This window comes from Lygodium microphyllum, chromosome 9, assembly GCF_053477565.2.
Source record: "Lygodium microphyllum isolate KBCC chromosome 9, Lygodium_microphyllum_v1.1.10, whole genome shotgun sequence".
Lineage (NCBI taxonomy): Eukaryota > Viridiplantae > Streptophyta > Polypodiopsida > Schizaeales > Lygodiaceae > Lygodium > Lygodium microphyllum.
Window position 1 is genome coordinate 104,876,697 of NC_141143.1, and position 72,089 is coordinate 104,948,785.

At 42.2% G+C, this 72,089-nt stretch overlaps 1 protein-coding gene across 1 annotated transcript; it reads left to right on the forward strand.

The window, feature by feature from the left end:
• Positions 1–658: 658 nt before the first annotated feature.
• LOC148031380 (SNARE associated Golgi protein family) lies at positions 659–17,126 on the forward strand. The gene is made up of 4 exons (XM_087684905.1): positions 659–1,164; positions 7,848–8,118; positions 16,046–16,216; positions 16,465–17,126. The coding sequence occupies exons 1-4, from the start codon at positions 875–877 to the stop codon at positions 16,597–16,599; spliced, it is 867 nt and encodes a 288-aa protein (XP_087541031.1). The 5' UTR covers positions 659–874; the 3' UTR covers positions 16,600–17,126.
• The last annotated feature ends 54,963 nt before the right edge of the window (positions 17,127–72,089 follow it).

Below are 72,089 nucleotides of genomic sequence, written 5' to 3' on the forward strand. Positions count from 1 at the left end.
GTTCATCTTTATATTTTCTTTATTTTTCCTCTTATCAAATTCTCATAGCTAGAGACTTGGTGTATTCTCGACCGCGTTCACAAATTTTCTCGATAATGTATACATGTATGTACCTATGTATGTATAATAATCAAAAGCGAGGGAGAGAGGGGTATGAAGCATGTAAGGCATGAGCAAATAAATTAGGAGCAAACAAGCACAGACCATCTTTGTATTTAGAGTTCATGCCACATTCGGGACTTTAGTGAGGTGAGAGATTTTGTCTCAAAAGGCATCTCCCCAAGTGGATGTATGTGTGCACTATCAGATGAAGTAAAATATAATGGTGTACAGAGGGCGCCATCTATATCTAATGTTTTAACATAATTGTGCATGAGTGTGACTTCATGTTGAGAGAAGGAACCCCTTCTCTTGGCTCATTAAAAGAGTGCAAAGTGAGCGAGGCAAAGCCTTGCGAGGATTGTGACTATGCCAAAACCACCTGGCCTGGCTGGCAAAGAAGACTAGCTTGTTGTAAGAAAATATAACAAAACCACATGGCTTGGCTGGCAAAGGAGACTAGCTTTTTGCAATTAAATATAACAAAAAAACTGAAAAACGTTTTACCGGAAGTCTCGTTGCTTGGGTCCTTAAGACTAGACAAAGTCAATAGAAAGGGAGATGTGTAGTGGTCGAAGAAATAAAAGGCATTAAGGCCTTCACGCGGCCTTCAAAGTCGAGCGTCTCTCCTGTCGAACGCTTTCCCTCCATTGAAAACCCCGCAGATCGCTCAATCCACCGAAGATTCAGCAGAAAGTTTCCGCCTCAGTTCAAGCCTTCCATCGCAGCAAGCCATCAGTGCTTCTGAATCTGTGACGTCTCTGAGAGGACAGCCATGAAATGGAGGCCCTCTGCCCCTCGTACCATCCTGTCCCTGATCGCCATGCCCGCGGCCCGCGTGTCTCCTATCGAACTTAGGGATGAAGAAATCGGGCCGCTGGCCTCGCCTCGGGGGAAATCCAAGCCTGAAAACAGGTTTCCTCTCTCCCATTGGGAGCTGGCAGTTCTTCTCGCTATCTTTACTGTATTCTCCCTGGCATTATTGATAATCTACTGGACGATGCCTGAGTTGGATACCGATGTGCTGCGAGTGCCACAGAGTCTGACCGAGCTAAGAAAGCTCAAGTAAGTGTGTTGATTTGACGTGATTTCTGTTTACCTGGTAGCCATTGGAGACATGCTGAAAAAGAATGTCCTATGTATGCGTTAATAGTCACAAATTCGTACTGTTAACGTAAGAGTAATTGCATGGACTTGGCCACAAATAAACCCACTGAAAGTTGTCTCAACATTCTCAAAAAGCTCTGGAGCTCACCAAATGAAGCCATCCTTTGAAGTAATCCTTTGTTTCTTTGTTGGATTTAAAAATAGGAACAAGCTCTACCAGAAAAGAGACCTTCTATCTAGCTATGGCGTTTTGAGGAAAAAGCTTTGAAGCTATCCTGGTCAAATTCTGGTCTCCTTTTTTTTTTTTGGTGGTGGTTTTTTTTAGCTTCAGAATTCGTACATCCCATTCTGTTGGATGCCTTTCAGCACAGCCAGATGGTTTATAAATCTTAAAATAAATAAGGATGAAAAAAGGTGCCTTTGAACACAGCCACATGGTTTATAAAAGCACCTTCCCTAAATGCATATGAAAAAAGGAAGTTTGAAACCTTTTCCCTCTTCCAGTCTAGGATTCAGCAGCAAGGCAATGCACATGGTAAATATTGGGAACATCACTTTTCATTGGCTGGTTATTAGCTCATTAGCAGCAATTGATTAACAGGTGTATTTGGAGTTCCTTGGGTCGTATTCCTGTGTAGTGTCCCTTTTTGCACATTGGATTAGTTTTGCTAGTGCTGGTTTGGCTGGTGGTGACCTAAAGTTGGAACAAGATTTGGCAAAACTAATCTTAGATAGTCCATGACAGCTAGAAGAAGAAAGTTGCAGTTGGGAAATCTTGTTGTCACATGCTATTGGTCATTACAAAGTCCCTAGTTTCTATCTCATCTGCTAGATTATTGGAAATTCATCATGGAAGAAGCCTCATGGTGCAACAGCACTATTTCTTACCCCACTTCAAAACTATTCGTTACTTGAACAGCATGGTGAGAGAGCTTATCCCCTTGTTAGGGTGTGGGAGTTATGATGCATGATCTTGCCAAGCCCCTAAGATGCTCTTCAAGGTCTATGCAGCTCTTTATCCCAATGCTTGTCTTCCGCTATTTGAAACACATTTGACTGACAAGCCTTCTTCGACCTAGGTAGCTTGAGTGGCCGAGCTTGTTGGTTCAGCTGGTGGTGGTGCAAAATTGCAATAGGCTTTGGCAAAGCTAATCTTAGATAGTCCATGACGGCTAGAAGAAGAAAGTTGTGGTTGGGAAACTGTGTTGTCACATGCTATGAGGCCAAGATCATCAACCTTGCTATGTGCACCTGCCCTGCTGCAAAATGCAGCCCTTGTTGCTGCTATTGAGGCCAAGGTAGCTGTGGTTTGATGTCCAAGAGACCACATTGCTGCTGTCACCGTCAAATGTAGCTGCCACATCGTCATTCCAGCAAATTTTTGTGTTTTGCTGCTGTGCTGTTGCAAAGCTGATTGCTTTCAAACACAGATTTTCATCTAATTTGAGATTGAGTGTTGGCTGGCTTCTCTATTCATGATTTGCTCGAGTATGGCACACACATCTTACTGATTCATGGTATCATTGACAACTCCTCCAGCTCCCCAAAGCCTTGGCTAATTAGTCTTGTAGGCTAGTGTGAGCCTCTCACTTAGGACATACCTAGGGAGTCTTGGCTCAGCTTGGTTAGACCTATCTCTCGAGTTACTTGCACTTTTTCCCTTTCCACTTCATTCATCTCAATGCCAACAAATCAACTTTGAAGTAAGTTGGAGAAGCTACTCCACACTACAAGGTATCGATTACATTAACTACCACATGTGCTTGATCTAATCGAGATCCAAAATGCTTCATTAACAGCCCCAGAAAGACTTGATTTGTATTTATTGGCTCTTATTTCACATGGTAGGACAAATGCACCAAAATCTCCAACAAATAGGGTATCTTATGGCATTCATGTCTCCTCTCTCATTCCTCTTTATGTCAGATTGCCCACTTTATCTTCTTCAATTGCCCACAAGTCTACCTCACATTGGTGACCAATCACTCTCTTGGCTACCAATCCAGCACCTTAGTGACATCTTTGCCATTGTGTGCAACTTGATTACTACTCTTTAGCCTTGCATTTCACTTGTTATGCTGGCTTCCCAGCATCCATGATCATCTTGTAACAATTATCTCCATCACCAAAATTGTGTTTTGCTGTTTGGAGGTGTAAACTTGCTGCTGTATGGCTTTGCCAACACTGCTTGAGCCTAGGGTTGCCATCTATGCCTGCGTTTTTGTTATTAACAAGCCTTCTAGTAGTAGTTGCCGAGTCTCTAGCCATTGCTTGGAGTGCTAATGTCATCTTTGCCATTGCTAGATCTATGTTTTATGTTGCTGAACATCCTTATACTACTTCCTTCTTCATTTGGAGCGGCTCTCAGTGTCTTCATCGACTTCTTTGCTCAAAGGGTTGTGTTTTGCTTTTGTCATATTGCAGTTCCCTTCACGACTGTTGTTGCTTGGTTAGTCAAGAAAGCATAATCATCTCCAAGCTTTGATTAGCATCATTGACTTGACACTCTTGATTGATGCTAAGAAGAGGAAAGACTTTAAAAAGCAAGATGGGAGGTTTTTCTTTATAGTTTATCAACAGTAGAAGAAGAGACACCCTGGGACCAAGTTGAGAACTTGGAAAAGGGAGAATTAGAAGGGTGTGAATGTGAAGGGGGGAGGTCATTACCACTTTGTGGATTGTGTAAAAGACATGTGGAATCTTTGTAACATGTGGAAAAAGTTGGATTCTGTGGTAAAATTGACTACAAAGAGCCTCTTTTGGAGGCATTTTTGTCGGTCATCGTTCTATTGGTACCTTGCTAGTATTGTGTTGCACATCTCATGCTTCATATGATGTGATGATGCAATGATGCAAGAAGGAGAGTTGAGCATATATGAAAGCCTCGGGATGAGACATGAGACAATTGAAGAAACTCTAAATGAGCTGAAACCAGCCTTCCTTTCTAGAGAAGGGTGGTGGAACCTTGAATTTCACTGACTACAACAAGCAATTAATGCATGAATTAAATAACAACTTGAAAATTCAGCACTTTTCCACTTTGGGTCTCAAGCAAAGAGACAAGTCGACTCTGATCAACCCCAAAGACCTTGGAGCCTCTTGTGGTATCTCTTTTCACATTAATCCTAGAAAATGATCGTAGAAGTGAGAAGGGTTGAAACTTTGAGAGATTAGAGGACCAGGTTGAGAACTCAGAATCCAAGTTTCCCTCAACTAAGATTCCCCCAATTCCCAGCAAGTCAAGACACAATCTCAACCAATTTCGGAACAACTTGCTGTTCTCCACAACCAGCAACTCTAAAACTCAAGTTGTCCTTGATTGCACCTTTGGGGAACCCAATTTGAATCTTCTTTAGTTGCATGCAAATCAACCCTATTGTGGACCACCTGATCTCAACCAATCTACTGTCCACAAACTGAATTTACAACAATAACCTTCACAAAACATTGAAGCATGCATGCATACATCCCAATGCATCCATGTAAACCTAATCCTCGCTAGTTACAAACCTGAGATCAACAAAATCCCATCCACAACACCTCAGACTCAGAATTGAGGCTCGAACCATCAATTTGCTTCACTAAAATTGGGCATGCATTAGACATGGATGAGAGAAAAGCAGTAGGAGAGAAATTTCTGATTTTCCAGCCATACAACAATGATTGACATCAATTTCCAACGCAAGATGATGCCCAAAAACAGGTCACCTGGATTAATTGAGCTCTCAGCTGCTGTCGTGGGGTCCAAATGCTGTAAGCAGCCCTTGATTGGGCTCCATATGTTGTTAATCACTGCTGAGAATGCTCCCAATCAGGTCACTAATTAGGGTTTTCTTGCTCTTTTCTGCTCCAGATTGACCCCCAAACAAATCGCCCTGCTGCCACACTGGTTTAGCTACTGTGAATTGCCCCCAACCTGGCTTCTCCACCCTCAGGACCATCCTGAATGGCTCTTTCCAGCCTTGCATGGCTCTAAACATGGCTGCATGTGCCAAGCAGCAAATGTGCCCGTGCAAAATTCAGCCTCAGCCAAAAAGATTTCAATAATTGCAGCATACATGCCCCTGCCCAAACTTTGACGACTGCCTAGTCCCAATATTCCTAACCTCTTTGAACCTGAAAGTGTTCAAACTTTCTACAAACCTTGAGTCCAATATATTAATTGCCTAACCCCTATGACACTAGAAGTCATACAGAAGGGCATATGCAATGTCTTTGGCTAAGATCTGTCAGGCAGGGACCCACTGGCACCTGTCTAGAATGACTTTTGCTGATGTTCTCCATTGCCAAAGCTAGGGTTGTTTGTCATTGTGACTCGTGTTCGACTTAAATCTCATATGTACTACATGTGCACAACTTAATATGCAATGTCTTTGGCTAAGATCTGTCAGGTAGGGACCCACTGGCACCTATCTAGAATGACTTTTGCTGATGTTCTCCATTGCCAAAGCTAGGGTTGTTTGTCATTGTGACTCATGTTCGACTTAAATCTCATATGTACTACATGTGCACAACTTAATTGTTCCAAGAGAATTAGGTTAACAATTCACGATTGTGTGACATGGCCTGCCCAATTGCCTTTGTTAGGCACTTAAATGTAGTTTAAGTAATGTGCCTAAAGCCCAAATACGCATTGAACTAAGACCCTCTCTTGGATTATGGATGATTAGTACACAATGACTTTGGGATTACTCGTGCAATTGTGAAGGTCGGTCTTAGTCATTAGTATTTCTAGTTAGACCTCCTCTTGATACCAACATTATAACAAATCAATTAGCTCTTAAAGTTTGTGAAATAGAGGCAAGCTTGGAAAATTAAAATAGTGGGATCACTTTGGTAGTTGTTCTCGTTGCCTTGGCATGTCTAAAGACATATCCCATCTTTGTAGAACATGGTGATTCAGTGGTGGGATTAAAATCAAATGGATTTGACTCCTTGTTTAGTGACAAGCATTCACTCTACTATGTTAATCACTAGTTGACAATTGCTATCTTGTACTATTGTTATTGTGCAACCTTTCATAAAGAAAGATGAGAAGTGCAATTTTGGGATTGTATAGAAGACTAGATGAGTTAAGTCATTGCTATTTGGGAGCGAAATATGTTGTTGATTCATTTGATAGGTGGATCATGGGTTTCTTTGATCATTTAATTATGAAGGATTTGGCATTTGGATTCCCTTTCAACTATCAATGTAGGAGTCAATTGCAAAATTGTGTCTTGATCCCAAAGATATATTTATTGCCCAATTCATAAATGTCTTAGCTTAAAAAACTAGGATTCAGACATGCACCTTCCTTTTGCAATAAAAAAATGCAATTTTCATTTCAATTGTGAGACTTTCTCTTTCCATTCTCGAGTTAATAAACTTCTCCCACATGTTTTACTTATGTAGCCCTATAATTAACAAAAATATAAACAAGCTTTTACTCCAGACGTAAAAGTTGAGGAAGATAAGTGGATTGCTACAAGTTCTTGTAAAGGCTTTGTAACACTCTTTTAGGAATTTTTGAAAATGCAAAATGTAAGTAATATTGATATGTAAATATTTACATTACCTCTAAGCAAAAGGAGGTGAAAATGTGCCTAGACATATTCTTGTAAACTTTTTTAAGTACACCTCAGCTTTCTAAAGCTGTAAGACTTCCTTTCTAATAGCCCTCATAGTAATATGTATTATCAAGCTCCAAAGCTCAAGAGACCCCTCATCAAAGCCTAGATTTGTTACTGAACAGGACAATGCAAAGAGAAAACCTGTCATTAAAGCCACTTGCAGCCACCCACCACCAGTCCTGAACCTTTTTGTCTCGTTGCCTTGCCTTTGCCCTGAACCTTTTTGTTTCAAGGCTCTTAAAATCATCTCCCATCTTATTTGGAAAATTTTAAGATTTCAAAGATATTATTGAGTATCAATATTGGGTACTTCAGGCATTACCAATTAGTTTCTCAATCATAGATTCTAGTTGTAATGCATTACTCTCTATCTAGCTATGCACCGATGTCCTTATTGTCTTGCCCTTGCAAGGCCTTAGTGGTAAGTAGGGCTAAGTCATTTTCCTTTAGAATGCAAAATACGAATTTTAAAAACATGCAAATCTTTGGTTGCTTTACTTGCACTTCTTACATTCTGAAAGAGTGATGGAGGTAGGACCAATATTTCACATTCTCACATTTCTTACATTTTCAAAAAAGTGACTGGAGTAGGACCAATATTTCACTTTTCTGAAAACATTTGGTTTGCTTGCTTACACTTCTTACATTTCCTAATCAAGAAGTGTAAGTGGTAGGACCACCTCTCTTTGCAAGCTCCCTCATTAAACATGTCTCTCCCACATGATGCATCACTTTGTCTCTTTATATGTTTGTCTGTCTTTTTCCCCCCATCAAGGACTAAAATGGATTTGTTTACATATCTATGTCTAGGCATTGAGCCTCAAATGTTGCTTAGTTTTACCCTATATTTTAATACACTTTTGAAATGTATTATGCTTGCAAACAATAGCTTATTCTAGATGTTACAATTATGATCTTTTTTTGGGTGGATCCTTAAGATATTTGCTATTATATTCAATATGTTTTCTAGAGGAAGCAGGCATATCTCATCTTTATTCCATAACGCTCTCTTTTGGGATGTGCTTGCAGGGAACATGTTGCTGCTTATACGAAAGACTATACCTCTCAGGTTTTGTTAGGCTACATAGCAACATACATATTTATGCAGACATTCATGATCCCGGGAACAATTTTCTTTTCCCTGTTGGCAGGAGCTTTGTTTGGAGTATACAAGGGGCTTTGTTTGGTTGTTTTTTCAGCAACAGCTGGTGCCTCTTCCTGCTATTTTTTGTCCAAACTATTTGCCAGACCTTTAATATGCTGGCTTTGGCCAGAGAAGTTAAGATATTTTCGTGCAAAGGTATGCTAATGTACAACCATTTCTTTCTCTTAACTGAGATAGAAGACTTTGTTGCCACTTTGTCTTTTTGTGGCACCTGTTCTGCTCTTTTGCTCTAGATATGGTTTATGTGCCAAAGTTCCCCTTTGTAATCATCTTTCTAAGGGCACTTGTAGGCTGAAATTGGGAAATTTTTGTGCATAAAACCTCCTTTTCTCTTGTTGGCATTATGAGGGCACAATTAAGGTGAGGAGTGAAATTGTGGTGGTGGTTGAGACTTCATAGCTGAGAGAGAGAGAGAGAGAGAGAGAGAGAGAGAGAGGTAGGTATTAACATCTACTAAAGGCCAAATCGGCCTGTGAGACAAATCCTTGACCCAAGTATCATGTAAAAACTGAAAAGAAACTAAGTCTAGTTGAGTGCATCCTTGTTTAGTCCTATCTCATAGTAACATGGGATGATCGTTATGTAGCTTCTTGTCCCAGTCTCATCCTCATGTTAGAGCGCCCTCATGATAATAGCGGATGGCAATTCCTGTCCCTGCCCATGTTTCCATCTCGTCCTCAAAACTCAACCCATGTTATTGTGTCCTATCGAGTATACTATAAGTGCACAATCATCATGAGCGATGAGCCATCTATCACTAGCTCTATCCAATGGATATAGTGGGATGTAATATGAGAGAGAGAGAGAGAGAGAGAGAGAGAGAGAGAGAGGTATTAATGTCTACTAAAGGCCAAATCAGCTTGTGAGACAAATTGTCAACTCTAAGTATCACGTTAAAAGTGAAAAGAAACTAAGTCTAGTCAAGTGCATCCATATCTAGTCTTATCTCATACTAACATGAGACCATTTTCTAGCTTCTTGTCCCAATCCATCCCATCCTAGTCTTGTCCCCATATTAGAGCTCCTTGATGATGACATGGGATGGCAATTCTTGTCCCCACCCTTGTTTGAGAGGTGTATTGTACCCATAACGAAAAAAAAGGAGAGGTGTATTGAGGCTGAAAAGGGCACATGAAACAAAACCATGTACAATGGGTAGTAATCATTGGATATCAAGGTGTATTGCGTAAAGTGTGATATTGTTACATTGGAAAGTGATGTACAATACAATGCCAAATTGCCAATGGAGGGATGAAAGGGTTGGGTGGATGGAGCACTAAATGACTAGCTATATGATTGAGTGAGAGGCTCCTATATGTGTTAAGGATACAACCATACACCATATAGGGCGATCCTATCTAGCTCCATCTAGTTAGGATTGGTGGGTATAATATATAATACATCCTTGATGAGATGGTGTATGGATCGCATTTGGGCTGGTCTCTCAGCGCTACCATGTGTTGCTTGCTTTCACCAATGGATCTCCATAATCTCTCTTTGGTGCGATCTTTATATTTGATATCGCTATTGTTAGAGATGGGCATTCCCTGGACAGGCAGTTACATTTGTGAGGAGTTTTCTGCAGTTGCACGTGGCAGTTTGGCCGTATGGGTGATGCCAGTATAGGTGGCAGTCAGTGCAGGACACGTGGCAGTATGGCAGTACAGTTGGACAGTACCAGTGCAGCCGGACAGTACAGTCGGCTGCATTAAATGCAGCCGACAGCATATTTTCTCCATTTTTCTGCAGGCTATTTATTGCTTGTCTTGAGCACACACTTTCACAGTTTTTTTCTTAGGTTTCCAGATTGCTGATCGTGGAGACCTCCTTGGGGTTCACAGAGTGTGAGATCTATTATTGAGTGCACGAGGATCAAGACACGTGAGGCTGAGATATGCATGGTGAGAGAGGGAGTGAGTGCAGAGTGGAGAGTGAGAGCATGACTCAATGTGGGTACAATCACGAAGTGTACCACTTTAGGTTTTTTTGATAATATACATAAAGTATATGTGTAAGGGTTCATGCACACCCCAACCATTGTAAAAGGCACGGTGAGCCTTTATTCCCAAGAACCTCCCATCTAAAGGTAATGTGCTTGAAGGTAGAGGAAAGAATCAACTAAGTCTATGTATGTACAAAGCTGAAATACACATATACTATCCAACCCCCATCATCTGGCAGCAATGAGTAAACCACTTGGTTGGAAGATCCTTCGTGAGAAGGTTTGCAGGGTTATCATTGGTATGTATCTTGACAAGCTCAATGCTCTTGCTGTCAAGCACATCCTTGATAAAATGATAGTTCACTTGTATATGCATTGTCTTTGCATGAAAGAGAGAATTCTGTGATAGCATGATAGCACTCCAACTATCGGAGTGGAGGATAGGAATCTCTGTAATGCCAAGCTCTCTCTCCAGACATGAAAGTTATAAAACCTCTTTACATGCCTCAGTGGCAGCCACATACTTTGCCTCTGTAGTAGACAATGCAACACACTTTTGCAACTTGGATATCTAAGAGACTGGTCCCTTTGTGAACGCGAACACATATCTTGAAGTAGACTCCCATTGTCAGGATGACCAGCATAGTCTGCATTTGTGAAGCCAACAACAAATGACTTCTGCTTCCCAAAGCTGATACACAAGTACTTTGTGCCCTTAAGGTATCTCATGATACCCTTTATTGCTTCCCAATGCTTTTTGCCAGGATATGTCTTACATCTACTAACCAGTCCCATTGCAAATGCAATGTCAGGACGTGTAGCAACCATAGCATACACCAAGCTATCGAGAGCTGAAGCATAAGGAATCTTTGCCATCTCAGCCTTTTCATCATCAGATGTAGGGCTGTCATTTATACTAAGTTTCACATATGGAGGCAATAGTACACCGATGGCTTTTTCCCCCTTTATATTGAAATGTTACAAAACCTTAGTAATTTACTCGTCCTGTGACAGGTAGAGAAGGCCCTACGATTTGTTTCCAAGTATACACATGCCAAGAATATGATTGGCCTCATCAAGATCCTTCATATCAAAGCTATTGTGCAGGCTTTGTTTGAAGGAGTCCAAAGTACGAACATTCCTACCTACAATCAACATGTCATCCACATACAAAACCAAGAGAAGAAGGCTGCCGTTTGGTATCTTATGTGTATAAGCAGTGATCAATTTGAGATCTATGGAATCCTTGAGATTGCATACATGTATCAAATTTATGATACCATTCTTGTGGCGGTTGTTTCAACCCATATAAACTCTTGTTGAGCTTACATATCATGTGCGCTTTCCCTTTGCAACAAAACCCTTAGGTTGTTGCATATAGATCTCCTTATGCAGATCACCATGTAAGAAAGTTGTTTTTATATCCATTGTTCCATATCTTTGGATGCAACCAAGCCCAAAATGGTTCACAAAGTAGTCATTTTGACTAAAGGAGAAAAAATTTCATCAAAATTAATTCCATGTTTCTACTTGTACCCTTTAGCAACCAGTCGTGCTTTGTACCTTGGCAAAGAACCGGAAGTGACTTTCATTTTGTAAACCCATTTGTATGGTAGCACTTTATGCCCTTTAGGCAAATGCACCAAATTCCAAGTGCCATTTTTCATGAGAGATTCCATCTCTGACAACATGGCCTTATGCCATTTCTTGCTATCTTTTCTGTCCATTATTTCCTTGAAGCATGATGGCTCACCACAATTTGTCAACATGACGTAATCAGCCACATAATTGACACCAATAATAAACCTATCTGGTTGTCTTTGCATTTTGGTCGACCTATGGACCCAATGATCAAGATTTGCTGGTTGTTTAGCTTGCAAATCTGCATTAATAGCTTGTTGTTCTGCAGGTTCAGCATGCTGTATAGTTGGTTCTGGTTGGTCCAAAGGCATCTATTCTCACTGAAATTGTGGTATGTAATGGGCAATATCTTGTTGATCATTTTCAGCATTATTTCTTGAATTTTCAGGGCCATTTACAGCAAGTATTTGCTGTTGTCTAGTGGGCATTCTTTGCTGTCCTATCGATACATCTTCCCAGAATACAACCCTTCTGACTTCCTTAGTCTTTTTAGGTTGTTTGTGCATGCGATCTTTTGGGAAGATAACACCATTGCTGGGAACAATTTTTCTTATTTCGGGATCTCATAACCTATATCCTATGTTACACTAATTACCATATCCTAGGAAAATTCATTTATAGGTCTTTGGCTTAAGTTCATTGCGTTTTTTCTTGCGAATGTATACAAATGCCTCGTAGCTAAACACTCTCAAGCGAGCATACAAAGGTAGCTTGCTTGACCACGCTTCTTGAGGGACTCCATTTTAGAGCTAGATAGTTGGTCATTCTCTGGATAGGAGGAGCAATAGGAGTAGTAGGAGCAATTGGTATAGATGACACATAGCAGGTGCAGCAAGTGCAGATGACATGTGGTAGGCCAAACAAGAGCAGGTGACACATGGTAGCTTGGTCGGATAGTTTTTTTCATTATTTCCTGTTGGCCTATTTATTGGCCCTGATTTTAGCAGTCTATTACAGTAGTGCTCACAGATTTCAGATTGCAGATCGTGGAGATTGCCCTTGGGGTTGACGGAGACTAAGATTTTCAAGGTGGAGACGTATATAGACATTCTCTCTACACTGTGTATATTTTTGCATCCTTATACAACATTTTTCATTGTAGATTTTTTGCATTTCAGAGTCTCTCTCTCTCTCTCTCTCTTCTCTTTCTGTTCACTCTTTGTCTTGGTCATTTGCTTCTGCATTGCTTCACTCAGACATGGTATCAGAGCATTGAAGGATTAACCTAGGGTGGACCCATTTGAAGAGGAGATTTTAGCACAACACAAGACTACATTTTCAGCGTTCAAGTGTGAGTAGGAGGGCCGCAGACCAGAACAAGGCTGAGGCGATCGTGGGCATGCGAGAAAGGAGATGATTTGTTGAAGGTGCTGTTGGTTTTTGCTGTTAGAGAAGGAAGAAGGTTGTGTTTTGGGCCTTCAAGTGCAGATTTTACCTTTTCATTGCTCTGGCGGGTAAAGGAGCAGAATGAGCGTTAAGAGCCCTAGCAAGCTATATTCTCACACTTAGAGGGGGTTGCTTTTTGTGTTTTGTGCAGGCATTGTAGGTGAAGATGCCTTTTGAGGCTGAGACAAAGTTTCAAGCGATCATGGACCGGAAGGTGCCCATCTTACTGGCTCTTCCATTAGATTAGATGATGCTTGCCATTCTGGAGTCTTATGATTTGGCGGAGCTTGTTACGAAGGCTATTCATCGTCCTTCTTTGCAAGATGAGTCCATACTCTCTTCCAGTGATAAGGTGGAGTTGGCAAAGGCTCAGGCACATTGGGATAAACTCAATGCTCACATTTGCTCGTTTTTCTCTCTCATGTACTACAACTGTTATCCCTCATATTGAAAAGTAATGAATTAAGTGGTTTGTTAGATGAATTTAAAGATGTGTTTCCTTCTGATTTACCAAGTGGCCTTCCACCAGATAGGGGTGTTGGATCAACTTGGCATTTCTCTCTTAAAGATTTAAGCAAATCGAAAGTGAACCGTGTAAAACTCAATTCATTTATGATGGGTATTCTGCTGAGTGCATCAGCTACTACATTATACTTTCCTTTTCTATACCTTATCTCATAGTCGAACTCTTGGAGGAGTTCGGCCCATCTGGCTTGTGACCTAGGTGGTGCGAATGAGGTGGTGCGAATGAGTGTGACCTAGGTGGTGCGAATGCGAACGACCTAGGTGGTGCGAATGAGTGTGACCTAGGTGCCTTCCTTCTTGGAATGGGTGGTGATAACCTGATTTAAGAGTTAATTACAACAATAAATAAATGCACATAAACTGAAATACACACTTTACCATAACATTCTTGGACAGTAGACTCCCTGTTGGCCTAAAACTAGCGCCCCTTGCGGTATTTCTTTAGCTTCATTCAATTGGAAGGAGGACAACTTGAGATTCTTCAATCTCTTCCTGCTAACCATTAAAGTTGTTGAGATCATGAGAATCACCATCAAAGTTACCATTTGAGATGTGGAGCAATGAACTTGATTTTGATATGTTTCTGTATGAGAAATTGATGCTGGTCACTATTTGATAATTGAATTGCAGAATTTTCTCTTATGCGTCTTCTTTCTCATCTAGACTTGATGCACATGCCATTTGGTGAAGGAAATTGGAGATTTGAGCCTTATATTTGAACTTCAATGTGTTATGTTTGTTGATTTGTTAATCTCAATGTGTAACCAATAAGAATTAGGGTTTGCATGGTAGCATTGGAATTGAGTATCTCTATGATTGAGGAAGGTTGCTAGTGCGAATTTGGTGAGTGGATAGCAAAAAAGGTGAGATTTTTGGATTTATAGATGGGTCGATGCATGTAACAAAAAAGGGGCAATTTGAGGCTTGATGCTACTGGTCATTTGAGATTTGCTTGCAAGTGTTCAAGACTCAATTTGTGTTTGCATGTGCTTGTAATCTAGGGGCAATTTGGGGCTTGATATGACAGGTTGTTGGAGACCTACATGCAAGTATTCAAAGACCCAATTTGTGCCTTGATGCACATCGAATCAAGGGGCAAATTGAACTTTGTGGTTACTGGTTACAGAGGATAACTTATTATTCCAAATGTTGTTCAAGAATTTGCTCGGTCAAATTTTAGTTGTACAATAGGTGTTTTGGAATTTATGTGAAAAGAGATACCATAAGGGGTGTCAATGTTTTGGGGCCAATTTGGTATTGACTCATCTCAATTTCATAGGGCAATCTAGCCCAAAGTGGTAAAGTGTTGAATTTTCAATTTACCATTTATTTTATGAATTTATTTCTTGCTGTAAATTGTTGTAAAATTTTATGGTTCCACCACCCTTCTAGAAAAAGGAAGGCTGGTTTCACTCCACCTTCTCCTAGCATAGTTTGTCAGTCCTCTTGACTCTAGGGGTGCAGGCTGCTCCTTCTGTCCTTATCTCTAGTTGATGAGGGGAGACCCTAATCTGAACAATGACAAGATGCGTCTTATGTGGTCTTTGTTTGCTGAACAAAGTTTTTCCAATTTGTAACTAGAATCTAGACCAATTTTCTGTTCTTTTGAAATTGGAAATAGTAATGAATTGGCACATTTATCAAGTGAATTTAAAGGCATATTTGCTAATGACTTGCTTGTTGGTTTGATATCTAAGGAGGGTGACATTTGCTATCCTATAGAGCCAGTTAGGAATGCCCACCCATTTTCTAAACCACCTTATAGGCTTAGTGAAATCCAACAACAAGAAATTGAAAGGTGAATTAGGGAATATATGGATAAGGGTTTTATATAGCCCGATAATTCAGTATGGACTTCACCAGTTTTAGTGGTGAAAAAGAAGAATGACTTTATGTGACTCTATGTCAATTATAGAGCACTAAATAACATAACAATGAAGAATAAGTTTCCTATTCCTAGGATTGATGATGTGCTTGATCAATTGCAAGGGACACAATTCTTCACAGAATTGACTTGAGAGTAGGGCATTATCAAGTTAGAATTGAGGCCAAGATGTTCCTAAGATGGCATTCAAGACCGGATCTTTCAATAACAGCAATGCACCGGCCATGTTCATGAGCTCAAGATTACTGTCTTGTGATCCTATGCAGGTCACTTTGCTGTAGTCTTTCTTGATGATATCCTAGTCTATAGTAAAACTAAGGATGAACATTTGGAGCATTAGTTCAAGTGTTCCAATTGTTAAGGTCCCATTTCCTTTTTGCCAAATGATCCAGGTGTGTGCCTTTGTAGAAGAGGTTAAGTATTTAGGATATATAATTTCGAAAGAGGAATTCAAGATTGATCCAGAAAAAAGTAGTGCCATTATGGAGAAATGGATTTTGTAGTGATGTTTGGTAATGCTTTAAGTTATTCAGTTGATCTTGTGCTCTCGCTCTTCTTGTTCTGAAATCTACATGAAGTTGGTTGTGGTACTATATTTGAAGGTGTGGACTGCTGTGTATATGTGTAGGGAAACATTTTGTTAAAGGTTGCACTTTTGGCTTACGCAAATAATGGTTAAACAGGTTTCACAGCGAAGGGAGAAACTATTGAACTACATGCTGTTTTTACGTATTACGCCTACTCTACCAAACACTTTCATTAACTTGGCGTCACCTATTGTGGATGTTCCATTCCACATCTTTTTCTGGGCAACTTTGTTTGGTCTCATACCTGCATCCATTGTAACAGTTCGGGTATGCTCAGAATTTCGTTCACTGAATGATTTTTGGCAGCTTTTATCATTAAATATTTTACTTTGAGAAACCTCTAACTTCTATGTATGAGAAACGTGCAAAAACACACGTAGGTTTAAAAAGTAGATTGAGTAGGCTGCCATATAGACCACCATGTTTGAATCTTCTCCTTTCTCATATGCTTACTAAATCCTATACCATGATGTTGTCTCATGTGGTACTTTTATGAATTTGTTAACTGGCTACAGGCTGGTCTTGCCCTTGGAGATCTTCAATCTTTGGCAGACTTGTATAATATGAAGACTGTGGCACTGCTTTTTGCCATCGGGCTTCTGATTATAGTCCCAACTCTACTTAATAGGCCCAAGGAAGAAACAGTGTAAATTTTTTCCTTCATACTGCTGAGCTGAAGGCAGGTTATTGATCAAGTTTATACTTGTTTCTACATCAAGAGAGAGCTATGGGTTGAACAAGGAAAGATCATTGGCAGCATAAGTTGTCATTGCAGGTAGAAACAAAGGGTCTTATTATGTAATCTCACATTGAGAACTAACACAGAATGTCTGAATGATTAAGGCTGTAGCCTCATTCTTCTGCGCTGGTTGCTGCAGCTGGATAAATAGAGACATGTATACCTTGTGATTGTTAAATGTATGCAAAAGCAATATCCTCTGCCACTTGGTGCGGCTTTCTACAGAACTCTTCATTACTGGCAGTTTTGCTCCTCTGCAACTGTCCCATTTACACGTTTTCAAGATTGGACAAGGATTTAAAGGCCTTGGATGTAAATGATCCACAAATTTGCTTAGCAAAGGCAACTCTGCTTACTGAAACTGAATGTCATCTAGCTATGAACCATTCGAGCCCATTTTTTAAACGGGAGGAATTGGCTTATTGAGGGTTTCTTATGGATTAAAGGTAGATGGGAGTCTGAGCTTAAGACGTACATTAATAAGTGTGCACGAACTGCGTGTCAACCTTACCTTGCAAGGGCTAAGGGCTCTGCTATAGTAATCGTAACAAGGAACCCCCATGGCTCTTTGTTTAAAAAATTGTATCAAGTGAACTCAAGTAGACATGGGTAAACTCTCTTCCTTTTTAGGGTTAGCAAAAGTAGACGAAAGTGGAATTGGTAGAAATTTTGATGGTCGGGAAAAAGCAAAGGAGCCCTTCCTTAAACTAAGTTTTGAATTAAGGCTTAATTAATAGCCGTCATCATTCGGGTGGAAGTAAGTATGTATTAATCAAGTAGCCACGTCCCGACGTCCATACCTCGAGTCTTGTTCTTTGTGTGTGGCTATGTGTGCATCGAGGTGTGGGGTGTTGTAAAAAAGCTAATTTTCACAGGAAGCCATTAAACTGAAAATTATAAGAAATAGACTAAATTGTCAAGAAACCATAGCCAAGGTGGCTAGGCATGAAATGAAATTACCAATGTTAGTTGAGAATCAAATGATGAGTGGTTGTAGTACAGTATATATCCTAAGCTATGGTGGCTAAGAGTATTCACCCTCTTAGATGGTGGGAGGTTTAGACTCTCAAGCATATAATGTTGTAAAGTGACAAAAAGATGTTAGGCTAGTTATAACTTAGCTTTTGATACCTAATCCTAGTAGGCTAAATATTGGCTAAGGCATTTAGGCATTTTTACTCTATTACAAGCTATCTTGGTCTAGAAAAGCTATCTTCAAAGTTAAATTTGGGTACAAGATACAAGGATGAGTAAAGAATAGCTTGAAATAGATGAAGTTATATTGAAATAAGAGTCCATGTTGAAGAAGATCAAATAAGTCGATGAAGAAAGACTATGTAAATGGAACAAACTGTTGTAGGTTGTTTAAAACAGGTTGCAATACAAAAATGGTCATAACTTGAAGTAAAAGTGTTTAATTTTTATGTGTGAGGTATAGAAATGTAGAGGATAATATTTATTATCTAGCCATGTTATCAAAATCAAATTTTAATGAAGATAAAGCATTTAGCTTCAAAACAAAAATTTATTACAGCAAATTGGTTATTTATCTGTGAATGAACTATCCTCTTGAAGAAGCCATGGAAATTGTTTCAAATAAGAAGCATGTCGCCAATAATATTCTTTCATAGGCAAACTCCTCCACTTAATAAGATACTCCACAAGAACTCGGTTCGTTAGAATTTTCTTTCGTTGATCAATAATCTTTTTGGATTTATATATGATCGAAACATCTTTATCAAGGAAAGGTAATTCTTTAAGAACTTGGACTTCACGGCTAATATACTTCTTGAGTTGAGATACACGAAAGACATTGTGGATGCGTGTAGTTGAAGATAAATCAAGTTGATAGGAAAGATCCTTAATTCTCTTAACTAATTGACATGGACCATAATACCTATGAGCGAGTTTATTATGTCTTTCCTTAAGAGAAGTATAACGTGATTTTGAAACCTTCAAGAAAAACCATTTACTTTTATTAAACTCCACGTGTCTTCTTTTCTCATCTGCATAGGCTTTCATTGTCTCTTCAGCTTTTCAATGTTGTCCTTGCATTGCTTCATAAGAGCTTCCATTTTCTCTAACTCTTCACGAGTATCAGGATTTACATCATCATGAAGCAATGCAGAAGGGACTTGAACCTTGTAATCATATAATGCTTCAAAAGAAGACATTCCAATACTCATGTGATGAATATTATTATAACCAAATTTTGCAAGATGAAGCCAATGGTCCCATGCGCTGTCATGGTAAAAATGTTGCAAATAAACTTCTAGCCATTTGTTGACCCTTTCAGTTTCCCTGTTTGTGGATGATAAGTTATACTAGGAGTCAAAATAGTCCCCATAGAAGAGAATAAACTCTTTCAAAAACTGCCCATAAATTTGATGTCACGATTGGACACAATCTTCATAATTCCATGAAGCTTAAAGACACATTCCATAAATTGATCAGCTACTTGCTTAAGTCTTTGTTGGAATGAATTGAGTTGATTTAGTCAACCGGTCTATCACCATATAAATGCTATTCCATCCGTGCTTTGTAGTAGGCAATCCCGTTATGAAATCCATGCTAATATCAATCCACTTCCCATATGGAATAGGTAGTGGTTGAAGCAAACCACCGAGTAGAAGTGTGAAATTCTTATTTTGTTGATATGGAAGACAACTCATAACATAGTCTTTAACATCTCTCCAAATCCCTTTTCAATAAAAGCTCTTATGAATGTTATCAAATGTTTTAAACAAACCAATATTCAAATGTTTTAAACAAACCATGATGTCCCACTAAAGGTGAAAAATACGTCTCTTGTAAAATGCGGTCTTTGAAAGATGATTGAGGAGTCAAGAAAACCCGTCCTTGATACCATAAAAGACCATTATGCCATTTATAATTTGGATACTCTTCTTCTTTGGCTTGTTGAAATTCCTTCATCATTTTGGATGTTTGCTCATTAAGTAAATACTCTTCTTGAATGCCATGGATTCAATCCTTATGCATGGTTGAAATGATAGAAACAGAACATGCCCATTTTCTTGATAAGGCATCCGCCACCACATTATCTTTTTCAGCCATATAAGATATCTCAAAGTCATATCCTTGAAGAGTAGCTAACCATATTCATTGCTTGGGAGACAAATTTGGTTATGAAAGGAAGTATTTCAGCCACATGATGTTCGCTTTTGACATTGAAATGGCTATCATAGATGTAAAGATGTCACTTTTTAATAGCATGCAATATTGCTAACATTCTTACTCATAAACATGTAATTGACGCTCCTTGTCATCAAGCTTTCGACTCTCATAAGCTATGACTCCATGGTCTTGACATAAAACAGTCTCAATTTCTCTTCCACTAGCATCCACACATATGATAAACTTCTTAGAGAAATCCAAACATACAAGGATAGGTGTTGAAGTTTAGAGAGATTTCAGCTCATTGAAACTTTGATCAGTGATGGAGTTCCAAAAGAAAGTCTTCTTTTTGAGTCTATTCGTCAATGGAGTTTCCACATGAGCATACTTTTTGATGAACCTCCTACAGAAGAATGATAACCCAAGAAATTATCTCAAGGAGGTTGCATTTATAGGAGTAGGCCATTCTTTAACACATTTTACCTTATTGGGATCCACTCTAATGCCTTGCTTTCCCACAACATGACCTAAATTTTCAACTTCATTTTCCATGAAAGAACACTTCGTTATCTTGGCAAAGGGTGTGTGTCTTTGTTATGTGTCAAAGACCTCTCGTATATGCTTTAAATGCTCATCCTTGGATTTGCTATAGATAAGGATATCATCAAAGAAAACAACTGTTTTGAACAAGAAGGGTTGCAATATTTTATTCATGAGGGCTTGAAAGTAGTGGGTGTATTGGAAAGTCCAAATGGCATAACCAAGAAGTGGTATAACCCTCTTTCAATCCTAAAAGCTATTTTGAACTCGTCTTCTTCCTTTATTTGAATTTATGATAATCCGATTGAAGATCTATTTTAGTGAAGACCTTTGCATCTTTAAGTTCATCCAAAAGATCATCAATTCGGAGAATATGATACGTATTCTTGATTGTTGACTTGTTCAAATCTCGATAATCAATATACATGCGAAATGATCCATTTTTCTTCTTGACTAAGAGCATAGGAGAGGCAAACAGTGATTGACTTTGCTGAATTAAACCCATTTGCAGCAATTCTTTGACTTATCACTCCGGTATGCATCCCAAGCTATGGTGGCCAAGAGTATTCACCCTCTTAGATGGTGGGAGGTTGAGACCTTAAACATGTAATGTTGTAAAATGGCAAAAAGATGCTAGGCTAGTTACAAATTAGCCTTTTATACTTAACTCTAGTAGGCTAAATATTGGCTAAGGCATTTAGGCACTTTTACTCTATTACAGGTGTCAGCTTGCATGAGCTCGCCTAGATGTCACGTCTTGGATAGGCCAAAGGTGGATATGCCTCCCTTGCCGGTAGTAATAGTGGGCAATGCAAGGGGACCTTAAAGAGCCTTGCCAGATAGAAAGTATCTCTTTTTGTTACGGCACAAGGAGATGACACACAGATTTCTTATGTTGCAAGAGTGTGGAGGGGGCCGATGGTGAGTTTAGGCCATGGTGGTGTCAGAGTGCCCTTGATGGTCCTCTCTTGTGTGAATGGAGATTGTTAGTGCATTGAAGCCCGTTGACTCCCCCTCACTTAAAAAATTGAGTTGCCTTTGGATTGGGCATTGGTGTCTACGAGCCGTATTCTTGAGGTGTGTGTCACAAAGCTATACATGAAGCTATCGTATCTCAAGGAGGAAGAGACCAAGGCATGGCTAATCATAAAAATTCATGACTCTAGATAGTGGTCCAAATCCGTCTCTAAAGAGACATCAGAAATGGCCTCATCTCATAGTATCTTGGGCAATGGCAAATGTAGTGCTTGTTCATCTTTAGCTCTAGTCGACATATCTTACATATGTGCTCCTTTGGTAGTCTCGATCTTTATTTGCTAGTTTCAGTTTCTAATTGATGTGAAGAGGTGTGCAATTGGCCATTTTAACACATTTGATCCTATGTGAAGGGGGCATCCATGTATCCTGCGTGGGCATTAGATCCATCATTTGTAGTATGAAGAAGATGCTATTTGTAGAAATCCATCTTCATCCTATCTCTTGCACAAGTGCCAACCTTGTCCTGTTGGTGTCCAACTAGGTGAAATCCATCCAAATGACCTTCCTAATCTTTGAGTGGCTCAAAGTAAGAGATGATGCATTCAATGAGTACTGGAAGAGAGGTAGCTTGTCCATGGTAAAGCCATGTATTTGAAAGCAAGTCGACATTAGTGCGTATAAACATGAAGTATCACAACACCCTCTTTGGCAAGTTGTTGGGAGGGCTCAAGAGAGCGAGTTGTGTATACCTATGTTTGGTAGGACCCCATAAACTGTATGTGATTGATTGGGTGAGGGTTTCTACTATAATTAGTGTGGTTTACTAACTTAGCTTTGATGATCCCATGAGGGATCGAGGCCTTACATTTGACCCCATCCTAGAGATCATGGATACAAAGGGGTCTCTCTATCGACCTCCATCCATCATAAGTGTGACTTGATTAGTTGGAACGATCAAGATTGGGTTCTTGTACTTGTACTCCATAAAGTAATGTGGACCTGACCACTGCAATCAAACTTCATGTGAAGTTCTTGAAATTGTAATTGTAAGGACATCCTCTCCAAACCACCTAGTGTTGTGTATCCTCATGTTAGTCTTGTGTCTGTTGCCTCTCTATAAACAAAGTGGAACCAATAAATAAGGCTCCCTTGCCCATATGTGAACTTAGGTGTTGATATTGTGACCCATTGTGGTGTAAAATTAAACACCATAGCCTTGGTTTTACCGGTTGTTCATTGGAAGCCCATGGTCCTATCATGCATCCAAATGTCTTTGTAGTCCTTGTGGAGAGTTAGCTATCTCAATACAATGTCTTCTGTATATAGTAGGAGAGGTATCCACGTGCTAGCTAGTGTAGCTCCTTTATCTCCTCTTTGTGAGAGAGAATTAGCAATCCCATCAATGTATAATTCAAATAGTGTTGGAGAAAAGGGGGCATCCTTGCTTCACCTTCATCCTAATGGTGGAGTGAACATATGTTGATAACCCTTTAGGTGTTTGTACTTTGCCAATAAACCTCTTATACAATACCAAAGGTCCCTAATCAAGCTCGTGAGACATTGCCATGGTATGTAGGTGGTGTATTGACCTGTCTTTTGGCAGTATACTGAAGGCATGTGGAAATCCACAAAGCAACAATAGATTTGTTAGCCATGAGCTCTACCCTTCTCAATAATCACTCTTAAGTGTGACAACATTGTTGGGGTAAAGACAATGGCCAATAGTCATGTGGGCACCCCTTGTATAAGTACACATTATTTGGTCATGTATAAGTGAAGATAACAAAGATTAAATGTACCATTCATTGTACCCATTGAACTCTCTTATGTACTTCTCTCTCTCAATCCTTGTGCACTCTATGCAGCAAGGAGCATGAGTGAAGCTTTGTTGTGAAGATTGAGGGTTCAAGATCTTATTGGGACATTCATGTTTATTGTTTGCATCTTGAAAGAGGCACTACTCATTACTAAGCTCTACATCCACATCAAACAAGTGTTTCGGATTGAGCAACCATTGAGACTTGATTGGGGTTTTCCATTGCCTAATTTGGTTGCATTTGTGTAGCCATTAGTGGCTAGTTTTCAAGTCAAACAACTTGGTTTGGATGCTCAAAGATCTAATCTAGAGAAGCCTCTCCTAAAACCCTCATTCTCTTATGCTCTGAGGCCCCACCTCTTTGCCCAATTGCTCAACTCATGCTTAAGAATGGAGGCATATAGCTTTGACAATGTATATCCAACTGTAATAGGTTGATAGTCACTAGGTATAGTAGGATCACTTGATTTCAGGATAGGCACAACAGTGTTTGTGCTCTAACACTCTAGGAAACCTTCACACATGTCTCTATTACACATGTGAGCTAGTGATCCTACCACCAAGTCCTTAGCATGAATCAAGTGTTCGGCTTCTAATCCATCATGATCCGTGCTTTTCTTCTACTAAGCCTATTAATGGCATCTTAGACCCTACTCTCGGTAAAGAAGAGGGTGGTCTTTGGCTAAGGCTTTGGTGGATCAAGTAGAGGAGGCTGACTTACGCACACACGCACACACATACATGTATATGTATGCATGTTTTTGTTTTTGTTTTTTGAGTCCGCTCAAAGGCAAAACCTTGCACCACTAGCTTATATGTGATGTTCTCTTCAGTCACCCATCTCACTTTCGCTACTTCCTTTAGGAACATGTTTCTTGGAAGACTATTTACCAACCAAATGGCGGAGTGTGGGTAGGCACATAGGATCTCGGTGTAGGGGGTCAGGTAGTACTAGACTCTCACCAACTAAAATTGCCAATCCCGGCAGATTCTCTTAGAGGGATGCCATACCCCAAGGTTGGGCATCAGCTCGAAGGGGTGTGTGTGTGTGTGTGCATGTACATATATATGCGTATATTGTATATACACATATATATGTATATGTGTGTGTAGAGAGAGAGAGAGAGAGAGAGAGAGAGAGAGAGAGAGAGAGAGAGAGAGAGAGAGAGAGAGAGAGAGAGAGAGAGAGGGAGAGAGAGGGAGAGAGAGGGAGAGAGAGGGAGAGAGAGGGAGAGAGAGGGAGAGGGAGAGAGAGAGAGAGAGAGAGAGAGAGAGAGAGAGAGAGAGAGAGAGAGAGAGAGAGAGAGAGAGAGAGAGAGAGAGAGAGAGAGAGAGAGAGAGAGAGAGAGAGAGAGAGAGAGAGAGAGAGAGAGAGAGAGAGAGAGAGAGAGAGAGAGAGAGAGAGAGAGAGAGGATGTAATGAAATGAGTTACATCCATTTGTAGACTAGTACAAAACTATTTGAAAAAGAAATATCGAGTAAAAGATAAAAGCAAATTGTAGTTGATACTACCATCATAGGCGATGAAGATACTAGTTTGCCAAAAGGATGAGTTGAAGATACATGGGATTGGCCTATAGATATCCATGAAAATACATGGTACCTTGAGAGAGCCCTTACTAGTCGCTATCACATAATATTAATCTCATCCCATGTGGAAAAGCATTTGGAGGGCTTGGCTCTAGCTCGAGAAATACTCTTTTTATCCCATGCATGTGTCATCGACATGTGGATTGAGATCTAGGACATCTAGGTTGGCCAAGTAGGGTCACTAAATAAATCAATACTTCGTAGCTCCTATGGAGAGAGAACTATCAGCACAATGCCATCTATATAAATCAAGAGTGGAATCCAAGTACTTGCCAATTGAACGCTTATATATCACACACACACACACATTAATGTTTGCTAAGGCCAAAAATCACATGTGAGACAAAGTTATATACAATAGTAATTATCAATAGACATCAAAGTGTGATGTGATAAATGATAATTAGTAATCTATAGTGCACATCTAAGAAGTGCGAGGTGGTGTATAATATAGTCCCCATATAGGGATACAACAAAAAGATGGGGTGGATGTATGCATGGAGAAATACATGGCTAGTTGTGTCAGTGAATAATGATACATTGATAACATGGCTAGTTATGTGAGTGAATAAGGATACATTGATAACTAGCTCCATTCAGTTGATGGCTATAATATGTCATACATCTGTAATGAGAGTGTGTAGGTAGTATCTAAATTGATCCCTTAGCTATTTTTGGTACCATTGTCACCCTCCTCTATGTAGGTGCACAATGTGTGGTTGCTTTCTAGAAAAAATCAGTGAATTGTAACTATTTGCCCTCTCTTTGTAGGGTACTTGACTAGAGTAGTGATGTGCTCTCCTTGTCTTTATCTCAAGTTGACGAGAGGAGATTTTGAGCTAGACAATGGCTACTTGCATCTCATGCAACCGTTAGGGGAAATACGAACTAAGAAAGGGCCCTTTAGCTTAGAAGTTAATGTCATTCCTAAGGACAAGAGACTGTTTGAAAATAAACTATGCATATTATCCACACATTAAGATTACCTAGCCACTAGAAAATTAAACATGATTAACATTTACTGATTTATTATGTCAAGAACATACATAAGCACTCACACACATCCATACCTTTTGTGATTTCTCCTTTGTCATTGAATGATGAAGTTATGAAGATGATATTGTTTATTTATTAAGATTATCTAGCCAATATGTATGGCAAAAGCGATTGAGAAATCTTGGATCTCACTGTGTAACATCTAGGATTGTATGCATAGGCTTATGAATGAGTTATAAATATGAAAATTTATGGTTTCCTCCCCATTGGTGGCCCACTTTTTAAATAATAAAGCACGCACTTTCTTTGCATGTGCACGAGAGAGAGAGAGAGAGAGAGAGAGAGAGAGAGAGAGAGAGAGAGAGAGAGAGAGAGAGAGAGAGAGAGAGAGAGAGAGAGAGAGAGAGAGAGAGAGAGAGAGAGAGAGAGAGAGAGAGAGAGAGAGAGAGAGAGAGAGAGAGAGAGAGAGAGAGAGAGAGAGAGAGAGAGAGAGAGAGAGAGAGAGAGAGAGAGAGAGAGAGAGAGCTTTTGTGGTTTCTATACTTCTATGTCATTGAATTATGAAAATTAGAATATGTATTTGTTAACTCTATGTAGTCAATAGGTATGGCAAAAGCAATATATAAATTCATTAGATGTGTAACATTTAGGATTGTAATTATAGGCTTGTAAACTTAAAAATTAATGGGTTGTGTCTCCATTGGTAGTTCATTTTTTAAAGAATAAATTTAACACTTATTTACAAGTAGGAATATATGGAGATAGGGGACAGGGATAGAGATATAGATAGAGCATTGAAAAACAAAGTTAATAGAAAGGAATAATATCTCATCGATCACGAAAACACTCAATTCAAACAACATAAGCCACTTATGTTATGTTGTCAAAAGATATATTCAATTTGGGCACCTTATACATGAGGTTTTAGGGCAAAATTGATACAAAATGCAAGATAAGTCGATGATGCTAGGATATGAAGAAATTAACTGTCTTAGAAATACCTAAATATCCACTAGACATAGGCATTAATGGATAATTATTGTATATGTAATAAAGGGAATTTTGATATATTAGCTAGTTATGGCATGAAAAGGATACTATTCATGGTTTTTTGGCCCTTATCTAATGAGCACAATACTCAACATTGCATCCTATCTATTTTCTACTTTTCAACTCTAGTTGGTTGCTACTATGTCTCTACTTGCACATCTTGTTGGGGGTTAAAGACTGCTTGTGCCTAGCCACCTATATTTTACCTTGTACATAGTGCCCCCACACCTCTACATTGTAGGTGGCAGCCACCCATCACCATCGTCTTTATTCCTTATTCTTTACTATGATAGAATAATAAAGAGAAAGCATGTCACACCTTGTGATTTTTGGAAGTTCACACACACCGGTCTTGCTCTCTTTTGTTCAAACCTATGTAGCTCTTGCTCTTCTCTCTCACTTTGCTCACCCTTCCAGTTGGTATCAAAGCACAGATTTGAGGAGCTCCAATGATTCCACTTTAGCTTGGGAAAGAGAGCTTCAACCCTAGCTTCCAAGGCAACCATGTCTTTAATAGTTCAAGGTAAAGATTTGCTCCCCACCTTTCCCAAATTGTTACTTAGCTTCAAAAGGACCTTTGGATAGTGCCAAGTGATCCAGGAGGTCAATAATAGCAAAGGAAGGCTCCAAATAGCAACCCATAATTTTTAGTGCATTTTTAGGGGTGTATCTTGCTTCTCTAGTATCAGACATCATTCAAGGAAGGAAACATCATTCTTTTTGCACTTTTTGGCCCTGTCTTTGGCATCATTCAAGGAAGGAAACATCAACCATTAACTATCATTTGTGGACATACTTGTTGTTTAGAGTTTGCATAACAAGCATTTGAATATTTATGCTTCACTAATGCTTATTCATTGAGATTTTAATGCTAGGATGATGTATTGATGCTTGGAGATGCTTTATAGATTGATCAGAGCTCATTTTTCTTAGCCATTGGAAGGATCTTTGCTGTCATAGATAGTGGAAAACAAGCATATGCTTTGAATTCTAGTGTAATCTATGCTTACATGCCTTTTGGGAATGCTGTTTGATTGTAAGCATGCTTGATATTGTTGGTCATATATGGATATGCTTTCCTCTAAGACTTGAGCTTTGGTCCTAAGCTCTCTTACATCCAGATTTCTAGAGGTTGAATGGTCTAGTGATTTATTATTTGTGAGCTTGGACGCTTATGCTATTTATATACTCCCAGATGTATTATTTGGTATCTTTGGGCTTCTAGATGTTCTAAAAAATATATATTTAACTTACTTTGCTCTTGGATACTCTAGATTCTTTCCTGTGGGAGAGCTTTAATATTTTATTATAGAGCTTGGCTTTAGAGACTGTGGAAGTCTCTCATATATCCTTGTTGGTCTATGTAGAGATTGTCTTTGCAATTGTTAATCACTAGGGCTAATTTTTATTTGATATTTTGGTTATTTGGTACTTCCTTTTGTTAGACAAGTTGTCAATTATGGATGCATGCCTTGTTATTGTTGAGAATGGAAAAAGACTGAAATTTTGACTGATTTTTGTTGTTTTTGAGGTCTGAATGATTGATTTTTGATGGGATTAGAGTGATGTATGATTGTTTCTGTGATGTTCTGATAGGTTCTGATTGGTTCTATATACCTTCTATATAGCTTCTGTTTTGTTCTGATTGTCTTCTATATGAAGCATGGATTGATGATTGATGAAGATTGAGATCTTGTGAAAGCTTATTGAATAGTTTTTGAGAGTTTGGAATGGTTTGAGTATGAGTTATGAGGTTCTGATGACCTTCTGTAGACCCTCTGTAGAGCCTCTGTCTTTGCTCTGTCTCTGTACTGTAACTGTACTGTAGCTGTTCTGGTGCTGTACTGTGACTGTTCTGTAGACCTTCTATAGGTGTTCTGTAGAATGTATGTGTGATTTTGGAAAAGTTTTCTAACCTTTGGAAAGGATGAATCAAAGTTCAAAAGAGCTAAAATAGGTGGAAGAAATAGCTACTGAAGACTAAAGAGAAGACTAAGTGACAGTGATAGTAGTGAGCTGTGAAAAGGCATTGTAGTGGCTCTGGTGACTCTTTATATCAGACATACCTCTTGAGAGGTGCATTCACGACCTAAGAAGGATTATTGAGGGCTATTATGAGAGAATTGTAGTGAGGATATGATGTACTATTGATGGAGAGAGAGAGAGAGAGAGAGTCAGAGATAGTAAAATCTATCAAAATAGTGTAACTGTATGTGAGAGATTGAGAGAGAGAACTATGAAGACATTGAAGATGAATACTATGTGATTGATTTTCATTCAAAGATGGTGTATTCCCCTGTGTTCTTTGTTATATTGATGGATTTTGTGAAGATGTTGAAGAATATGGTTGATTCTATCAAATTCGTGGGAGAAATCTACTATGATGCTGCGTGAAGAATTGCTGTTTTCTTTGTTTTGATGATCAGAAGAATGAGATAAAAGCTTGTTGATGTTACAAGATAGATTTTCTTGCTAGAGAATTCCCTTTTCCTTGGTTTTCCTCTTGGGGCTCCATGTTTTTGGTGCACAGCCAGGGAAACTTGCCATCAACAAGCACCAGAAGAGACTGAAAATGAAGGAAATGGCATTGCCAAGAAGAGAAGAATTCAATGGATGTTTGTAAAGTTCCTTCTTCCGCTGAAGAGTTGGAATTTCTCATTATCAAAGCCACTTTCCACAAGAATTTCATCCCACAATGGCGAAAACATATCACCATCATGATGCATGCTCTATGTGGTGGATTGTTTCCTCTTCCTGTTCAAGTAGCAGAAACTTGCATCTTGGTGGCAAACTGTTTGGGAACAAACTGAAGAGCAGAAAAAGAGAGAATGACCATCCATGGAAGATTTGACATTCATTAAGAAGTTTCCAGACATCATCAAGTGGGAGATTGTGAAGAAGCTTCAGGAGTCGGTCTGTAGAGGTTCACGAAGACAAGAAGGAAAAAAGTTAGAATTTGTTCGTGGATGCTCAACAACAAGATATGTGGGATTCTTGGTGCACTGATAATCTTTTGTTTGTCCAATTAGCAACCCACTGGAAGTTGGTAGACAGAGTGTTTTTCACAACATATACTATTGAAACCCTCAGAAGCTGGCATTATTATAATGACGCAACAACAATCCTAAGAAGAATGAGTTTTGATACTTTCAAAACAGAATATCTTTCCCTCTGTAGTGGTTTGAAAGATGAATTCAGAGATGTTGAGAAGAAGGAAGTAGAGGAGATGTTGGCCAGAGAATCTATCAGAGACTGAAGCCACCTCTGACACTATCCTGTTGAGGTCAGACCAACTGGTTGAAGTCAACCCCTTGATGAATGACGCAATAAAGAGGCAAGCATTGGAACGAGTCCAGAGGTACGTGAGAAGAGAGAATGCAAAAATCAAAGCTGAGAACGAGCTCACAGCAGAAGCCTCCTTTGACGCCCTAAAAGCACTCTTTACAGAAGTCCCCATGGCGACTCAAGGTCCCCTTTCTAGTCACATTCGTCTTGGAAATATTGATGAGACAGGCCAACAAATGTAGTCCCATTGCCAGCTTTTAAGGGAGAGTACGATGAAGACCCTGATCTTCATGTAGCAGAATTCATGGTAGCATGTGTGGCTAACAATGCCAGAACCCCTGAGCATTGGTTAGCAATATTCCCCGCCACTTTCAAGGGTGCGGTGTTTCAGTGGTATGAGAGACAAGCAGTAGGAACTTTTGGCACATGGGACGACCTAAAGTTGGCCTTCCTCACTAAATTCAGGCATGAAGGTTTTGAAGAGCAGATGCGAGAGGAGTTCATGAATTTAAGTCAGTCCTCTGGAGAAAGAGTAGAAGCTTATGTCTCGTGAATGGAATCCATCCTGAAGAGATGGACTAACCATCATTTGGACGAAGGTATCCAAAAAGGAGTGTTTCTCAGAGTCCTACAACCAGAAGTTCATAAGTTCGTGGAATTGAGAAGACCAGTCAATCTGCAAGCTGCAGTGGAAGGTGCAAGATTGTATGACGAAGTTGAAGCAAGGCTGTCAATGACTCCAGGAAGAGGAGTCTTACCCCCTCATATTCCTGGGATGGTATACCCACCAAATGCAGTCCCAGGGACAGTTCCCTACCCCTATCCCCAGATGCAAACAGTGCCGCAGTATAATGCACCTAATCCAGTGTGGTCACTGCAGATGATAGTGCCTCAAATGATGGTTCAACCACAACAACAGTGGCCTCAAATAGTCCCTCCAATGGTGACTCAACAACAATGGAATCCTACCAACTGGAATCAACAACCCCAGTCTCAACAGGAGCTTTGAATTAGAGCCAGAGCAGAGGACCTTCTGGATCTACCCAACCAATGTATGCAGTAATTACAGAAGCTTCCCAAAACCCTACCACAAGCACTTTAGGAGGTGAAAATCTAAAGGACTACTTATCCAACTCAATTGCAAGTATCAAGAAATAGCTTCTGGATGTGATTACAGAGCAGTTACAGACGTTGAAGGTGAATACTGCCAATGTATCTACTCCTGTGGAAGCTGGAAGAGATGTGATGTGCTCTAATACATGGTGTGGAAAGTGTCATCAAGCGGGACATTTAGCCACTGAATGTACCCGAAAACCAACAATTCTTGGAGCCTTCTGTTCTTACTGTTTGTGGAAGAACCATACGGAGGATATTTGCTCTCTAAAAGAGATGCATGAACAAAGACAGAAGGATGAAAGTGCAAGATTCAACTTGCTGGAATCCAAAATGACAACACAAGATATTGGATCCAAGCCTAGAGAGTTTGGTCCTAATTTTGGTCCAAGGAGGTTTCCCTCTCAAAGTTACAGAGAACGATAGTCTGGTGGTGGTCAGAGATTAGAGGTGAATGTTATAGGTGTGGAGAAAAGGGACATATCTCCCCAAATTGTCCAAATCCTAGAAGATCAGTGGATTACAAGCCCTTATGCAGTCGATGCAAAGGAGAAGGCCACATTGCAAAGGACTGTCCCAGTCCAGCCCCTGTAAAGGCCAATGCCACTGATAGCCAACAGAAGGTACAAGAACCTGCTTCCAATTTGGTCGAGTTGGAAGTTGCCGCCGCTGTTACGCGCACCAAGAAGAAGGAACCAGTGGTTCAGAATGAAAATGATTCTCCTGCCAAGACTGTGACATTCAACCTACCTACGGAGGGACAGAGCAGTACAGAACAGAACAATACAGTACAGAGCACTATAGTGCCACATAGGGATACAGAGGCAATCCCAGAGATAGGACCAGAGGCACATGAGATAGAAGATACAGAAAAAGGAAAGATGAAAATGGGTGTAGCCCCATTTTCTAGCCGGCTGGAGAAGCGTGTGGATCCTATTAAAGATTATGACATGGTCAAGGACCTAGACACTTTTAAACCAAACTTAACATTCCGGCAGTTGCTAATGTTGTCCCCCAGCTGCCGAAAGAGATTCAAAAGCATATTTACAAGAAGGCGTGGACTAAGGATCGCTCCTTCAACAGCAACCAAGACCAATAAGGCCCCGGAGCCTGTAAAGGAAGTAGATGTGGCTAATGCCTTCCTAGATCCTGGAACCCCAGAGATTAGCATATGGATAGAAGGATGCTTCATTTCAGATGCATTGATAGATGGAGGCTCATCAGTAAACATAATGACAGATGTCACAATGAAAGACTTAGGGTTGCAAGGATTTCAACCTACACAGTGACTTATCAAATTGGCAGACCAAAGTAGAGTCAAACCATTGGGCATCCTCCCATATGTAAAAACAATCCTTGCAGGAAGAGACTATTGGCTGACATATTTGGTGGTCAAACCAAATTCTTATGGGACTTCATACCCTTTGCTGTTGGGAAGACCTTGGCTTTTTAAAGTAAGAGCCAGGACGGACTGGTTCAAAGAAACCCTAACCCTAGGCAGAGGACCCAATAAAGCGGTGTTAAAGCTGTATGGATTGCAAAAAGGCAATGGATCCACATCCATTGAAGTCATCACTGAACTCCTCTAACGAGGTAACAGATGGTACCTCAGGAGATGAAGAAGCTGTTAAGCAGATCTTTCCTAAGAAAACAGAGGCACAGTCCCTAACAGTGGGCACTGTAAGCCAATTGCCAAGGGAAGTAAAATCCTTGTCCATGGGTGAATATCTCTTGCCTCAACTAGAATTATCTTCTGAAATCACCTCTGACAGTGAAATAGAAGCATGGATATATTGTTCTCCTTGTTACATGACAGTCGCAGAGACAATACAGAGACAATACAGTTACAGAGCAGAGATAGTACAGAGATAGAGCGGATACAAAGATAGTTACAGAGACAATAGCAGATATAGAGCCAAAGCCAAAGTTAGAGGCAGAAGCAGAGTCAGAACTGGTGACAGAAGCAAAAGCAGATGCAGAGGCAAAAGATCTGTTCTTCTCCTCCAGAGCCTCTACAGAAACAGAGACAGAGTCTCCAGAGGATGAGGATGAAACTGATGAGGAAGAAAATGAAGTAGGTTATGAAAGTGCAGAGGAAGAATTCCCTCTGATAGAGGATAATCTGGTTGATGTCCCTACAGAGACCTCAGAGGCCGAATATCTCATGGTACTGGATGGAATGACCATGGTTCCGTTTGGGTTGGTCAATGGACCACTAAGTATGCAGAATCTGTATAAGCAATGGATTAAAAGCATAAAAATTAAGTTCACTAGTGGCTCCTGTCACCCTGACTGTTCAGTTCAAAGAAGAGATGATGATGATGCCCCCTGCCAACAGAAGCCCAAGCCCTCAAAGCCACGGCCTCTAGCAGGTCCGTGCTATGTGACATTTCTGGACGCATTCTCCGAAGATGAATCCCTGAGTCCTGAAGAGGTCACCACTCAAACAAAAGCAAACAAAGCTCTGATACCCTTCCATCGCCTTAAACAGACAAATGAGCCATCTGTCCAGAAGGAGGACACTGGTTCTACTGGGACATCAGACGAGGATACTACTCTCTTGAAAGAGTCAGACCTCTATCCAGAAGCAATTCGTGGGACATTTATTCGCGAAGTGGAAGGTGAAAGACAAGAAACGTTCTTAGATGCTGAAAGAACCGAACATCACCTGAAAGTGGGTCTCAATCTTCCAGAAGAAGAACTAGTGGTCTTGCGAGACCTACTAAAGGATAACTTAGATGTGTGTGCTTGGTCCTACAAAGACCTAAAGGGGATTGATCCCAGAGTATGCCAACATCACATTCATCTAGAGCCCGATGCCAAACCTGTAAGGCAAAGACAAAGACGGATGAATCCTAATTATTTTGCTCTGGTGAAGGCCGAATTATTGAAACTTCTTGAAGTAGAGTTCATCTATCCCGTGGCTAATAGTGAATGGGTTTCACCCATTGTGGTAGTATCCAAGAAGAACGGGAAACTTCGAATATGTATCGACTTTCGAAAGCTCAATTTGAAGACGAAGAAGGATCATTTCCCCATCCCTTTTACAGATCAACTGTTGGACACAGTAGTAGGTCATGAGCTTTATTCCCTCTTGGATGGATTCAGCGGATATAACCAAGTTCAAATCGCAGAAGAGGACCAATCCAAAACAACCTTCACCACAGAATGGGGGACCTATGCCTACAGAGTGATACCATTCGGACTCTGTAATGCTCCTTCCACCTTCCAACGAGTAATGATGGTTGCCTTCCAGAATCATCTGCATGATTTCATAGAGGTGTATCTTGATGACTTCTGTGTCTATAGTTTGATCCGTGAGCACTGGGGACACCTAGAGTAATGTTTTGACAGATGCCGAGAGTATGGGATTTCTCTTACCCCAACAAATGTGTCTTTGGCATCTCCTCAGGAGTTCTTTTGGGCCATATTGTCTTTGCACAAGGAATTGCAACAGACTTGGCAAAGATTGAAAAGATTTCCACCTTAACAGCACCGACAAACCTTAAGCAATTGAGAGGATTTCTTGGCCATGTGGGCTATTACAAAAGATTTATTGCACATTTTGCAACTAAGGCAGCCCCTCTGCACAAGCTCCTAAGGAAAGAAGCTGATTTCATTTGGACGGATGATTGTGAAGAAGCCTTTAATACCCTAAAACAATGCCTGATCCAAGCATCTATTTTACAGCCTCCTGATTGGACGAAGGAGTTTCATGTGCACATAGATGCATCCGTTGAAGGGCTAGGTGCTGTCCTATGTCAAAAGGGCCCCTCTAAATTAGATCAACTGATATATTATGCAAGCCGAAAGGTCATTGATAGGGAATGGAACTATACAGTGACAGAGCTTGAGTGCTTGGCAATGGTGTTTGCACTGGAGAAGTTTCGACACTATCTATTGTCAACACATTTCAACTTCTATGTGGATCATGAAGCCTTGTCCTTCTTGATGAACAAAGCAGATGTTAAAGGACGACTGATGAGATGGTTGCTCCTATTCCAGGAGTTCAACTTCGAAGTAGTTACTAAGCCTAGCCGTTCCCATGTCCTAGCCGATCATCTATCACAGATTCCTCAAACAGAAGAAGAGGAATGAGATGATCTAGACCTTCCTGATGCTTCCTTGTTTCTAGTTGAAACAGTTACTCCCTGGTATGCAGACATAGCCAACCTCTTGGTAGCTCAACAGTATCCTCCTGGCATCTCAAGTCGTGAGAGGAAGAAGCTTCTCTTAGAATCAACCCCCTACACTTTGCTAGGCGGTGCACTGTACAAAAGAGGCAAAGATGAAGTGCTGCGAAGATGTGTTGCAGGAGATGAAATCGGCATAGTATTGAAAGCATGCCATGATGAACCATGTGGTGGACATTTCGCAGGAGAAGCGATAGCCAAGAAGGCTCTATTAGCAGGATACTAGTGGGCTGACCCTCCACAAGGATGCATATGATTACTGCAAGAGATGTGATGCTTGTCAGCCGAATGGGGAAACCCACCAAAACAAGTGCCATGCCACTTCAACCCATTCTTCCCCTAAAGCTGTTTGAGAAGTGGAGGATTGATTTCGTGGGTCCCATTGATCCACCTACTAGACAGAAGCAGAACATATACATCTTAGTATGTACGGATTATGTCACAAAGTGGTGTGAAGCTAAAGCCCTAAAGTGGGATGATGGTAACAACGTAGCCCTGTTTATGTACGAAAATATCATCACCCGTTTTGGCAGTCTCCTCGAGTTGGTAAGTGATAGAGGTACTCATTTCCTTAACAAAATCATGGAGGAGCTGACGGAATTGTATAAGATCCACCATCGTAAGTCCACTTCCTATTACCCCAGAGCCAATGGCCAAGTTGAAGTCACCAATCACATCCTTTGCTCAATTCTGACAAAAACGATTGCCCACATCGTCACGATTGGGATGATAGACTTACAGAGGCCCTCCGGGCGTACAGAACCTCCCATAAAACAGCTACATGATAGACCCCTTTCCAGCTACTAGTGTATGGTACAGAAGCCGTCTTCCCTGTTGAGCTGGAATTGCCCTCTTTGCGAGTGCCAGTTAAAGAACGCTTGGGAGATAGTGAGTCACTGCAACGCCGTCTCCTGCACTTGGAATGCTTGGATGAGATCCGACGGATGGCCCTAAAGTGTATGGAAACCACTCAAGTGCGACGCAAGGCCTATCATGACAGTTTCATCAAGCACAAGGAGTTCAAAGAAGGTGATCTTGTTCTAGCCTACGATTCAAGATTTGGCAAGTTTCCTGGCAAGCTCCAACAATGGTGGATGGGCCCGTACAAGGTACTGGCCGTCAATCCTAATGGCTCTGTTCAGGTGCAGACCGTTGATGCCTCTGATGATCCTTTCCTGATCAATGGCTATCACCTGAAAAAGTACTTCCCTCCCTGGGGATCTTGACAATCACAGTCAACCTACCCTTTCCCTTTTGGGCGTCGCACTGTCCTTCTTGTTATGCTTCTGATAGCCATGGTGGTTCTCCTCATGAGGCGGTCTCGTTCTACTACCCCCTTGCCAAAACATCTCAACCCGACATTGTTCTCTTCTCATCTGATCCAACAACGGTGGCGAGGTTGGTCCTGATATATGGTATTTCTACAATTCCCTTTATTAAGAAAAAAAAGAAAAAAATAAAATAAAGAAAAAAGTAAAAAAGAAAAGAAAAAAAAAAGAAAAAAAGAAGAAAAAACAAATGAAACTGTTATGAGAGAAAAGGAAGAAATTTCCTATCATAACAGGCCTCGTTCCAAGAAAAGGTGGAAACACCATTGGGCGAGAAGCTGACTGTGGAAAAGGTGGTAACACCCCATAGTTTAGGATAGTTGATTCACCAGCAGAACCTCTCCAGCAAGCAATTTGAAGCCACCTCCCTTGGTGCGCTGTCTCTACAATATCAATCCGTCTGCCTTCTTAACATACGACTCTTCTTACCAATCATTGAAGTACGGGATTTGTAGGCTGCCTCCCTGGGTACACCTCGGCTTCAAGATCCTGATAACACCAACAGTCGACATGATCTTCATCACCAACCCCTTGAGTGATGTGAGCTTTCATCCTAACAGGATGGGGATGTGAGTATGGGCTGCTCTCTGTATCTATTAGAGAGTGAGACAGAGGGTGGGGTGAGTGACCAATCTTTCCCTTCAAATCCAATGAGAGGTGAGAAGTGTGAATGGAGTGTTGCACACACGAGAAGGGCCTCTTAATGCACAAAGCACGATTTGTTCTTGTGCACTGCACCATAAGGCTCCTTGGCCTTCCTTCTTGCACTGTATGCCGGCACTGGGCGGGATGCACAGTTGCACCATCAAATATGCACAAGGCATACAACCTTTGTACAAGTGACTGTGAGGATTACATCAACGGGTTTCAGGACATGGCTGCCCTCTGTATCTATCAGAGAGTGAGATAGAGGGTGGGCTGAGTGTGACTGGAGTTTCTTCAATCAATAATCGAGAGGTGAGGATTGAGGGACGTTACGACCCTTGGAGTCAGGTACGTTCTTATTTTCCTATGCACCCACGGGCTGGGTTTTTGCCATCAATACATGACACATCATTCTGTTCTATACACTGCACTACAAGGCTCTTTGGCCTTTCTCTTTGCACCTATGCCAGACGGGTTGGAATGCACTGATGCACCATCAATTGTGCACCCTGGCATACTCCCTCTGCACCATTCCTTTGTCGATTCCTAAAACCGGGTGTGAGCTATGGTTTTCATCCTAATTTCCTCGAGTGATATTAGTTATGGGTTGAGTGACTGCTCTTTCATTCCAGTTGAGAGACCGTGAGTTGAGTGCAATATTCTTCATCATCGACGAATTTCCTGCGATTCCTTCAACCAGCTACCTCCTTGGGTGCTGTCGTGTGGTCCCTGCCATGAAGGATGTGTGCTGTGAAGATATCTTGGCACCTCCTGCAGCCGACAACGACAGTGGACGTGCCATCGATAGTCAACCTTGATTCTCGACAACATGGGCCAAGTTTTTCTAACCCTACACATTCTATTGTCAGTGACGGTCATGTTTTAAGTGTGGGGATGTTAGCGGTTGGTCTGTTGTGTGGGACTAGGTCCCTATTGCTCGGTCAACCCTATCCGGTAAGGTTTTCAGTGTGAGAACGCGTCCCTGCGCGTCTACATTGCATACCCCTCTGCATTTGCCTTAACCTGATAATAAATCTATGCCTGACCTGCTTTTACCTTGATGGGGTCCCTTCCCCACTTGCCCGTCCATTTTCAACTCCCCCTGGGGCCGTTCCCTTATAGTTTTCCTTCATTCCCTGATTTTGCTGTCCTTCCATGTGAACGCACCCTACGTTCACCGCAATTCAAATCCAACCTTATAGCCCTGTTCATCCCTTTGAAAAGACCATTTTTCCTTTTTATCTACCCCTGTTCCGACAGATGCTTCTCAAGTTATTAATTTTTGAAGTATTTTGTGTAAATTTGATATTTTTCCATGTGCACACGTCTTACCTGCTTCGGAACTTTGATCTGATGAGTCATGCCTGACCTACACCTTCTCCCTGACATTTTTAATTCTTATTCCGTGTCATTTCGATGTACGGTTCATCCATTATTAATTTTTGCGGGTTTTCGAGTCTTTTTCGTGCTTATTTTTCACAAATTTCCATGTGAACCTGCCCTATTTTCATTGGACTTCCAGTTTGATTTGATAGCCGTGTCTTGCCAACCTTTCCCCCACTTTTTCCTTTTTCCTCCCCCCTTTTTCGACTGCCGAATTTTTAGTTATTAATTTTTTCGAGAGTTTTTTAATCAATTTTTTGAAATTTTTGCATGTGAACCCCTCCTAATTCCCTCGGAACTCAGTTTTGATGTGACATGCTTGTGCAACCCCTTCCCTCGCACATTTTTCCTTTTTTCTACCCTCTGTTCAAGTGAACCGATTTTTTGTTATTAATTTTTGATCTCGTTTTCGTGTGTTATTTTTTCGTTTTTTTCCATGTGAACGCATCCTATCTCGGTCGAAACTATGTTTTGACATGATAGTATTGTTGGACAAGTTCTTTTGCACCTTTTTTCTTCTTTCCGCCCTGCATTCCGACGAGCGGATTTTTCGATATTAATCCTCGTATGTGTTTTCGGGCCTTTTTTTTGCATTTTTCCCATGTGACTGCCCTCTTTTTCCTCCGGACACCCCGTCTTACTTTCCCATAAATTTTCCCTTCTTTCTCGGCCCATTTTTCATTTTTACAGATTTTCGTTTCGACGAACGGTTTCTGAGTTATTAATTTTTCTTTTTTTTTTCGTGTTCTTGCTTGTCTCGCCTTGTGTGTGAACGCGCGTGTTTTCGTTTTTCCATATCTCGAGACGCCCCCGTTGCGTCCGCGACTTGTGTGTCGACGTCCCCGCCCCGTCGGGTCCCACCACCGCAAATTTTTTACCCCCGCCACGCGCACGCGCGCGGGACGGGGGCGTGCCCCCTTTCCCTCTTTTTTCTTTTAATTCATTTCTTTATTAATTCCTTAATTTTATTTTTTAATTTTTTAATTTTTAAATAACCCACCCAACGGTTGCCTCCCCCCGCATCCCAACCACCCCCCTCTCTCTTTCTTCTTCTCCTTCTTCTTCTTCTTCTTTTTCTTCTTTCTCTCTCCTTGCCCCTCCCCCACCATCTCCCCCATCTTCTGCTCCTCTTGCCCCCCATCCCCTCCTCCCCCTCCCTTCGCCTCCCTCTCTTCTTCCTTCCCTCCCTTCCCCCCTCTGCCTCCCTCCTTCCCCTTCTCCCTCCTCTCTCCACCCACCACATTCTACCTCCTTTTGTGCCTACCCTGCCCCATTCACCCTCCTCCCACTCCCCCCCCCTCGGCCGTCTCCTCTCGGCCTCCTTCCCCTTGCGCTGCCCACAACGGCCGTTGTCCTCTCCTCGGGGCTCCTCCTCTCTTCCAGCCTCCGCCCGCACCACCGACACTCCTTCCTCCTCTCGGCGCCCACCCCGGCTCACTTCTTCCGCGTGCCTAGGCTCCCCTCCGTCCGCCCTCGCCATCGCCGTTGACGACCGCCGCCCACTGTTTGCAGCCACGCCGGCTGCCGGTTGACGACGCCGATTGACGCCCGCGCTGCCCGGCTCTGCCACCTCTTCGGCGTCTCCACCCGCCGGGCTTTCCTGCGCCGCCATCCGCAGCCACTCCCTCCTCCCTCCTCCTCCTCCTCCTCCTCCTCCTCCTCCTCCTCCCTTGCCTTCAAGTTAGTTAGCCTAACCATCATTCAGTTAACTAACCTTACTTAGTACAACTAACCTTAATTAGCTTAAATTAACCCCCTAGTTACACTAACCCCTCCCTAGTTAGGTTAAACCTACTTAGGTAAACTAACCCCTCCCTAGTTAGGTTAACCCTCCTTAGGTTACCTAACCCTACCCTAGTTAGACTAACCCTACTTAGGTTACCTAACCCTACCCTAGTTAATCTAACTTTAGCCTAGTTACACTAACCCACCTTAAGTTAGTCCCCACCTTAACCTAACTAACCCTAGGTTAGTTAGAATCTGACTTAGTCTACCTAACTGACTTTGACTAACCCAGACTAACCTAGTTCCCTTAGACTAACATGAGTTGACTTAGTCTGACTTACATGATTTACACAAACTAACATGACTTAGTTGACTTAATTTGACCCTATTTACCAAACTAACTCGATTTTCCTGATTTAATTGATTTAATTAATTTATAAATTCATTTCCACTCAAAAAAAATTCTAAAAATTTCCTTAGATTTCTGCCAATTTTTGGAAAATTTTCAGGTGAAACTTTCCACCCCTAAAATTACAGAAAATTAAATATTTGCTAATTTATTCAAAAGTACCAAAAATGCAAAAATTCATTTAAAATTAATAAAAAATGCAAAAAAATCTGAAAAATTGTAGAAAATTCCACCCACCCCTTGACCTTTTTTCATTCATTTTTAACTTTAAAATATTTTCATACAAGGTACCCATCGCTTAAACAAAAAAAAAAACCAACAAAAAACAAATAAACATGACAGATTAAACATAAAATTCCAAATCTTATTTTCCTAATATAAATTGTGAATATTTTCTTACTGGTTAAAATTTTATTTTTCCTTCATCACCTATCCATATTTAATTATTCTTTCTAAAAAAAAAAACCACCTACAATTTATTAAAAAAAACAAATCCAGAAACACAAATAACTCCAACCACCATACATAATACCCCCTAAAATACCAAACACATAAAATATAAAATTTAAAAAATACTAATATATCATAATAAAATAAATAATAATAATAAACATCGCCACATCTACTAAGGTGTTGTCGTTGTTGTTCAGTTCAGTGGTCTTTACTTTTCTTTTACTGGATTCATTCCTTTTGGGGGACTCTTCTGTGCGCCTTCCGGCCTTGCATACACACCCCTTCCAAGTATTTATTTTATGTATTTTATTTATTTTTATTTTTTCCTTAATCATAAATTAATTACTAAAATGAATTATTTATTCACCCACATTTTCCATGCGCATTCGCGCTAAACACACAATTTTATAATAATAAAATCAACCAGCCGTTCACTTTGCACGCTCTACGTGCGCTTAAGAGGCACTTTAATTTGTAATCAAAATGAACTAGCCGTCACCAAGAGCACGCGCTGGCAAAAAAACGCTCCACATTACTCTTAATTTTTAATTAAGGAATTGGCATTTAGAGACCCAGTCTGGGCATCGAAGTCCGAGTTGCGTTAACGCACCGTTTCAACTTAATAATTTTTAATTATAATTTTAAGAAGGAACTGTCGTTTTCTTATTAAGGTTTATAACCTAATAAAATGTTACCCATTGTTAATAATTTCTTATAATGACCCCTTCATTAAAATATTTTTCCCTGACTGCACTTTTTTCCTTTTTTAATAAACTCGCTTCATAGGATGGGCGCGTAAAAGTCTATTAGTTGACACTGATGGTGGTCAAGTTATGGTCCAGTCTTCATGTCCATTTTTATGGTAGTCTAATTTGTCCATGTGTTATGATTACGGGTATGGTGTGCAGTTTTTTCTTTCTTGCCTGATACGGGGATTTGGGTGCTTGCATGTTGCATCGCATGAAGCTTTCGGTCGCATATGTGTAGAGGTCATGCCAAAATTTTTCTAGGATGTGTATTGTCTGGGGTAGTACCTGGGTTAGTTACGTCTATGTTTGTCTGAGTGTCATTCTTTTGGATTGATTCCTTTTTGATAGTCCTTTGGTTGTTTTGCAGGCATTCTTTGTGACTGTCTGGGTTGTGGTGTGTGTGTTTACCATCTGAATGGCGCCTCACGCTCCTCCCCCTATCCAGTATGTCCCACTAGTCAACAGGGATTACTCTTCCCTACTCACTTTTTAGCCTCTCACGAAGGCAGGACTTGCGACTTTCGTGGCTGCTTCCTTTCCCTTGCTTCCAGAGAATCCATCAATGTGTGATGAGTTCCTAGCCTCATACAGTAAGAAGTCGGGACTGGTCCAGGGTGCTTCCATGACTTTGACACCTCGAGGCCTAGGGAAGGCTTTGTCTCTTCCCTACAAAGGTGAACCCTTTGTTATAGCTCGCCAGCTATTCTCTAACGAGGAGATTTTGAAGCTGTTACAAAAATAGACCAAGGAAATTCTGGATGTAAAGAAGGTGATCAACACTTCAGGAGTTTCCTTTTCCATGATCTCACTGATCCTGTGTGGAAGTTGGTCTATCAGTTTCTTCAAGACAGGTTTATGCCTGCAAAAACACCATCCCATTACTTGTCAAAAGAGCTCTTCACAGCTTCAAGGATGGTGTTAAAAGGAGTAGCTATTGATTGGAGCACTTACCTACTCACTAAGATGGATCAACATTTCGTTAAAGTAACTAGGGGCAATGTTACCAATGTCACATATGGATCCTACCTGTCTGCCTTCTTGACCTACTCAGGTTTACAGAAGAGTGTGCCTCCATCTCCTCCATCTGATCCAGTACCTCCCCCTTCATCTTCAGAAGCGTTGGACCCAATTGATATAGAGGATCTGGATTCTCCTCCTCCCCTGGTCATACAGCGCAACACTTGAAGCGGGTAGCAAATAAAGCTCCTTCAATTCTTCCTTCCGTGACAATTCCTGCTACCTTTGGCAGCGATCTCCCTGCTTATCTCACATGTAACAACCTGTTCCGAGCACATAGAGAAGGTTCGATGGACATATCAATCCCTTCACTGAACAGTCTAGTGTCAGGAGATGTCATTCCCTTCCTATGTAACAACCAATCTACATCCTCTATCATACTCCTCTATGAAGTAGACATCTCTATCAATTTGTACATGTAGGTGTTCTGCCCAACCATCTAACCTACACATAATGATTGATGGTACATGCAATACATCATGCAAGTGCTTTTTCCTGCCATCAAGCATAGCCAAAGGAACAACCCTTGCGTGTGCTATGTCATGATGAGAATCATCTCTAGTACATACATACCATTAGCACCTGATTTCAGTTCAACAAACCACTCACCATGTGGTGTCATGTGGTTTGAGGCACTAGAATCTATATACTAGACATCACCAGACTTCCTTGCTGCTTGCCCTTGTTGCATACAGATGAGTCATAGAAAAGTGTCTCTCACCAGCTTTAGGCTATACATGACTAGATGATGCATAATGACCTTGCTATCTATCCTTTTGATTAGCTTGCTTCTTCCAATGCTCTTTTGCAATGTGGCCATGCTTGCCATAGTAATGACAATCTTTATCCTTGTTTGCATTCTCATGACTAGATTGAGTATGCTAGGATTCTCTACCCCTAGACTGAGATCCCCCCCTTGCACAGGAGTATCCACCACCTCTACTAGCAAATCCCTGCTAACCTTGTCCATGTTGAGATACATGCTGCTAAGTTTCCCATATTGCTGAGTTTTCCTACCACGGCCACGATAAAGGCAACCTCTCTGATTAGAGCAAAAAATTGCATCTTTGCTTTTAGAGCTACTCAAGATAGTAGCCAAATCCAATTTCACTTCTTCATGGATAAGCAAGGATAAAAGTTCATTAAAGTCAGGCATTTCAGCACTGACTGAAATTGATGTATCAAAGGACTTATATTTTGGCCCTAGACCATTCAGGGTCATAGCCACCAAATCCTCATCATCCACCTCAGTCCCAATGGATGCTAGCTGATCCACAATATTCTTTATTTTAGTCACATAGTCTTGAATGGACCTTCCTTTCCTGTCCATGGTGTTAAATTTTTGCTTCAGCTATATTTTTTTGATACTAGTGGTAGTACCATAGTATCTCATCAGAATATCCCATGCATCCTTTGGTGAGCTGCAATTCATTATTTACATAACCATAGCATCAAAAATACATAGGGATAGCTAATACAATACCCTACGAGCTCTTTTAGTCCATGCTCGATGTGCTCTAAGCTAATCATGAGTTGCATTCCTGTCGAGGAGTTTGGGATCAGCCTTCGCACCTGTAACCAAGTCCCAATAGCCCTTAGTAATGAGAAAATTCTCAATCTTGATCTTCCATATAGCATAGTTGTTTTTGTCTAATTTGTCACCCACTTTTTGAGTTATATTATCAGTCCTTTCAGCATTTTCCATCTCTGCAACTCTATGTATTCAATGTGGTTTGAATTAGACACAGTGTTTGACTCCCTGCAATCAAGTAAAATGTGTATGATAGTTTCAACCCAAAATTTTTTGACAATAAAAATTTTCAATAATCAGTGTATTCTAGCTCATAGATATGTCAAAAACATCCCTAAACATGTGGCAAAACATCTAGACATAATGGCATGTTCACATAGATTTCATCTAGGACCTGCATATCTTGTATGCAACCAAGATATGTAATAGTAGATAGACATGCAGTATGTAATGACCAACATTCAATTCCTTATGCAAACTGAGGTATTCTCAGCCAAAAACATTCTCAAGACATCATAAACATGTCCCACTACATCAGAGATTCAATACATAATTAGACAAGCATCAACCCTTGCACCGTATGCAAGTAGTAGTGCTAAATATTCTTCCTAGAGGATGTTTATAGCTAGTCCACTATTGTAATTAGCAATATTTTAGTCCAAATTAAAGCATTCAATGCTCATTTACATCCACAAAACATCTTACCTTCATGGACCAACATCCAAGCATTTATGGGTACCAAATATGTATTAGGATGCTCCAAAACTTCAAGTGTAAGCCCTCATATATTCAATGACATATTTTAGCCTAAAATTTTAGATCTATAAAGAATTCCAAGACTAAATTCTTAGCCCCTTTTTAATCATTCCAAATGCATAAAGTTTAAGGCATATACATTACCAAACATGTCATGTACTTGTCTATGCCCAACACAAGTATTTGAGGGATGAATACTTCCCATAGATCTAGGTATGTACAAGCACAATTTCAGCCTATTTACAATGATTTTCAGGTCCAAATGGGGGCTTCTCCTACTATGATTAGTGCTACCAATAATACTTGCTTTGATTAGCTCCTTATTGTGCTACATAACCTTCATCATACCAACCCTTCAAGTTGTCCATTTACCCATTCTGGAGCAAGCGCATATTTGCATAATCATGTTGACTTTAGGCTGATTCAAATGAGCTCTATGGAAAATATTTTAACGTGACCAATGGTTGAGATAATGGCTTGCACCTCAAACTCATTGATTCCAATGACAATGACCACTTAATCAAGACAAGAAATGAGTTTGTGTTTGTGTCTTGATGCTGTCCACTCCTATTAGTCCAAAATAGGTGCAATTTGATCTACCCATGTTTTTGGATTTGCTGTTGTTTTTCCAATGAATGCTCATGCAATAGAGCTCATTCAAGTGGCAAAGAACCCTCTTGAAAAGCCTCAACAAGATGTAGTCACCTTAGGCATAAGATACATACCAATGAACAAAGCTATGGCTACCATTGTTGTAGGACATTTTGGGACAACTCTCTTTTCTCCTATAGACCACTTTAGATCTCTTCATTATAGCTCTTAACTTCAGGCTCCAGCTCTCGTAATGCTGATGTAGAGCTCCCATGCTTCTCATGCTTCACGGAGTCATGGGGGTTCATGGCTTTGATACAATGTTAGAAAGATGAGAGAGAGATAGGGGCAACATAGAGCAGATAACTCTCAATGTTCTTCTTCTTCATTATTCATCACACTTACTCTAATTGAGTAACACAAAGTACAATGTACTACAACCTAAGTGAAATAGTGTAAAGAGATTTAGTCTAACCATACCAGCTAAGTTTTTGATCGACTTTATTACACACATATGTCATCCAACTAATCTATTGTTGGATAGAGTCAACATCATGTAGAAGGCAGATTGAGCTTGCATATCTCAATATCATAAAGGCATCAAAGTTATGATACCATTTCTTGGGTGCTTGCTTAAGTCCATAAAGATTCTTCCTTAACTTACACACTAGGTATTCTGTGCCCTTCTCCTCAAAAGCTCTTAGGCTGCTACATATAAATGTCTTCATGTAAGGCCCCATGAAGAAAATCCATTTTCACATCGATCTAGTACAAGTCTAGATCCATTTATGCAACCAAGGCCAATATCAAGCGTAGGGTAAGTCATCTCAACCATCGGAGAGAATATCTCATCAAAATCAACTCCCTTAGCATTAACATAACCATGTAACATACCCAAATAACATATATGCATTCAATACATTGATATTCACTTTGAATGCTTCTTGTCCACAATTTCCTACATCAATAAACCCTTCAAATGTTGAGCTATTCGAGTCTCCAATCAGCCCAAGAAGGCTGTCCAAGAATCAAAACAATATCTAGGAGTTACAAACTTGCACCATAAGCATTGCATGAACCATATGTATTCGAATACATGCTACCCATGGTGTATTATAGCAAACCTTCCAATTTACGCAGTCATGGTTGAGCATATGCACTTCAAATGGAGCTCAAGACCAAGCCTCAAATCTGAGGAGAAATGCTTAATAGTTAGGGAGGAGCCAAAAGAAGATAAGAAAAGCTATTGTATGTCAGAGATAGGGTGCCTAGAAAATAGGGACAAATACTGTGGATTGTTCCTAGGCTCTTGGAGCATTTTACTGGGTGCTGGTTGATGCTTGAGGAAAATCCTTGAGCATCTTGGAAAATGATAGTACAAGTTATGATAAAGGGCAACTTAATATGATTAATGCATACCTGCATATGTGGTTGCCATAAAAGCTTCAAGCAATGCCCAATAGTCAGAGCAACACCCACGAGCCAAAAGAGGACAAAATGAGATGTTGTATGTCAATAGGTTGTTTAGAAAATAGGGACAAATAGTGTGACCTGTTCTTGGGTCTTGAAGCACTTTAATGAGTTGTTGGTCACTTGTTGATGCTTGACGCAACTCCTTGAGCATCTTGTAAAATGATAGAACAAGTTTTGACAAAGGGGACCTTAATATGACTAATGCATACATCCCTATGTGGTTGCCATAAAAGCTTCAAGCAATATCTCTTCCCGAGATGAATGCAATGTGAGTGAAAAAGCTCCTCAAATGCCCACTTTGATACCACTTAAAAGTTGGTGGAGGAGTATAAGCACAATAGAAAACAATAGAGAAGCAAGAGCTATGGAGGTTCAAGAAAAAGAGGACAATACAGTATGTGGAAACTCCAATGATCACAATGTGTGACCTACCTTTCCTTATTCTATTGACATGTAAAGAATAAAGAATAAGGTGACAGTGACTGTGGGTGATTGCCACCTACAGTGTATAAGTGTGTGGGTAGTAAGTACATGTAGGTAGATAGGCACAAGTGGTTTTTAACTACAACATGAACTCCTTTGGGAAGGTCACAAAAGGGCTAGCACCAAGGAGGGTGTCAAGTCAGATCAGAGTTTAGGAAACATTAGTCGTAGTGCCAGACATAGTGCCAACTATTTGAGAAATCAACTCCTCCCAAGTCCACTTCACACTGCATATAGAGCTCTTTAGTATGGTGAGGTGGGTCTTGAAATCAAGCTTGTTGTTGGTGGATCCTGCTCTACTAGAGCACTAGTTGAACGTGGTTGATCAAGGTGTATTTTTGCACCTTGCTACTCTACTATTAGCTATTTTTTGTCCATTTGATTAGCAATAGGCTCCTAAATGTTAGTAGCCCAAGAACACCTACACCTAGTTATACCTCTACCATGTCCAAAGAGATCGGATTTTCATCAGTGCCTTGAAGTTGAGTCAGGGAGTGTTGCTTAGCCCAAATGGTAGAAATCAAACTTGCCTTGCTGGCCTGACTAGGTGACATTGGAGCCTCCAAGTGAGTAGGCTCTAGACAAAGTTGAGGCTATTAGCTATGGGCGCTAGGGATAAAATGGAAAAGTGCTTGCTACACACCATCTCCATTTTCTTCACTGCATTAGACCAAGTTGCCACATGCGTGCACTCATGTAGGATTCTCTCCTGCAACAATTCTGTCTGTTGAGGCATGAGTGGTCTTCCAAGAAGAACATGGAGGACACCTTCTTTGAGACATGTAAGGTCTTGAACAACAAGTAGAGAGCCTCCAAAAATAATTTAAACACCTTTTGCTTCACTTTGTCTATCTTTGACATACAATAAAGCTAGTATTCACCCAACACATAAGGGCCAAACAAAGCATCCATGTATAAAACACTAAGGATGGTGGGTGGCTCCTTGTTAGTGCTAGTAGGCCATGAAAACTCCACCTAGAGGTGTTGTGCAATGAACTCATAAGGAGCCCTACCCAATTGCACCATAGTGCCCCCATGAAGTTGAGCAATAATGGCATCAAGCTCTAGATGCATAGGCATCACACTCCACAACAAAAGGAGATGAAGGCTTTCATGTGTAAAAAATGAACCCATGGGCATACTACCTCTAGGTGCTCTGGTAGTATAAGTACTACTCTATGAAAAGCTATTGTACTGATCACCACGCCATTAAGGGAAATCATGTAGAAGAGAAGCATGTGAAAAGGAAGGCCAAAGAGCGATGAGAGAGGGCATGCATGAAGCAATAAGGTGGAAATGAGCCCAAGTGCAAGCCACATCATCCATCTACCACATCAAGCATCATTAGTACCACTCACATTGTGAAACATCATTTATTGTCAAAACGAATGACCACCCAAAGTAATGAGTAAGTGACCCACCAAGTGTCATTAGTATCACTCACATTGTGAAACATCATACTATTGTCAAAATGGAAGACCACACGAAATAATGAGTAAGTGACATTAGTGACTGCCACATCATCCACACATTCCATAAGTGGATCCATTTGGGCTTGAATAACTAATATGATCATCAAAACTGTGGTAATAGGTGATGCATCCTCATGTTGAAGACTTGGAGAGTCCAAAAGATCTTTGGAACCATCTAATAAGGGAAAAGGACACATCAATCCATCTTCCTGGTAATGCTATAACCGAAACCCCTAGAACAGTCCAGTCCACTAGAATTTTAGTTTCCCTACTAAGCTTCCTATCTGAGTATTAAAAACCAGGATTGCTTGTGAGAGATGATTTTTGATGCCGAGAAGTGCTTGAAAATAGCCAAAAAATCCAAATTTCAAGGGAAAAATAGACTTTGTCGAAGGTGGCAACTGTAGTCATTTGATTTTAAGCAGCAAGCCCCTAAAGTGCTTTAAAGACCCACCGAGCGACGGTTGAGGAATTTTCATAATTTCCCATGATGTGAGATGAGACTTCAGGAGATTCCCATTAGTGGGGGACTCAAGGACAGATTGCCAGAAATTTCCAGACTTCAAATCAGACGTTGGTAGACAGTTGAATGGCAGTGCCTGATGGCCAAGATGAATAGAAGGCAATTGTAAATGGACTTTAGTAATAGGAAGGGGTGTGACCCTTAGGGCCTCCACCCCTTAATTTCTCACGCGACCGGGGAGGGAGGGGGGGCATTTTTTTAATGGTGAAAAAAAATGGAGGACATGGTGATAGCAAACGATTAAAAAAGTGGAGAAGGGGGGGGGGCACAAGGCATCTCCCACCTCAATGTATCCTTGTAAACCGATCTTACCAGCAAGGTGCATCTTCTTTCCGCTCTCCATCGCCACTGTTGCCTTCACAAGTGGCTACCTGGACATGGAGATTAGAATTCAATATTTCTCTCTCCTCCCTCTCTCTCCTCTTAAGGGGCATGCACATGAAGAAGAATGAAGAATGGTTGAAGGATGCTTGCTCGGCATGAATCGGATAGCTCCAAGATCAAGAAGAGGTTGAGGGGAGATGTTCAGCACTGAATATTTGCTGCTGGTTGGTCCATTGGCAACCCATAAAAATAATTCAAAAAACCCGCAACACGCAAGTAAGCGGTATGCGTCATTTTTACAAAGAAATTTTAATTCTTTTTGATGTTTGATGGTTAAAATGGAATTCATATGGAACAAAAATTTGTTTGGAGATTCTTTGCATTATGATTGAGGGCAGTGCATAAAAGAAATGTAGATCCATAATAATAAATAGTCGCAATAATTAAATTATAGCTCAAAAAGTGTATTTTTAGTGTGAAAATGAATGTTTTATTGGTTTCGGGTAGGGAAGAGAGATGCACGTGGGATAAAATTTTGAGACAAAACATCTTTCAGCTGTCATAATCAATCCCTAATCATAAATTAGAAAATAATCTATTTTTATGCACAAATAAATAGAGAAAAATAGCTAAAAATGAAAAAAAAAAGGATTTTCGTGTTATAAAAATCTAGAAAATTATGATTTGTGGTTGTGGCTGTATAACAAAGCTAAGGCATGAAGTTTGGATTTAGTTTCACTTTGTCTATGTGTTATAGTTCATGGTTTTTTCCATTTTATGTGAAAAATACATATAAAATAAAACTCTACACCTATGCAACACACCATAACCTAAACGTTATAGGGAAAAGGTGAGGTCAAGAGATTAAGAGGGCTGAGAGGGTGTGAAGCTTTAAATTATTTGATTGTGCATTTCATTTAGAATTGTGATATTTCAGTTTAAGGGACTAGTAGCATGAGGAATCGGTGCTAGTCTCCATACATCGAAGCATACGATTAGTGAAAATCATGAAAGGGCTGTTTTTTCCACATCACAAAATGCTGATTTGATGAATATTGTTTGTGCACTAGGATTATATGCACTATGCATGACGCATGGTATGGTATCAGTCCTTCATTGCATAGCAATTATCTTCCTAGGACATGACTTATACGTGGAGTGAAAAGGAGCCTTTGCTATAGGGCAGTTGTACACTTTCCTTGGGACTGTTTGGTGAGGATCTATATATTCCTGGATCGTACAAAACAAGAAAAGAGTGAAGTTTGTGTGTTATGTTTTATATGTTGGAGTGATGCATCCTGGGGCCAATCTGTGAGGTGTAGGAGAGTCGTAGTGGAGCCGCGGCAATCAGCCGAGGGGAGCTTCCTTATGTTTGTGTTACGAGGCACTATGCCTATATGTTATGGGATCTCCCTCTGAGGATAAGGGAAGGTAAACATTGGACTACATATCAGCTACTACAAATGCATAATTAAGACTATTTAGTGTACATCGGTGTATTACAGATGCTCCTGGCCCATGAGGCTGTGTGGTGGGATTGTTTGTTGTATGCATGAGGTCCGGCTAGTGCCATAGCCATTGCGGGCCCATTTTAGGTCCCATCAATGGTGCTTTTTCCAGGAGCCGCCAACAAGTGGTGGTTCCAAAACTAGGGTTTCGAGGGACCAAATAATTGGTTTATGTCATCTGACAAGAACCGTCAAGCCCAAATACAAAAAGGAGAATGTGTTGAGAGGGCTAGACGGCGGTTGGAGATTGTAATGCATTATTCCCCTCAAAGAAACATCCCACTATGCATAAGCAGTAGTGGTTCTAATAACCTAAGTGTCATAAGTAGCCCTTTGAGTGCAAGTGGAAGTCTTAGTACTTCCCCTCTTCCAGTGAATCAACCCACTTCAAGGGGGGGCAAAATTTTACCTACACAAACTCCTGTTGTCAATCCGGTTGTAGCCATGGCACAATCCATCGCAATTCCAACAAGGACACCGGATTTACTGGCATTAAGAGCACCTTTGCCCATCTTCCATGGGTTAGCAGAAGAAGATGGAGAACTCCATATTAAGGAGTTTCAAATGCTCATGTTCAACTTTCGAATCCAAGAAGAATGTTAACCCCAAGCCGAGAAGGCGGAAGGACGAATAAAAAAGCAGAAAAAAGATGGAAAAGGAGCAAGGACACGCAAGCGGGCTCCAAAGCTAAGCCGGGGCCAAAAGCGTAGTTTTGAATAAAAGGCACCTCAAAAACTCCAAAAGCTCTTGTAAAAGAGCTCCAGGCTCCCTCCTGTGCCACCTGTAAAAGAATAGTCGAATATAGGCCTAGGGCATGAAGCAAAAAGCGAGAATTAGAAAAAGGGTCCTTGCCACGATCATGTAAAAAATGATGGGTGCCCATGGAGTTTTAGGGTTTGCATATATAAAGTTCAAAAAGTGAATGGAAGCTCATTCTTTGGTGTGTGCCCAACAAGAGCTCTTCTCTTCTTCTCTTCTTCTCCTCTCCTTGCTTGTGTGTGCTCTTGAGAGAGGGAGTGATTGTGAGAGTGAGGGAGGGAGTGAGTGGAAGTGAGGGATCAAGGGGGTGAAGCTCTTCACCATCTTCTCTTCTCTCTCTTCTCTTTCCTTCTTTTGCGCGCATGGCTATGGCGGTTGGAGCTTGGAGAAGGAGGAGGCTTGAGCATGCTTGAGCTAGTATTTAGGATCATGGAGCTACCGGAGTGTGGAAGAGAGGAGGCAACTCATATCGGCATCAAGGTAAGTTCAGTACACTCGTAGGATCGAGGGCGCGTCGGCTATGTGAGAGGTAGCCATTAGAGCTCTCTTGGAACACTTGAAACAATAAGCGGTCCGTGGGTCTTGGTGGTTGAGTGAAAGCTCCCACATTTTGGTTCCATTGCTGGGACCATGGATTCAAGCTTGAGTACTTGCACGCCCCATATCAAGCATCGAAGTAAGGGATTCTCCGCCGAAACGGAGCTTGAGGTAGGTAGGAAGGTTGGGTGTTTTGATCTTCACAACAAGTAAGTATTTTGGGTTAGTTAGTTAGTTTGATGATTGGAAAATAGGGAGAAATCATGTCAGATTGTTGCTTTTGATTCTCGTTGCATTTAGTGTAGGATAGCATTAGGAAATCGAACCGGGAAAGGGTAGGGTTTATTCTTGCAAACAGGGCATAAAACATGCAAAAAATGGCAAAAAACTAGCTTGGGATGCTTAATGTTGGCAAGTGAATGATTGAGAGTGTGAAAGCCCTGCTCGGGAAGGGGTTTAAGGGTCAGGAGGCCAAGGGAGAGCTCATTTGCAACCATTGCAAAGAGAGAGAGAGAGAGAGAGAGAGAGAGAGAGAGAGAGAGAGAGAGAGAGAGAGAGAGAGAGAGAGAGAGAGAGAGAGAGAGAGAGAGAGAGAGAGAGAGAGAGAGAGAGAGAGAGAGAGAGAGAGAGAGAGAGAGAGAGAGCCTACCGCTCACCCCAGGTATGCCAATCACTTCCCTTGGTGCCTTAGCTAGGATCTGGAAGTTTATGCAGGGGATGATTGCTTGACTAGGGAGATTCGATCGAAATTGTCATTGCGCGGCATTTGTTGTGTTGCGTTCGGCCTGTCCGAATGGCCCTTGTTGGGTCGAGTTCCAGACTCGACCCCTCAGACCCGCCCATTCAGACCTTGACTCGAAAACCCTACTCGGCCCTTGGACCTGATACACGACTCGGCCCGTCCGAGTTACTCGACTCAGCCCTTTGACCAAACTAACACTTGGCCCCAAGTCCACTTAACTCGAGTGTCTACTCGGCCCTCGGCTCAACATCTGGCTTGGCCCGTCTGAGTTACTCCACTTGGACCTTGGCCTACGAAAAAACTTTTTGTACTCGGCCCATGCGAGTCACCCGCTCGGCCCTTGCAATTCGGACTAGTTGGGCCGAGTGTGTGCCCCAACTCAGTCTTAGAGATTTGAGTTGACCCAAGTGGAGCTCAGCAACGCAACCTGTCGTAAGCCTTCGTGACGTTTAAAGCCTGATTCTGGCGCACTGAGTAGACAAAATCGTAAGGCATGGCCACTTAACAGTTTGAGTGGGCTGTTGCGATACCTAGAAACCGAGAGATATAGAGGTAACCCATCGAGCCATAAAATCCTGATCGAGCCCAAAAGAAATGGCAAGGCAACATAGTCGAGAGGCCCTAAATCCCTCCTAGATGGCCGAAGAATTGATCTACCAAGCCTATCAGGCCCAAGGGTGCATGAGACACTTAGAGGCTGTTTGTCGCACTCACCTTGAATTTCTGCACTTGAAGGGCACTTAAGAAAAACTAAAAGCCTGATTGAACACATGTGCACTAGAAAGAACACCTGCACAGAGTGGAGATAACTTGAGAACTGCATTTAATAAGTCAGGGAACTCAATCAGATAAGCCAATCAAGGAACCCACAAATAGGAGAGAACCCATGGACGGAGACAAACAATCAACACACAAAGTAGGACCAAGCAAGCATTGCAAGCGAAGGGGATTTGACAAACCCACTCAATTCGATTGATAGTTTAGCAAAGCACGAGAACTTGACCATGGCGAAGGAAAGCTTGGACCTCAAGTCTAACGAGAAACTCAACTTGGGTGTCTTCCCAGAGGCTATTCAGCAGTTGGTTAGCAGCTACGATGCACACGCCCGATATGAGCACCGTGGTCGGACAACAGATGCTATCATTGCAGACTTGGAAGAAGAGAGGAAGGTAGCCCATAAGGCATTGCAAGGCATAGCCGCATACAATAGAGACCAGCAGGTCAGGAGTCAAAGGCAAAGCATGGAGTTGCGTGAGGTACAATGAGTGCTGAACTTAGCTGGAAGAAACTGAACGAATCACGAGAGAGCCCTAGAACGAGACTTAACACTGAGCGAACTTTTTATGAAGCGCTTGTTAGACAACACTATAGCAGAGCAAAGTGCTACAGTGTTAGCAACCTCACTGTTGGCAAGGTTAGGAGCAACCCAAGGCTCTAAGAGCCAGTCTAAAATCCTGATAGTCGCAAAGCAGCTCGACAAGTACTAACCCCATAATGACCCATACAACTTTGTAGAGCAGTTCAAGCAAGTCTGCGAAGCCAACGGCCCCAATGACCTAACTCAGTGTTCTCAAGCATTCGGACTCTGCTTAGGTGACAAGGGCAGGACTTGGTATACAAGTTTAGACGCTACAAACCAGGAAAACTTCAACAGCCTCAAGGATCTCTTCATTAAGAGATTTGTCGAGCCTGGATACTCCGACAATCTACTGGTGCGATTGATGAATGTCAAGCAGAAAGAGAAGGAGGACATTCGCGATTATGTAACCCACGTAAGGAGCCTCTTCAAGAGAATCCCTACAGGTGAATGACCGACTGAAAGAGCAGTTTCAACTTTGTTCATTAGCGAAATTCAAAACGAGGAACTGTATAAGGCCTTGGCAGCCCACTCAAGCTTGCAACGAGACATGCTAGCTAGGTTTTTTGAGGAAGCTATCAAAGTTGACGACCAACTGAAAGAGAGGAGCTCCAGGAACTCCAATTCAGAAGAAACCAGATTGTGAGGTTTGGAAAGAGCACCAACCTTTGGTGAGCGACCCGCACCATCATCCCAAGATAAGGGGAAGGCCACCGAGATGAACCATGACTTGGCTGATGTCAAGATGGAGATAGTCAAGCTGCAAGACCTGTGGAGACAACTAATGCGGCCACACATCCAATGTGTGTACTGTGGTAGAAATCATTTGCCAGCCGAGTGTCAAGACCCGCGGTTGACACCTTGCACTAACTGCGGTAGGTTCAGTCACGACGCTATGCATTGTAGACTGCCCAGGAGACTTTCGTACTCCCAAACATATGGTCTGCCTTACCTAGCAAACAAAATGCAACCAATTTTTGGAAGGGGAGCCCCATTGGCCCTTCCTGCGCCTAACGACATGAAGCCAGTTGTCCCTACGATGGACATAAACCCTACAGGTATACCTAGGCCGCCCGGTCCCTATGTGACCCATCCACCGAGTGACACTCCAGTCCACTACGTGGAAGAGCTAAATGAGGAAGAGAATTATTTATACCCTTATGTATTATTGAAAGAGGGGAGAGAGAGATAGGGATAGAGTTAATAGAGAACCATCGGGTTCTTCTTCTTCTCTTCCATTATTTAATACTAGAGTAATACTCACACTACAAAAGAGTAACCTAGTGTAAGTGTAACTAGACTGACTAACTCTAGTCAGGTCACCGACTAGCTAAACTGACTTATTCAATGTAGTCACATGCAGATAGCTGCACACTAGCTGTCACAGATGTCGGTCATACATAAAGATAGAAAAACGGAGAGCTCGACTTCTAACACTCCCCCTTAAGCTCAAGACAGCATCTGCACACCAAGTAGCTGTCTAAAACCACAAAACTTATCTTTACCCAGAGACTTGGTAAAGATATCTGCAACTTGCTCATCAGTCCTCACATGCATGAGATTAACCTTTCCTGCAAGAACCATCTCTCAAATGAAGTGGTAGTTACCTCTATGTGTTTTGTCCTGGCATGCTAAACTGGATTCATGGCCAGGAGTACACTACTGAGATTGTCGCATAACAGTGTAACTGGAGCATCAACCTGTAGACCCAAGTCAGCCATAAGCTTGAGCAGCCATGCAATCTCACATGCTGCTAATGCAGCTCCCCTGTACTCAGCCTCAGTACTGGATAAAGTAACCGTAGGCTGCTTCTTGCTGCTCCAGCTGATCATGCCGCTACCAAAGCCAAAAGCATAGCCACTCATAGACCGTCTGTCAAATGAGCATCCTGCCCAATCTGCATCTGTGTATCCAATCAGTGTCAAGGGCTTATCTCTGACATAGAATAGCCCATAGTCTACAGTGGACTTAACATACCTCATGATGCATCTAACTACATCCAAGTGCAGCTTCCTCGGCTTCTGCATAAACTGGCTTATCAGCCCTACAGCATAGCTCAAGTCAGGCCTAGTGATGGTTAAGTAAATCAGACTGCCAACCATCTGCCTGTACATAGTCACATCTTCAACTTCAGCCCTAGTGTTCATGTCTAGCTTTACATTCTGATCCAGAGGTGTATCCAGTGGTTTGCATTCAGCCATGCCATACTTCACAAGCATTTCCATGGCATAGTGCTTCTGCATCAGCCATAAACCATTTTCAGCTGGTACAACCTCAATACCCAAGAAATACTTCAGATCTCCTAGATCTTTCATGTCAAATTCAGATTTGAGCACCTTCATTGCATGTTGAATTCCCATGTCATCATCTCCAGTAATTATCAGGTCATCAACATATATGACCAGCACTACCAAGCCACTGTCAGTCTTCTTTGTGAACAGGCTGTGATCAGCCTAGCCAACAATAAATCCAAGGCTCTGCAAGTAGCTACTGCTGATCCTAGCATGCCAGGCTCTCGGAGCCTGCTTCAGCCCATACAATGCCTTTTTCAGCCTACACACATAATGTTGAAAATCAGGGTGCTCATACCCTTCCGGCTGAACCATATATACATCCTCTATTAAATCACCGTTGAGGAATGCATTCTTGACATCCATCTGCTGCAATTTCCAGCCTTTTGCAGCAGCCAAGGCAATTACTGTACATATGGTTGCCATCTTTGCAACCGGGCTGAATGTTTCATCATAATCCAATCTATACTGTTGAGCATATCCTTTAGCAACCAGCCTGGCTTTGTATCTTTCCACACTGCCATCAGACTTACATTTGACTTTATAGACCCATTTGCAGCCAATAGTCTTTTTCCCATCAGGCAGTGGCATCAGATCCCAAGTCTGATTTTCAGCCAAGGCATTCATCTCTTCGTCCATAGCATTGCACCAATTTTCATCCTTTACTGCTTCAGCATAAGTACCTGGTTCTTTGATTTCCATCACTTTTGTCATGTAAGCATAGTGCTTTGCAGCATAACCAGTGCACGTAAACCTGTCAATAGGTCTCCTGATCCTCTCTGATATCCTAAGCTGTGGCTCACTCTGAGCTTGCCTCTCATGAGGCGGCACATAATGGCTCTGCCTAGCACCTGGCGTCATAACAAACGGAATCCCTAGTTCGCTATCTAAGCTGTCACTGCTCGATGACTCATAGCCTGCTGTGAGTGGTCCTGTCACATCCTCAAAAACCTTTTCTTTTCCTTTTCCCTTGTCATTTCTCCCCCTCACTGACATGTCTGTGCCAGTGGACATATAATTACGGTTCCGTAAGCGTCCTGACCAAGGACTCACTGCGGAAGATATATCTGCTGTTTGACCACTCATGGAAGTACTCTCTGTAGGAGTATTTTCAGCATGATTCATACTAGCTGCTCCATCAGTAGGCACCACAATCGGATTCCCATACCACGATGCTAACTCATCAAAGACTACATCTCTGCTGATGAGTGTCTCATGCATAGAAGGTACATAACACTTGTATGCTTTCCGTTCCTGTGCATATCCCAAAAATACACTCTTCACTGCCTTAGGATCCAATTTCTTCCTCTTCTCATCCGGTATATGCACATATGCAATACATCTAAAGACTTTCAAGTGCCTGATGTCAGGTCTATGACCATATAGTTTCTCATAAGGGGTGACTGCATGTATTCCTGCTGTAGGAGTGCAATTCAACACATAAAATGCAGTCATTACTGCTTCAGCCCAATAGGCATTAGGCAAACACTTCTCATTTAGCATAGCTCTTGCTGACTCCATTAAGACTCTGTTCTTCCGTTTTGCAATACCATTTGGCTGCGGTGTATAGCTATATGTGAGCTGCCTTATGATCCCATACTTGGCAAGATATCTGTCAAATTCTTTGGATACATATTCACCTCCTCCATCTGATCTCAAGCATGATATGTAGCAGCCAAGTTCATTTTCAGCATGTTTTTTAAAGTCTCTAAAGACTTCAAACACCTCATTGTTATGCTTCAAAATGTACAGCCAAGTGTACCTGCTGAAATCATCAATAAATGAGACATAGTACTATGCACCTCCAAAAGACGCATTATGCGACAGTCCCCAGACACATCAGAGTGCACCAACTGCAAAGGCCTAGTGCTGTTTTTACATGTCTCATGAAAGGAAAACGTGCCTGCTTCCCAAATTGACATGCAGGACACACATGCCCAAAGTCATTATACTTGAATTTTGGTAATCCAAGTACGACTGCCTTCTGCTGCATGGATTTCAGCTTCTGTACATTTACATGTCCAATTCTCTTGTGCCAGATCTCTACATCTTTGATGGCACTCTCATCATGAGCAAACATAGCTGCTTTAAGTTCAGGAATGGTCGCTTCCAAAGTAACCATCCTGCCATCCCTTCTGCCCTTGGCAATTAGCTTGCAACCATTTCCATACTCCTCAATGAAGCATCCATCCTTGTTAAACCTCACTTGTAGATTCTGTTCTACCATTTGACCCACAGACAACAAATTCTTCATTATGGTCGGTACATGTAAGACATCGTGCAGGCCTTTCTGCTTGCCATCAGGCATCATCAATGGAACAATCCCTTTATGCTTTATGGAATGTTGGGTGGCATCCCCAGTACATACATGACCATGTGTACCTGCAACCATCTCATCAAACCACTCTCCATGCGGAGTCATGTGGTTTGACGCACCAGAGTCAATGTACCACCTGTCATCTCTGTTCTGCCTTGACGCAGTCTTGGACACATGCTGCATGGAAAAGAGTCTATCAACCTGATCATCCTGATCACCACTAGAGGATGCATAATGCCCGTGCTGTTTCCCTTTTGCCTTCATGTCATTCTGCTTTTTGTAACATTCCTTCGCTATGTGCCCATACTTGCTACAATAATGGCAATCTTTGTCCCTGTTGGACTGAACAGTAGACTGCCAAGATCCAGATCCACCTCCTCTTCCTCGAGGTTATCTCCCCCTACCTCTAAAACCACCAGATCCTCGCTAGCCCTGTGTATTGGCACCATGCCAATTTCCTTGCTGCTGTTGCTATCCATAGGCATTATGAGTGTCGCCACGACCTCGATATGAACCACGGCCTCTGCCTCCTCTGGCACGCTGGCTAGAGTATAACACAGTGTCTCTGCTCTGAGAGGCACTGGAACCTGTATTTAGACCAAGTTTGACCTCCTCACGCAGCAACAATGCAACCAGTTCTTCCCAGTCAGAGGGATCTGCTCTGACTGAGATGGAAGTGTCAAATGCTTTGTATTGTTTCCCTAAACCATTCAATGCAACAACAATCATATCATCTTCTGATACCCTTGAACCAATGGTAGCTAATTGATCAGCTATGGTCTTGGTCTCCGTGGTATACACCTGGATGCTCCTGCCATTTCTAGATATATTATTGAACTGCTGTTTTAATTGGATCTTCCGTGCTGCATGTGTCATGGTTCCATAATTTCTCATCAGTATATCCCAAGCATCCTTTGGAGACTCACAACCAGTGATTTGAATAGCCATAGCATCAGATATACATAGTGAAAACCAATGCAGTACCTTACATGCTCTTTTAGTCCATAACCTATGAGCTCTCTTCTGTTCATTTGTTGCATTTGCTTCAGGCAATTCATGAGCTGCTTCATCTCCTGTGCATAAGTCCCAATATCCTCTGCCAACCAGAAAATTTTTCATTCTGAATTTCCATAATGCAAAGTTTTTGTTGTCTAGATTTTCTCCAACTATTTGCGTGATATTATCAGTCCCATGTGCATTAGCCATGATGCAACAAACTGTATGTCAAATGCTTGACTCCCTGCAAGTCAATAAGTCCGACTGACTAAGTTCAGTCCACTACAGTTGATGACAGTTTTCTGCAATTAATTGCAGTAAAAAACCAGTAAATTTCAGCCCAGTATTAGCCCAAAATAGTCCACAATCAAGTTGTCCAACTCGTAGAAATAACTGTCAATACATATGCAGTGTACTTGCTTCAGATTGAACTCCTGCAAATCCACTGCTAGGGTCCAAAAACATGCAGTCTAAACCTATAAATTGTGATTAACAGCAACACTTTAAATGCCAAAAACAACATGCACACATGTCATATATGTCCGAAGTCTTCTCAGATGATTGCAACTACATATGTCACTCCAGACATGAGCATATAAGCACAAAATAGTGCATAATCAGCAAGTACAAGTGTCAACAGTTTTGTTTGCAGGTTGCAGTCAACCAAAAACCAGCATAACCAGCTTCAAACCGCTTCAAAGTGTCTTCAAACCAAACCATACATTTGCTCTAGTATGACAAGGTCAATGCATGACTATGTAGTGACCATAGACTGTTTGTCTCTAATGAGCAAAGTCATACATTACTTTTGCAATTTGTATTCAGCCAAAAAGACGAGATTGCATTTTCTTCAACTCCAAAAATTTCAACATTCAGTAGCACTTAATGCTTTTCTCAACCCATGAACATTCTGACTGTCAGTACATACATCTCATAGATGTCACCAAATGTCACACTATGCTTCAATAAAGAACAAATGCTTGCTGTCCATGTTAAATGACAGTTTTCAGCCTGTCTAAAATGCTCCACATTTGAGTATTTCAGTTACCAAAATCAGCTTGCAGTGGATCACAACAGGTACATATGACCTCCAGCATATACCTATGCTCCAAGTGTGCTTCTGGGACTGTCAGAGAGCTTCCAAAGCTCTTCAATGTGTTGCATATACCATGTATGCTGTGTATACAGCAGTGCTGGCCTTTTTTTCAGATCTGCCCACTCTAATCTCAGCTCATGTCAGAGCTCAAAGTCAAGCATTTGCTTCTTGCAATCTCAAAGCACTTCATACATGACATAACCAAGCATTTGATGACCAAAGACACTAGCATTTGATGAAGCGCAGCCCAACAAATGATGACAGCAAACAGGCGCAGTTCATGCTGCTTGCAAACCTGAATTTCAGCACACTTATGAAGATGATGATGATTTTAGTGAGTGATACACACTCTGATGCGGTCTTCTTGGCCTCCTCAAGGCTCCCAACAAGGCACAAGCACTGATATTCACCCTGGAGTATGCACTGAACAAATGCTCACCTGCAGCCCACAATGGCAGCTTGTTTTATGCAGGGAAAAACTAAGTCAGGTCCTCTTCACTTCCTCTAGCTTCACGGAGTCCACCAAGTCCTGCTCTGATACCATGTTGAAAGAGGGGAGAGAGAGATAGGGATAGAGCTAACAGAGAACCATCGGGTTCTTCTTCTTCTCTTCCATTATTCAATACTAGAGTAATACTCACACTACAAAAGAGTAACCTAGTGTAAGTGTAACTAGACTGACTAACTCACTGACTAACTCTAGTCAGGTCACCGACTAGCTAAACCGACTTATTCAATGTAGTCACATGCAGACAGCTGCACACTAGCTGTCAACAGATGTCGGTCATACATAAAGACGGACAGACGGGAGAGCTTGACTTCTAACATGTCTCTCACAACGAAGTGGGTAACACCATTCTCATGGACTATCGACCAGTACCAGTGATGGCATTAGCAAGAGGACGAGGTAGAGGCCTAGGGGGGTAGATGCATGATCCAATCATCTGTTGGACCTATGGACACCCAGGCCATGTCTCATCGTGTTGCCCTGAGAGGGAGCAACAGAATAGAGACAAAGCTGACCTAAAGTATGTAGAGTGTGGAATCACCCATCTCTTTGTCGATTGCCCAAAGCAGAAACCTTCTACAAATTCAACCGAAGTACCATCTGTCCCATTGGGGTTGTTCGATGTTGAGAACCTTGATGGGGAGGCCACACCCATCCTGTTGTGGGTCATGACTCATGCCCAGACAAAGCAGGCCGGCAAATCACTACCAGGGCCTAGCAACCTTGATGCAGCCTCGACGGGAAAAAAGAGCCGCAGGCGAAGGAAGAGGAGGCCAGAGGCTAAGATTGCACTGAAAGCTGAGAGTGCTACAACTCTACTTGTTGGAAAGAAAGTCCAGGATGCAGAGACGGAAACTTCAGCCCCCAAGATGACGGAAAAGGGGAGTGCCAAGGTAGGGGAGTACCCGCATCCAAAGAGCCAAATCGAGCCATAGAGAAGGTGAGGGATTGGGTAAAAGAGGCATAAGCACACTTAAGAGACGCTGAGCCCATCCTAGAGGACAAGAGCAAGGATCTCATCAACATGACCATGGCAGACTCACCCCCTCAACCAAAGTCAGGAAGGGCAACTGCACCCCAGACATCACCCCTTAGGGCAAGACTTGATGTTGAAGGCCCACAAATTAGTCACAGCCATTGGCCAGGACAATTCAGCACACGAGAGAGATGAGCAACCGACAGCCTCCTCACCATGCTAGAGACCACCCCAGTGACGTTAAGCCTAGGAGACCTGCTTAAGCAGCACCCCACCCTATGGCAAAACCTCAAGCAGTGGGTTAAGGAGTCACGAGAATAGGCATCGGATCTGCAAGATCAGGACGCAGGAACACAAATACCGAGTCTAACGCTACACTCTGTGCCAAAATCCTTGCACATTAACGCTTTCTGGGAAGGCACCGAGATGCATGTAGTGTTACCAGTCCTAGCCTTAGGAGACACAACAAGAAAGGGGATCATAGAAACGGGAGCCAGGGTTAGTGTGCTAAGCCATGCGGTACTATAAACCTGGGGAAACCCACATGTTGAGACCACTCGGTTTAACATCACGTTAGCAAACGGCATGAGGGTGAGGCCATTCGGGGTACTTAAAAACTGGCCAGTAAAAATTGTAGGTGTCCAGTTCTCGGTCGACTTTATAGTCATGAAGGGGGTGGACTACGATGTCCTATTAGGCCGGCCTTGGATGTGCAATGCCATAGTTATTGAAGATTGGGGTAACGGCTTGATATTCTTAGGCAACAGGATGCAAGCTGTGAGGGTGGAGATGGACTCTTGGAAAACCTCACCAGTCAACTTGGATGCCATCTCCTCGATGCTCAAGGGCGATAGTCAGGTCAAGAAGTCTTATGGGCCCTTGACCAAGTATATCCCATGTCCAGAAGATGAGCAGGATTGGATGCATGTCCTTGCTACAATCGACCTGCCGTTCTCGGACCAAGAAGCACAGGAGCAAGCCATCAAGATGATGGGGGCGACAGACGGCATGCCCACTATACTAGTGTGCATGATGGAAGGAACCCATCTTGGGAGACCTAAGCCCATCACCTTCCAAGTTCCACGCAAAAAGAAAGAACTCCAGGAGGCCCTAGAATACTTAATAGACAAGCTGGCTGACAATTCAGCAGCAAACCTCACACCTCTCCAGGACCTCTTAGGAAAATCTGAGTGGCAATGGACCAGAGTGCATGACTTGAACCTTATGTACAACAGGACCTTAGTCCCGGATTAGCGACAAGAGAAGTACCAAGCCCTACGGGACGACGAACCCGCTAGTGCAGAGGACTCTGATGACAGGTACGAAGACTACCAACCCTTTAGGATGAAAGTGAGGGTGAGGTGGATTCGGTAGAGTACGACATGGAGGGACATGAAATAGAACAAACACGAGAAAATTCCAAGATGTAAAAAAGAAGTGCCTACAAGATAGAGCAAGGACTCATGCACACGAATTGCGACCGTGCATGGTTAGAACACGTAGCATCCATAGACCTTGAGCAAGCAGGCCTAGTTCAACTAGGGGCGACACAAGTGCTTAGAGCAGAATCACCATCTAAATTGCGACCACCAAGGGAGACCCCCTCTTCCAGCAAAGACGGCGAGTTCAACTCTGAGTTAGAAGTGAGCTCGGATAGTGACTCAAAAATACCTAGGCCGCGCGACGCACAGCCGCTATCCACCTGAGGTGCAAACGATTGAAGCAAGAAAGGGCAAACCAACCCAAGGACACCCGAACAGATGAGCAACGAAAAACACGGGACCTTCCAAAACGATTTACGAAATTCAAGAAAGGCGATAGGGTAGTGATCTTGATGGGTGCCAAACAGCAAGGGCAAACGAGTAAACCAATCGAGGGACCAGTTAGGGTCAAAGAGGTGAACTTAGCCCGGGAAGGGGAGCCACCCCGACCAGTCTTCATTGCCGATGACTTGGCTGAGGACGAGGAGGTGAGTTTGGTCGCCCTCTTGCGAGAGTATGTGGACGTGTTCACATGGTCCTTGGAAGAGCTTAAAGGGGTAGATCCGAGTGTGGTGACTCATAACATACCCATGACACCAGATGCATCGCCCGTGAAGTAATGACCATACCCAATGAATCCTAAGCATGCTCATGCTGTCAAGGAAGAAATTGATAAGTTGATGAAAGCAGGATTCATTTATGAAATTGAGCACACGGACTGGGTATCACCCATAGTCATTGTGATGAAGTAAAATGGAAAAATTAGAGTGTACGTCAATTATAAAAAGGTGAACGTTGCTACCAAAAGGGATAACTATCCATTGCCATACACCGAGCACACGCTTGAAAGAGTGGCAGGCAAGGAGGCCTACAGTTTCCTAGACGGCTTCTTAGGATACAACCAGGTGCAAGTGCATCCTGCCGATAGGCATAAGACTACCTTCGCCACCGAGTGGGGCGTCTTTGCCTACATAGTCATGCCTTTCGGGTTGACTAATGCCCCTGCCACCTTCCAACATCTCATGTGCACCATATTTAAAGACGTGCTTTGCAAGGAGTTAGAAGTCTTTGTCGATGACCTTTGCATTCACTTGACTTGGATGGAACACTTGAACAAACTCCAAGCAGCCTTTGATCGGTGTCGCCTATATCGTCTCTCCTTGAACCCCTTGAAATGCCAGTTTTGGGTGAAACATGGATGCATCCTCGACCATGTGGTGTCAAAGAATGGCATTGCCACTGACTTCTCGAAGGTCAGGGCTATTGTCAACCTTCCATCCCCAACCAACTACAAGGGAGTTCAATGCTTCTTAGGCCATACGAGATACTATCGACAGTTTGTGTTGAATTACACATTGATAGCAACACGTTTGTCCAAACTATTGATTGTCTTCGAATGGATTGAAGCTTGCTAACACGCATATGAAGAGCTGAAGAAGGCTCTAACCATAGCACCAATTCTACGAGCTCTGGATTGGACCATAACCTTCCACGTGCATATCGATGCTTCTAAAATCGCTGTGGGGGCAGTGTTGTGCCAACCTGGCTAGCACAACCTAGATTATCCAGTGAGCTTTGCTAGCCGACAACTGACTTTGATGGAAATGAATTACTCGATGACTGAAAGAGAGGGCTTGGCCATGGTGTTTGCTGTGAAGAAGTTCCAGCATTATCTATTGGCTACACCCTTTACCTTCTTTGTAGACCATCAAGCCTTGCTATACCTAGTGAACAAACCTTGTGCTACGGGATGCATAGCTCGGTGGCTCCTTCTGCTTTTGGAGTTTGACTTCTCGGTGGTTGTACGGAAGGGGAAACAACACTACATGACTGATCATATGTCACGTATCCCCACATGGGAATCCTCTGGAGAAGGCATCACTGATGAATTGCCAGACACCCACCTCTTTAACCTCTCCAACGGGAGGGATTTATTCAAAGACGATTTAACACCATATTGGGCAGATGACATAGTCCAATTGCTTGAGCACGGACTACCTGAACGACCAATAGAGAAGGCAAGACTTAGGTGACTTATTCTCAAAATCCAACCCTACCAGTTGATAGCAGGCCATCTATATCGCTTAGGGCAAGATGGATTGATGCACACATGCATGTGAGAACATGAGATGCACGACGTGCTCTCGGAGGCACACAATGGGATTGCTAGTGGACAGTTTTGTGGAGACACAATAGTCCGCAAGGTGTTGCAATCTCAACTATGGTAGCCAACACTGTTTCGTGATGCAGTGCGGTTTGTTAATCATTGTGACGAATGTCAGTGGACGAAGATCCCGATTTGCAAGGATCAGATTGAGTTGACCCCAATCATTGCATGACAACCCTTCGAAAAATGGGGGATTGACTTCATGGGACCCATTAGCCCTGCTGCACAGTGTTCTCAGGCCAAATACATCATTGCGGCCACAGACTACCTAACGAAGTGGGCAGAGGTGAGAGCAACCCAAAAGAATGACGCTCGAATAACTGCCAAGTTTTTATGGGAGCAGGTGATCTCACGATTCAGATGCCCCATCGAACTAGTCACTGACCAGGGGACACACTTCATCAATGAAGTGATAACTCATCTCCTATCCACCTTCCTAATTATCCATTGGAAATCCTCTCCATACTACCCTCAAGCAAACGACCAAGCGGAATCCACAAATAAGATTCTTGTCAATGTCCTAACCAAGGTAGTCTCGGCCTCATGCAGTGGCTGAGATAACAAGCTGATGGCGGCCTTGTGGGCTTACCGCACAGCTTACAAAATGGCCATCAGACAGACCCCCTTTAGGTCGGCCTATGGAATTGAAGCAATTATCCCTGTAGAATTCTTCGTGCCTAGCCTACGAATTGCACTTTAGGAGCGATGGGAAGGAAAGGAAGCATGGACGCAATGCCTAGTAGAACTTGAATGCCTCTTGGAGACTCGTCTTCTAGCCATGTATGCACTCATATGCGAGAAGGTACGACGTAAGAGCTGGTTTGACAAGCATGTCAAGCAACATGACTTCGAACAAGGTGACCTAATGCTCCTATACTCAGTAAAGGGGCACAAGCAAAAAATGAAGTTTTGGGGTCTTGGACCTTTCAGGGTCCGTGCAATCAGCCGAACAGGCAACGTGGAGCTCAAAACTCTAGCCGACGAAGGAATTGGCTTCTTCAATGGCAGCCGTATCAAGAAATACTATCCCCCCGCGCATCCTTTGCATGGACCACCAATGTTGGAACCACTAGTCAACGTCCGTGTAGCCACCATCACCGAAATCGATGACACGGATGAGAAAATCGTGGAACTTGCATACCTGCACATCACAGTCACTACCAAGCGAACATGCATCTTCAATGCCTTAATTGATGAGGGAGCGGAATTCAATGTCCTAACTCACGATCATTGGGCCTAACTTGGCAAACCACCACTACAACCCACTAACTCTAGGTTAAATCCATATGGGGGCTGCTCCTATGCATTGCTCGACAAGTGCAGGGCCATCATTTCTATCGAGACCGAAACTATACCAATGATCTTCTACGTACTGCCAAACACCAAGGATGCAGGCACGGAGATGCTGCTAGGGCAAACCTTCAAGAAGCAAACTCGTTGCCACGTCGATTATAAGTTGCACCATGTTCACCTCGCCATAGGCAACATCCGCATTGATACACCTTTCAGCAAGGGTGGCAGGATGGAACAGTCCGCACGACCACCGACATAACTATTAACATCCGAATCCAAGGAGAAGGGTAGTGCCCCGGCCGCCCCCCACCACCACTCAAGAACCACTACTCGTGGTGACAAAAGCTAAGGCTCAACAGCATAGTTTCCAATGGAGGCCTAAACAGCCACAACTGCCGCCTAGGAGTCATCGCACATGACCTCATAAGACCCATAGCTCTAAACCTAGGATACCAAGGAGTAGTTACAGAAGTCAGGGCATGATCCGGTGCAGGTGGGTCTCCAAAGCTCTCCTGCATGTGCAAGGCTACTATGAGGGAAACACCTGGTTGTATATCCCTAAAACCCACCTGGCCAAGACCACCACTCGTATGCTACCTTTGAGCTTGATCACCCCCAGCCCTATCAAACCTCAAAACTAGGAGTCGCAGTGCTCCCCAGGACCACAACCATCAAGCCGATCTAGACATATGCCCGAAAGACTTGAAAAAGCCTACCGGCCCAAAAGACAAACACCATTGCATGACCCATCACCCACTAGAGTCCATCCAACTACAATGATCCACGCTGAAGGCAGCAGTCCATTAGAAGTAGCTACTGCTCCCCCAACCCTAAGCCAGGAAGCCCAACCACAACCTAAGGAACACCCGCAACCACAACTATCCGTTGTCAAATGCTCTAGTGCCATCAAACCCCAACCCCACCGACAGGTCTTAAACCTTCCTATGAGCGGAAGTCATTTTTGACACTGGCCTCAGATCTACCCGTTGATATAGGGGATGACGTGGTTGATTGCATTAGATGACTCGATGCCACCTTCAGAGAGCCAGCTCTGAGCTATGACTGCTTGGACTTAGGCTTGTTGCCCAATCCTTTTGCAATCGAAATTCGCATGATGCCTTATTCTTGGGAGACGTTTGAACTTGCCTTCTCAAAGGCAGCAAACTCGGCTGCTGTATTGCTCGACATCAAGGTCTCTAAAGAGCAAGCCCTCAAACAACGCCTCATAATGTCATACGATCAGCGAACCACTTCGGCCATCACCGACCAAGAAATTGCAGAATTATCCCAACTTGCTGCGATTGAATCCCCATTTTTGCGGCACTTTTACACTGTTAGGTTGCAATGGGAAGTAGAGGGATGCCGAGTCATGACCAATGCGGAGCAGCGCCGTGCAATCAAAATAGCAGAGTATGACCCCACTTATATCGCGCCAACCTCGTATAGAGTGTTGACCACTCTTCACAACCGCCCTCTAGAAGAGCACATCAAGGGACATCCTTACTTGATCGCCTACTGACTGAGGAGGAGCTACACATTGCTAGCCATGGTGCCTTCGGTGACTTCCTAACGGATGTTCTCACTTACATAACGCACGTTAGGACTTGCCCTTTTGATCTCAATCGCATAGCTCAGTTAGAGTACAACCCCAATTTTTACACTTGGTTCCTACACCGATGACTCCTAAGACCCATTCCAAGGTCCTCAAGCTCCCACACCTTCAATCCTAATAAGGATTCTTCTCAAGCTAGGAGGGGAAGGGGAGTAAGGTGAATCAAGAGATCAATTAAAATCAGTGGGAGTCAAGCAAAATGCATAAGCGCGTAGGCAACAAGCGAGGTAGAAAAATGTCAAGAGAACTTTAAAATAAAAGACAAAAAGTTAAAGCTGAAAAGGGGGGCTCCACATTGGATAGGATTTTAAGGCTTCCATTCAATAAACACATAAAGTCTTTCCTTTTCAGTCTATGATGTTTTTGTATTGTCAATTTGGAAGAACTAATGGAAACTGGGGTTCATGACAGGAACGAAAAATGTCGCAACAAGACCGTGCCCACCGGTTTCCATTCACGAAAGAGGAGAGAGCGCAGTACAGTATCACCCTGGAGAGCTGCGCCTACAACCAACTAAAATTTCGAACCATTCACAACATAGAAGGATTGGTAGCCAGGAGAGTTGTTGAAAAATGCAACTTCACCAAGTACCTCAAAAGATTCACACAAGAACCTGACCACACAAAGTGTGTGGAATTTCTTAGGTCTTACGACCCCAACAACAAGTGCGACATTGTCACAATAGGAAGGGGACAAAATGCCAAGCATGTGTGCTGGTTCGCTTAACCCCCGCCTTGGTGGAAAAGGCACTGGGACTAGAATCGAAAATAGAAAAGAAGCAGAAGAGAGATGTGTACGCCATGCTGGGGATGAGAAAGGAGGATGTGCTGACAAATGACGGCATCAGCATTCAAGATATCCCTGATGCAGAAACCAGATTGCAGGCAAAACTGGTACATGCGCTCTTCTCCAGCCAGCACTACAACACATTGATGCACCGAATCAGTGTGCCTGTGCTGGAGAATGTAGCGGCTCATACCCTGCATGAAGTCGTATGGAACATCTATGTGCGTAAAACTATCGATCAGGCAGCTAAAACGCTGGATTTAGAAAGCACGCATGTAGCAGAAGTCTCCAGCGTTTAAGGCCATAGAAAGAAAGAAGGCCTCATCCAAGGCCTCGTTCATCACCTATGGAAGCATCTTAACAGCGCTCATCCAAGAGGTCGTGAAAGAGATGCAGGATGCAGAAGAGGGGGAAGGGGAAATGCTCGATAGGTCACCCCCTCATCAGTACCAAGAGAGGTCCAATGACAGGATTGAGACCGATAAGGAAGGATAGGGGCAAGAAGAGCAATTAAGCAAAAAGCAGGTCAAGGAAACCAAGAAGAAGACAGCACAGAAGAAAAAGAAACCGGATGAAGGCCGCAGGAAGGAGAAGGAGGATTTGGAAACAGCAAAAAGACAATCCCTCAAGGAGGCCAAGGAGAGGGAGAAGAAGAGGAAGCAGGAAGAAGAAGAAACAACAGAGCAAGTCAAGAGGGCTAAAAAGGCGTCAAAACAGGAGGCTGAAAAGAGAAAAAGAGAGGAGCAGGAAGAAAAGAAGAAACTAGAGGAAGAATACAGGAAGGCCGAAAAAGAAAGGCAAAGAAGAGTTGCAGAGGAAGAAGAGGAATTAAGAAGAAAGGAAGAGGAGGACTTGGTCGAGGCCACACACCGGTCCATTGAGCAACAATGCAGGGCTGATGATCCAGGAGCCTGGAGTCAGCTGAGGGAAGAAGGGCCGAGCTCTAGCGCGCAGGTACTAGAAGTCGCGCCACTCGCAGTCCTGGAAGGCAAAGTCAAAGCACCCCTCCATCCTATCCCCACCCTCATAGCACCCTCCACTGAACCCACTATGCTCACCCCTAGCATCCCCACCAGCATGGAAGTTTCCAACTTTGTGGCCTAGATGCAATACTTCATCAGTAAAGAAATGGCCCAAGGGAAGAGCACAGAAACCATGGCCATGGGGCAAAAGAGGCCAGCTACGGATGCTGAGTCGAGGCAGGACCAGAAGCGTCCACGTGTGGAGGCCTTGACCACCCCCACCCACACAACAATGATGCCACCAGCTAGTTATGACGAATACATCGCCGAGCTGCTCTCCTAGTTGGAGAGGGTGAAGGAGGAAAACATAATGGCGGTGGCTGAGTTGGTGGCAGAAAAAGAGTCAGTAGCCACCTTCCAACTGGAGAAAACCTGCATAACAGCCATGCAACAA

Excerpts from the sequence above, each read along its gene's own strand:
- LOC148031380 (XM_087684905.1), top strand. The coding sequence starts at position 875 with ATGAAATGGAGGCCCTCTGCCCCTCGTACCATCCTGTCCCTGATCGCC. Across the intron at positions 1,165-7,847 it reads ACCGAGCTAAGAAAGCTCAA|GGAACATGTTGCTGCTTATA; the intron begins GTAAGTGTGTTG and ends ATGTGCTTGCAG. Across the intron at positions 16,217-16,464 it reads CATCCATTGTAACAGTTCGG|GCTGGTCTTGCCCTTGGAGA; the intron begins GTATGCTCAGAA and ends AACTGGCTACAG.